This window comes from Symphalangus syndactylus, chromosome X (assembly GCF_028878055.3).
Source record: "Symphalangus syndactylus isolate Jambi chromosome X, NHGRI_mSymSyn1-v2.1_pri, whole genome shotgun sequence".
NCBI classification, from domain to species: Eukaryota; Metazoa; Chordata; class Mammalia; order Primates; family Hylobatidae; genus Symphalangus; species Symphalangus syndactylus.
In genome coordinates, this window is record NC_072447.2 from 64,622,107 (window position 1) to 64,694,195 (window position 72,089).

The window sequence follows — 72,089 nt, forward strand, 5'->3', positions numbered from 1 at the left end:
TTCTGCTTACCTTTTAAATATGAGTTCCAACTTTTAAGTCCTTTCTTTGTTCCCACATCTGAGCATAGGCTGTTAAAAGCAGCCAGTTCACATCTTGAATTCTTTGCTACTTAGAAATTTCTTCCACCAGATATTCTTCATCACCCTCAAGTTCAAACTTCCACAAATTCCTACAGCATGGACACAATGCAGCCAAGTCCTTTGCTACGATATAACAGGGTGACTTTTGCTCCAGTTCCCAATACCTTCCTCTTTTCCATCTGAGAGCTCATCAGCCTGGCCTTAACTGTCCATATTTCTATCAGCATTTTGGTCACAACCACTTAAGTCTCTAAGAAGTTCCAAACTTTCCCTCTTCTTCTTGCCTTCTTCTGAGACCTTCAAACTCTTCCAGCCTCTGCCTGTTATGCAACTCCAAAGCCACTTCCACATTTTCAGGTATCTTTATAGCCATACCCCACTCCTACTGGTAACACAGTACCAATTTTCTGTGTTAGTCCTTTTTGCATCGCTATAAAAAAATACCTGAGACTAGGTAATTTATCAAGAAAAGTGGTTTTTCTTGGCTCATGGTTCTGCAGGTGATATAGGAAACATGTTGCTGGCATCTGCTTCTGGTGAGGGTTTCAAGAAGTTTCCAATCATGGTGGAAGGTGAAGAAGGACATGTGTCACATGGCAATAGCAGGAGTGGGAGGTGTAAGTGCCACACTCTTAAACAATCAGATCTCATGTGAACCACCACAGTAAGAACTCAATCATCACTGGGGGAATGGTGCTATGCCATTTGTGAGGAATCTGCACCCCTGATCAAAACACCTTCCACCAGGCCCCACCTCCAACACTGGGGGTGACATTTCAACATGAGATTTGGTGGGAACAAACATCCAAACCATATCAACAGTCAAGCGAGTTAACATATCCACCACCTCACATAGTTACCTTTGTGTGTGTGTGTGTGTGTGTGTGTGTGTCTAGTGAGAACACTTAAGATCTACCCTTTCAGCAAATTTCAAGTATACAATACACTGTTATCGACTATAGTCACCATTCTGTACATTAGAACTCTAAAACTTATTAATCTTATAACCTAAAGTTTGTACCTGTTGACCAATATCTCTCCATTTTCTCTACCCTTCCAACCCCTGGCAACTACCATTCTACTCTCTGTTTGCCTGAGTTTGACTATTTTAGATTCCATATGTAAGTGAGATCATACTGTACTTCTCTTTCTCTGTGTGACTCATTTCACTCAGCATAATACCTGCAAGGTTCATTCATGTCTTCTCAGTGAAAGGGTTTCCTTATTGTAATGGCTGAATAATATTCCAGTGTGTGTGTGTGTGCATGTGTGTGTCCTTGTGTGTGTACTGTTGGCCACCCATATCCATGTGCTTCACTTTCATTTGTTCAACCAAGTAGGGATTTAAAATATATGAAAAAAGTATATGTGTACTTAACATGTACACTATTTTTCTTGTCATTCCCTAAACAATATAGTATAACAGCCATTTACACAGCATTTGCATTGTATTAGGTATTATAGGCTTTATAAATAATTTAGAGATGATTTAAACTATTGATATATAGGTAGATGTGGATAGGTTATATGCAAATATTATGCTGTTTTATATGAGAGACTTGAGCATCCATGGATTTGGGTATCCATAGGTGGTCCTGGAACCAATCCCTCACGGATACCAAGGGACTATTATATATACATGTTTTCATGTCCTGGCTACTGTGAATAATGCTGCAATGAACATAAGGGTGCAGAAATCACTTCAAGATACTGATTTCATTTCCTCATATATCCAGAAGTAGGATTGCTGGGTCAACTGGTAGTTCTATTTTTAATTTTTTTGAAACTTTCATACTGTTTTCCATAATAGCTGTATCAATTTACATTTCCACCAATATTGCACAAAGGTTCACTTTTTTCCACATCCTCACCAGCATTTGTTATGTATTGTCTTTTCAATAATCATCTTAAGAAGTGAGAGGTGATATCTTATTGTGGTTTTGATTTGCATTTCCCTGATGATTAGTGATGTCGAGCATTTTTCATGTACCTATTAGCCATGTCCCTGTTTGTATGTCTTCTTTGGGAAAATGTTTATTCCCAAATTATTATTATGGACTACTTTATTAGTCCATTTTCATGCTGCTGATAAAGGCATCCCCAAGACTGGGCAATATACAAAAGAGAGAGGTTTAATTGACTTACAGTTCCACTTGGCTGGGGAGGCCACACAACTGTGGCAGAAGGTGAAAGGCATGTCTTACATGGTGGCAGATAAGAGAAGAGAGCTTGTGCAAAGAAACTCCCCTTTGTAAAAACCATCAGCTCTCATGAGACTTATTCACTATCACGAGAACAACACAGGAAGGACCTGCTCCAATGATTCAATTACCTCCCACTGGGTCCCTCCCACAACACATGGGAATTCAAGAGGAGGATCGAGTGGGGACACAGCCACACCATATCACTCCACCCCTGGCCCCTCCCAAATCTCATGTCCTCACATTTCAGAACCAATCATGCCTTCCCAACCGTCCCCCAAAGTCTTAATTTATTTCAGCATTAACTCAAAAATCCACAGCCCAAAGTCTCATCCGAGACAAGACAAGTCTCTTCTGCCTATGAGCCTGTAAAATAAAAAGCAAGTTAGTTACTTCCTAGATACAATGGGGGTACAGGCATTGGATAAATACAGCCATTCCAAATGTGAGACATTGGCCAAAACAAAGGGGCTACAGGCCCCATGCAAGTCCAAAATCCAGCAGGGCAGTCAAATCTTAAAGCTCCTGAATGATCTCCTTTGACTTCATGTCTTGCATCCAGGTCATGCTGATGGAAGATGTGGGTTCCCATGGTCTTGGGCAGCTCCGCCCCTGTGGCTCTGCAGGGTACAGCCTCCCTCCCAGCTGCTTTCATGTGCTAGTGTTGAGTGTCTGAGGCTTTTCTAGGTACACATTGCAAGCTGTCAGTGGATCTACCATTCTGGGGGCTGGAGAACGGTGGCCCTCTTCTCACAGCTCCACTAGGCAGTGTCCCAGTAGGGACTCTGTGTGGGGGCTCCAACCCCACATTTCTCTTCCCCACTGCCATGGCAGATGTTCTCCATGAGGGCCCTGCCCCTGCAGCAAACTTCTGCCTGGACATCCAGGCATTTCCATACATCTTCTGAAATCTAGGTGGAGGTTCCCAAATACTAATTCTTGACTTCTGTTAACTCGCAGGCTTAACACCATATGGAAGCGGCCAAGGCTTTGGGCTTGCATCCCCTGAAGCCATGGCCCAAGCTCTATGTTGGCCCCTTTCATCCATGGCTGGAGCGGCTGGGATGCAGGGCACCAAGTCCCTAGGCTGCACACAGCATGGGGACCCTGGCCCCAGCCCACTAAACCACTTTTTCCTCCTAGGCCTCCAAGCCTGTGATGGGAGGGGCTGCCATGAAGACCTCTGACATGTCTTGGAGACATTTTCCCCATTGTCTTGGGAATTAATATTCAGCTCATTACTTATGCAAATTTCTGCAGAGGGCTTGAATTTCTCCCTAGAAAATGAGATTTTCTTTTCTATTACATTGCCTGGGTGCAAATTTTTCAAACTTTTATGCACTGCTTCCCTTACAAAACTGAATGCCTTCAACAGCACCCAAGTCACCTCTTGAATGCTTTGCTGCTTAGAAATTTCTTCCACCTCTCTCAAGTTCATCTCTCTCAAGTTCAAAGTTCCACTAATCTGTAGGGCTCTTTGCTAAGACATAACAAGAGTCACCTTTGCTCCAGTTCCCAACAAGTTCCTCATCTCCATCTGAGACCACCTCAGCTTGGATTTCATTGTCCATATCATTAAAAGCATTTTGGTCAAAGCCATTCTACAAGTCTCTAGGGAGTTCTAACCATTCCCACATTTTCCTGTCTTCTTCTGAGCCCTTCAAACGGTTCCAACCTCTGCCTGTTACCTAATTCCAAAGTTGCTTCCACATTTGGGGCATCTTCTCAGCAGTGCTCCACTCTACTGGTACCAATTTACTGTATTAGTCCATTTTCATGCTGCTGATAAAGACATACCCGAGACCGGGCAATTTACACAAGAAAGAAGTTTAATAGACTTACAATCTCAAGATGAGATTTGGGTGGGGACACAGCCAAACCATATCAGGTACTTTGCCCATTTTTGTTTGGATTATTTGTTCCTTTTTGGTATTCAGTTGTATGGATTCCTTACATATTTTTGAAATTAACTTATTATACATGTGATTGACAAATATTTTCTCACAATCTGTAGACTTTTCATTTTGTTGCTTGGTTTCTTTGCTATGTAGTTTAGTTTTGCTTTTGTTGCCTGTGCTTTTGGTGTCATATTCAAAAAATCATTGTCAAGACCAATGTCAAGGAGCTTTACCCCTATGTTATCTTTCAAAAGTTTTATGGTTTCAGGTCCTACGTTAAGGTCTTGAATTCATTTCAAGTTAATTTTTGTAATAGGAGACCAATTTCATTCTTTTACATGTGGATATGCAGTTTTCCCAACACCACTTATTGAAGAGACTGTCCTTTCCCCAATGTGTATTGTTGGCATGCTTGTCAAATATTAGTTGATCACATATATGTGGGTTTATTTCCAGGCTCTCAATTCTGTTCCAATTATCTATGTGTCTGTTTTTATGCCAGGACCATACATTTTGAATGCTATAGATTTGAAATAAAGTTTGAAATCAATGTCATGCCTCCAGTTTATTCTTCTTGAATCTGTATATTGCTTTGGGTAGTATGAATTTTTATCTTAATGTTTTTATCACATCACTCTTACAAGAGTAAGAATTTTTGTATGTTGATTTTGTATCTTGCAACTTTACTAAATTATTTTATTATCACTAAAGGTTTGCCATTCTAAAAAATCTTTGGCTGGGCATGGTGGCTCACACCCATAATCCTAGCACTTTGGAAGGCCTAGACAGGATGATAACTTGAAGCCAGGAGTTCAGGGTCAGCTTGGGAAACATGATGAGGCCCTGTCTCAAAAAAGGAAAAAGCAGAAATCATTACAAAATAAAAATATTTTCCAAAAACCAACTCTTAATTTCATTCATCTTGTCTATTGTTTTTTAGTGCCTACTGTGTTTATTTTTGCTCTAATTGACATTATTTTATTCCCTTTGTAGATGTTGAGGTTAGTTTATTCTTTTTTATAGTTCTTTGAGGTATAACATTAATTTATTCATTGGAGATCTTTTTTCTTATTGTAATGGTTTATAGCTACAGACTTTCCTCTTAGAACTGCTATTGTTGTATCCCATAAGTTTTTGTATGTTGTGTTTCTATTTTCAATTGTCTTAAGATATTGTTTGATTTTCTCTTTGAATTCTTATTTGACCCACTGGCTGTTGAAAGGTGTTTAATTTTCATGTATTTGGGATTTTTCCAAATTCTTCCTGTTATTGATTTATAGTTTTATAGCATTGTGGTCAGAAAAGATACCTGATATGATTTTAATTTTCTTGAATTTAATATGAGTTGTTTTGTGGCCTGTTGTATGGTGTATCCTGAGAACATTTCATGTTTGCTTTAGAAAAATGTATATTTTGCTGCTGTTAGATGAAATGTTTTGTGTATGTCTCTGGTTCATTCGATCGATAGTGTTATTTCCTTCTTGATTTTTTGTCTGAATTGCCTAGTCATTGTGGAGAGTGCAGTATTAAAGTCCCCTGCTATTATTATATTTCTATTTACTTCTCATTTCAATTATGCCAATATTTGCTTTATAAATGTTGATGCTCTAATGTTAGGTGCATAAGTATTTTAAATTTTTATATCATTTGATGAATTTTCCCTTTATTATTATATAACTACCTTGTCTCTTGTGACACTTTTTGAATAAAAAGGTTATTTTTTTCTGGCATAATCATAGCCACCTCTGATCTCTTTTAGGTACCAATTGCATGGAGTGTGTGTTTCTATCCCTTCTCTTTCAGCCTATGTGTGTCTCTAAAGCTAAATTGAGTATCTTGTACATAGCATATTTTTGTGTCCTGTTTTTTATCCATTCATCATTCAGTGTCTTTTGATTAACTTAATCCATTGACATTTAAATAGCTATTAGATGTAAACAACTTACTATTGACATTTTATTCATTGTTTTCTGACTGTTTTGTAGTTCCTTTGTTACTTTCTTCATTTCTTCCTTTGTGATTTGATGACTTTGTGGTAGTATGCTTTGATTCCTTTCTCTTTATCTTTTTTGGTATCCACTACAGGATTTTTTTATGTGATTACTATCAGGTTTATATTAAATATCTTACAGCTATAACATCCCATTTTAAGCTGTTAACAACTTAATTTATATCACATACAAAATCTCTATATTTTTACTTCTTTTTTATCACATTTTAGGTTATTGATGTTACAATTTATGTCTTTTCTATATTGTATACCCAATAACAAATTATCATAGTTATTATTTTTAACGTTCATGTTTGGGTTTTTTTTTTTTTTTTGAGACTGAGTCTCACTCTATCACCCAGGCTGGAGTACAGTGGTGGATCTCAGCTCACTACAACTTCCGCCTCCCAGGTTCAAACAATTCTCATGTCTCAGCCTCCTGAGCAACTGGGAATACAGGCATGCGCCACCACCCCTGGCTAATTTTTGTATTTTTGGTAAAGATGGGGTTTCACATTGTTGGCCAGGCTGGTCTTGAACTCCTGGCATCAAGTGATCCGTCCACTTGTGCCTCTTGAAGTGCTGGGATTACAGATATGAGCCACTGCATTTGGACTTAATGTTCGTTTATTAACTATTATACTAGAACTGAAAGTGATTTTCTCACCATCATTAAAATAATAGAGAATTCTGACTTTGACTATATATTTACCTATATAAGTGAGTTTTATGCATTTACATGTTTGTATATTGTTAATTAGCATCCATTCATTTCAGTAAAGAACTGCTTTAGCATTTCTTCTAAGGTAGGACTAGTGGTGATGAGCTCCCTTACCTTTTGTTTGTTTGAGAAAGTCTTTATATTTTCTTCATTTCTGAAGGACTGTGTTGCCAGGTAAAGTATTCTTCATTGGCAGTTTTTGTCTTTAGATTTTTTCTCTTTTTCTTTCACAAGTATATATTAGCATTTTCTTTTTTTATTTTATTATTATTATACCTTAAGTTTTAGGGTACATGTGCACAATGTGCAGGTTTGTTACATATGTATAAAATATCATTCCATTCCCTCCTCCTGGCCTGCAAGGTTTGTGCTGCCATAGAATTTTTCTAAGTATTGCCTTTAGAAAGGTTATCAGATACAAGGTCAATATACAGAAATAATTGGATAATAATTGTATTCTCAAAATCAACATATACACTCCATAGCATTTATATACACCAACAGGAAACATCCGAAAATAATTAAGAAAGGAAACTCACATACAGTAGCCACAAAGAATACAAAATACCTAGTTATCAATTTAACCAAAGAAGTGGAAGATTTATACAAGTAAAGGTATAAAACACTGATGAAAAAAATTGAAGAGGACACTACAAACTGGAAAGATATTCCATACTCATGGCTTGGAAGAATTAAGTTTATTAAAATGACTATAGTACTAAAAGCAATTTACATACTCAGTGCAATCACTGTAAAAATGCCAATGACATTCTTCATAAATAGAAAAAGATGCTAAAATATACATGGAATTGCAAGAGATCTCAAATAGCCAAAGCAATCCTGAACAAAAAGAACAAAGCTGGAGGCATCACACTATCTGACTTCATAATATACTACAAAGCTATAATAACCAAATTAGCAATGGTACTGGCAAACAACAACAACAACAACAACAACAAAAACAGAGACACAGACCAATGGAACAGAATAGAGAATCCAGAAATAAATCCACACATTTACAGCCAACTCATTTTCAACAAAGGCACCAAGTGCACACATTGAGAGATAGGACAGTCTCTTCAATAAGTGATGTGAGGAAAACTAGAGGACCATAGGCAGAAGAATGAAACTAGACCTCCTGTCTCTTATTACGTAAAAAATCAACTCAAAATAAATATTTAAATCTAAGACCTGAAAATATGAAACTAATAAAAAAAAACTTTGGAAAAATCCTTCAGAACATTGGTCTGGGCAATGATATTTTGTGTAAGACCTCAAAAGCACAGGCAACCGAAGTAGAAATAGACAAATGGAATATTATCAAGCTAAAAAGCTTCTGCACAGCAAAGGAAACAAAGAGATAAATCATGGAATTGAAAATATTTTCAAGCTTTCCATCTTACATGGATTTATAACCAGAATAGATAAGGATTTCAAAGAACTCTGTAGCAAAAAAAAAAAAAAGTTTTAAAATGCGTAAAAGATCTCAATAGACATTTCTCAAAAGCAGATATACAAATGGACAATACGTATATGAAAAAATGCTCTTGGGATCTTTGTCATGAAATCTTTGCCCATTCCTATGTTCAGAATGGTTGCCTAGGTTGTCTTCCAGGGTTTTTATAGTTATTGGTTTTAATTGACAAATGGGATCTAATTAAACTTAAGAGCTTCTGCATAGCAAAAGAAACTATCAACAGAATAAACAGACAACCTACAGAATGGAAGAAAATTTTTGCCAACTATGCATCTGACAAAGGTCTAATATCTGTAATCTATAAGGAATTTAAAGAAATTTACAAGGGAAAAACAAAAAAAAATTTAAAAATGGGCAAAGAACATGAAGAGACACTTCTCAAAAGAAGACATACATGCAGCCAACAAGCATATGAAAAAAAGCTCAATGTCATTGATCATTAGAGAAATGCAAATCAAAACCACAGTGAGATACCATCTCACACCAGTCAGAATGGCTATTATTAAAAAGTCAAAAAGTAGGCCAGGTGTGGTGACTCACGCCTATAATCCCAGCACTTTGGGAGGCCGAGGTGGGCAGATTACGAGGTCAGGAGATCGAGACCATCCTGGCGAACACTGTGAAACCCCGTCTCTACTAAAAATAAAAAAAAATTAGCCAGGCATGGTGGTGGGCACCTGTAGTCCCAGCTACTCGGGAGACTGAGGCAGGAGAATGGCATGAATCTGGGGGGCAGAGCTTGCAGCGAGTGGAGATCGTGCCACTGCACTCCAGCCTGGGCAACAAGCAAGGCTCTGTCTCAAAAAAAAAAAAGAAAGTCAAAAAGTAATGGTAGCAAGGTTGTGGATAAAAAGGGACACTTATACACTGTTGGTGGGAGTGTAAATTTCAACTATTATGGAAAGCAGTATGGAAATTCCTCAAAGAGCTAAAAACAGAACTATCATTCGACCCAGCAATCCCATTACTAGGTATATACCCAGAGGAATACAAATCATTCCACCATAAACACACATGCATGTGTATGTCCACTGCAGCATTATTCACAATAGCAAAGACATGGAATCAACATAAATGCCCATCAGTGACAGATAAGATAAAGAAAATGTGGTACATATACACCATGGAATACTATGCAGCCATAAAAAATGAGATCAGGTCCTTTGCAGGAACATGGATGGAGCTGGAGGCTATTATTCTTAGCAAACTAACACAGGAACAGAAAACCAAGCACTGCATGTTCTCACTTATAAGTGTGAGCTAAATGATGAGAACTCATGATCACAAAGAAGGGAACAACAGACACTGGGGTCTACTTGAGGGTGGGAGGAGAGAGAGGAGCAGAAAAGTAACTGTTAAGTGCTAAGCCTAGTACCTGGGTGATGAAATAATCTGTACAACACACCCCCAGACATGAGTTTACCTATATAACAAACTTGCACATGTACCCCCAAACCTAAAATAGAAGTTTTTAAAAAAAGAAAACTAAAGAAATTGAGTGAAACCCAAATAAGCTAAACTCAGAGAAAGTCACACCATGATGCATCTTAATTAACCTTCTGAAAGCTAAGACAAAATAATTAAAAACAGCTAGAGATAAATGGCACTACCTATAAAGGAACAACAATTCAAAAGACAATGGGTTTCTCATATGAAATTATGGCAGCCAGAATGAAGGAGAATAATATTTTTAAGTATTGAAAGAAAAGAAAAGTCTACCCAGTGACTATCCTTCAGGAATAACTAGAAAAGAAAGAAATTCTCAAAGGCAAATTAACAGATTCTAGTTACTTATAAGAACTACCCTTTAAGAGTAGCTAAAGCAGCCATTCCAAATTGAAATATATATATAAATAAAAGGATGATGGTGGAATTGGTAAAAACAGAAGTAAAAATAATAGACTATACTTCCTCTAATTTCTTTAATACTATTTTATGGTTGAAGCAAAAATTATAACATCATCTAATGTGGTACTCAATGTATGTACTGCAAATACTTATCACAATTGTATTTGGAAAGTGGGGAGGTTAATGTGACATAAACGATGTAAGGTTTCTATACTTCACCATAAGTGGTAAAATATCAATAATAGTGGCTGTGATATGATGCACATGTAACTCATGTGCATATGGCATTACATAAGGTAAATAGTAAGAAAATAGAAATCAATATACTCAAATATTATAAATAAAAATAGAGGTCTATAAACTGTTCATGTAGTCTAGAGGAAGACAGCACAAAGGAACCGAAAAATTAGAAACAAAGGAATTAAATAGAAAAAAATAATAACATGGAACACTTAAGCCTTAACATATTAATAACTATATTAAACATAAATAGTCAAGTACAACGGCCGGGCACAGTGGCTCACACCTGTAATCCCAGCACTTTGGGAGGCCAAGGCGGGTGGATCATGAGGTCAGGAGATCGAGACCATCTGGCTAACACGGTGAAACCCCGTCTCTACTAAAAATGTAAAAAATTAGCTGGGCGTGGTGGCAGGCGCCTGTAGTCCCAGCTACTCGGGAGGCTGAGGCAGGAGAATGGCGTGAACCCGGGAGGCAGAGGTTGCAGTGAGCTGAGATCGTGCCACTGCACTCCAGCCTGGGTGACAGAGCGAGATTCCGTCTCAAAAAAAAAAAAAAAAAAAAAAAGTCAAGTACAACAAATACAATACAAAGATTGGTAGAGTAGATTTTTAAAAATACACCTCCATGTTGTCTACAACACACTGATTTCAAGTGTAATGAATTAGGTAGATTAAAAGGAGAAAGAAGAAAATATATCTCATGCAAACATTAATCAAAAAAGTAAGTGTGGCTTTATCAAAATCAGACAAAGTAAATCTTAGGGTAGAGAAATGACTACAATTGGAGGTACAATTGGAGATACTAAATGATATGGTTTGGCTCTATGTTCCCACCCAGATCTCATCTGGAATTGTAGAATTGTAATAATCCCTTTGTGTCATGGGACAGACCTGGTGGAAGGTAATTGAATCATGGAGGCTGGTTTTTCCCATGCTATTCTCATGATATTGAATAAGTCTCATGAGATCTTATGGTTTTATAAAGGGAAGTTCCCCTGCAAACACTTGCTCTTGCCTGCCACCATGTAAGATGTGACTTTGCTCCTCATTCACCTTCTGCCATGATTGTGAGGCCTCCCCAGCTACGTGGAACTGTGAGTCAATGAAACCTCTTTCCTTTATAAATTATCCAGTTTGGGGTATGTCTTTATTACTGGAGTGAGAACAGACTGATACAGTAAATTGGTACTGGAAAGTGGGGTGTTGCTGTAAAGATACCCAAAAATGTGGAAGCGACTTTGGAACTGGGTAACAGGCTGAGGTTGGAACAGTTTGGAGGACTCAGAATATATGAAAATGTGGGAAAGTTTGGAACTTTCTAGAGACTTGGAGGGCTCAGAAGACAGGAAGATGTGAGAAAGTTTGGAACTTCCTAGAGACTTGTTGAATGACTTTGACCAAAATGCTGGTAGCGATATGGACAATAAGGTCCAGGCTGAGGTGGTCTCAGGTGGAGATGGGGAACTCGTTGGGAACTGGAGTAAAGGTCACTCTTGCTATGCAAAGAGACTGGTGGCATTTTGCTCCTGCCCTAGAGATCTGTGGAACTTTGAACTTGAGAGAGATGATTTAGGGTATCTGGGGAAAGAAATTTCTAAGCAGCAAAGCATTCAAGAGGAAGCAGAGCGTTTGGAAAATGTGTAGCCTAACAATGCAATCGAAAAGAAAAACCCATTTTCTGGTGAGAAATTCAAACCACCTGCAGAAATTTGCATATGTAACGAGGAGCCAAATGCTAGTCACCAAGACAATGGGGAAAATGCCTCCAGGGCATGTCGGAGACCTTTGTGGCAGCCCCTGTCATCACAGGCCTGAGGTCTAAGAGGGAAAAATGGTTTCATGAGACAGGCCTAGGGCTCCCTTGCACTATGCAGCCTCTGAACACGGTGCCCTGCATCCCAGCTGTTTCAGTTCCAGCCATGGCTAAAAGGGGCCAAGGCTTCAGAGAATGCAAACCCCGAGCCTTGGCAGCTTACACATGGTGGTGGGACTGTGAGTGCACAGAAGTCAAGCATTGAGGTTTGGGAACCTCCACCTACATTTCAGAGGATGTATGAAAACACCTGAATGTCCAGGCAGAAGCATGCTGTAGGGGCAGGGCCCTGATGGAGAACCTCTGCTAGGGCAGTGTGGAAGGGAAATGTGGGGTCACAGCCCCCACACAGAGTCCCTGCTGGGCCACTGCCTAGTGGAGCTGTGAGAAGAGGGTTGCCATCATCCAGACCCCAGAATGGTAGATTCACTAACAGCTTGTACCATGCAACTGGAAAAGCCGCAGACACTCAACACCAGCCTGTGAAAGCAGCCAAGAGGGAAGCTATACCCTGCAGAGCCACAGGGGTGGAGCTGCCCAAGGCTGTGGCAGCCCACCTCTTGCATCAGCGTGACCTGGATGTGAGATATGGAATCAAAGGAGATCCTTTTGGAACTTTAAGGTTTAATGACTGTCCTATTGGATTTCAGACTTGCATGGGGCCTGTAGCCACTTCATTCTGGCCAATTTCTCCCATTTGTAACAGGTGAATTTACCTGAAGTCTGTACCCCATTTTATTTAAGAAGTATCTAACTTGCTTTTGATTTTACAGGCTCATAGGTGGAAGGGACTTGCCTTGTCTCAGATGAGACTTTGGACTGTGGATTTTTAATGCTGAAATGAGTTAAGACTTCGGGGAAATTTTGGGAAGGCATGATTGGTTTTGAAATGTGAGGACATGAGATTTGGGAGAGGCCAGGGATGAAATGATATGGTTTGGCTCTCTGTCCCCATTCAAATCTCACCTGGAATTGCAATAATCCCCACATGTCATGGGAGGGACCCAGTGGGAGGTAAATGAATCATGGGCATGAGTTTTTTCCCTGCTGTTGTCATGATAGTAAGTCTCATGAGATCTGATGGTTTTATAAAGGGGAGTTCCCCTGCAAACACTTGCTCTTGCCTGCCACCCTATAAGGTGTGACTTTCCGCCTCATTCACCTTCTGCCATGATTGTGAGGCCTCCCCAGCCATTTGGAACTGTGAGTCAATTAAACCTCTTTCCTTTATAAATTACTCAATCTCAGGTATGTCTTTATTAGCAATGTAAGAAAAGACTTGTCTTCTGCCATAAGATGAGCCTCACCAGATGGTGGTGGCATAGCTTCCCGAACTGTGAGCCAAATAGAGTTCTTTTTTTTTTTTTTATAAATTACCTAGTCTGTGGTATTCTGTTATATCAGCAGAAAACCGACTAAGACAATAATTAACCAAGAGTGTCTAACTGATATTTTTAAAATACTGATATGAAAGTCTTAATGTAACTACTCATTATGTGAAAAGCATAATTCCTCATGACCAACTGAGATTTATCCAAGAGACACAGAGATAGAATTACAGTAATTGCTATCCATAGGGTATATTAAAAATAATTTTCTTAACAGATGCTGATATAGTTTGATAAAACTCTTTAGCAAAGGATTCTTCTTAAAATAATGAAATGTATGAATAGGGGAAAACAATCTTCTCAACAAAGTTTCTGATGCTGCAGTTAATTGTGAAACAAATAACCAAAAAATGTACTTAATTATAAAGTACTGGGGGCAGTTTCAGAAAAATAAGAGAGTTAACAAAGTCATTGTAATCTAATAGTGTGAAAGTTCTGGTCATTATAATGCAGCATGAAGCAAAAATAAGAGTTATAACCCCTAGAAAAATGGACATATAATTATTATTTACATATTATATTATACTCCTAGAAAAAGCAGCTTAAACACTATTAAAATAAGTAGATTGGCTAGATAAAAGATAAGCTAATAAAAATTAATTACTTTGCTATGTTGTCAGTTGGAAAATACAAAAGGAATTCTTTCAAAGTTTGGATGTAACATTTCACCTTAAGCCAAATACAGTTAATTCCTTTTCCCTTTGAACTAGCCCCTGAAATTATCAAAGAAATGTAAAAATCCACTTCAGCTCCGGAAACAAGTGCAGGGTGTTACCCACTGGCCAGAGCAAATTTCTTCAGGTTAATGAGCAGCTGAGACCTAACGGGGGATCTAGCCAGCTGGGGAAAGAAAAATCCACTTAGGAAAACAAGTGTAAGGAACCTGCACCAGCATGGAAGGCTGCAGGGTAGAACTGAGGAAAGGCATGAGAGAATGGGTGAAGCTAAACCTCGAGTCTACTGTCAGCTTTGGGATGTACATTAGGGTAAGAAATTGCCACCTCAGGAGTCAGTGCAGCTTCTCATTGGCTTGAAAAGCTGGAGCATGAACCCTAATGATTAAAGGAGAGGGCAGGCTCTAAATATCTCTAGGCTGCTCCCTCTACAGTGAGTAAGCAGCTGGGAAGAGTAAAAACACAGCAAACCCTTATTTACTCCTTCTCTCATTATCTAGTATTGAAATATTTGAATAGGGACTCCAATAAATCAAAGTCCATCTTAATTCCCCATACTGAACCATATTTTGTAAGGATGAGCAAAAAGAATAAATGATTGGTAATTTGGCAGGACCAACACGGGAACCAATGGGAAGAAAAGTAAACATTTCTTTGTGAAAGATGTTAATTCAAGAAACAGGTGGAAATTTAAAATAATCTCTTATTTGTTTTCAACACAAGCTTTGAGAGGCTGTCGCATCTATGAGAAGGCAGGAAATACTGATTTCAAATAAAAACATAATTACAAAATTTAAAATGCAATGGAAGCAATGAAGAGCCGATAATCTCTTAATCTTAAAATTTCATCTGAAATGCTTCAGAATTCACTTAGAAATCAGAAAACAAAGATGAAAGAAATGAGATTAGAAAAATAGTAAGGGACACACAGAGGACACTGGAGGGAAACAATTATGCACAGCACTAACTCTGAAAAGGAAAGCAGAACAGAGGGTAGGCAACTAAAAAAAAAAAAAAAAAAAAAAAGTAAAGGAAAATTTCCCTGAACCAGACAGAGGACTGTCTTTAGATTGGAAGCTTTCAGCAATTATAGAAAAAATCTCCAAATATACACGTATTCTCATATGGGTATTTTTTTCTTTTGAGACAGGGTATCACTCTGTCATCCAGGCTGGAGTGCAGTGGCAGGATCACAGCTCATTGCAGCTTCAACCTCCTAGGCTCAGGTGATCCTCCCACTTCAACCTCTCAGGTAGAACTGGGACTACAAGGCACGTGCCACACCTGGCTAAGTTTTAAACTTTTTGTAGAGATGAGGTTTCACTATGTTGCCCATGCTGGTCTTGAACTCCTGGGCTCAAGCTGTCTACCTGCCTCAGCCTCCCAAACTATCGGGATTACAGGCATGGTGGGATTATGCCACCGTGCCCGGCCTGATGTGGGTTTTTTTTTAACATATAAAGAATAAAGAAAAATTTTAAATGCACGCAAGCAGAAGTTACAATATATCTAAAATGAAAAAAAATCAGATGGCAACAGATGTCTTGGTCAAACTGAATGCCAGAAGACCATGGAACAATGTCTAAAGAATTTAGAGAGAAAATGATTGTTGTCTAATAGCTCTACAGTTAGCCAAACTATTTTTCAGGAGCTAAAATATTCATTTTATTTTATCTTTTTATTCCTTAGTGTTTTTTTCGAGTCATAATATATTTATTTTATTTTATTATGGTAATAACACTTATAATGTGATCTATACCCTTAACAAGTTTTAAGTGTACAATATATTATCGTTGACTACAGGCACAATGTTGTAAAGCAGATCTCTAAAGTTTATTCATTTTATTTAACTGAAACTCTATGCCTATTGGTTAACAACTCCCCATTACCTCCTCCCTCTAGCTTTGTATATATACTTCATGTTAGTGAAACCATGCAGTACTAGTCTGTTTGCAACTGGCTTATTTCACTTAGCATAAGTCCTCAAGGTCAGCCCATGTTGTTGCATATTGCAGAATAAGGTTGAATAGTGTGTGTGTGTGTGTGTGTGTGTGTGTATAACATGTTCTCTATCCATTCTTCTGTCATTGGACATTAAGTTCTTTCTACATCTTAGCTATTATAAATGAATAGTGCTTCAATGAATATGTAAATAATAGCTCTTTGAGATCCTAATTTCAATTTTTTATATATACCCAGAAATGGGATTCCTGGGTCACATGGTAGCACTATTTTTAATTTTTGAGAAGCATCCATACTGTTTTTTATAGCGGCTGTATTGGTAAAACCAAAACAAAACAAAAACAAACAAGTGGGACTACATCAAACTAAAAAGCTTCTGCACAGCAAAATGAACAATCAACAGATTGAAAAAGCAACCTATAGAATGGGAGAAAATATCTGCAAAACCATATATCTGAAAAGGTGTTAATCTCCAAAATATATATGAAATTCATATAACTCAATAACAAAGAATGAATTACATAATTTGAAAAATGAGTTAAGTACTTGAATGGACATCTCTCCTAAGAAGACATACAAATGGCCAGTAAGTATAAGAAAAATTGCTCTATATCACTAATCAGCAGGGAAGTGCAATCAAGACCACAATGAGATATCATCTCATACCTGTAAGGATGGCTATTATCAAGAAAATGAAAGACAAGTAATTGTGATTTATAGAAGGCTCTGATCAACAACAGCAGTATTAACATTTTTACAAGTGCTCAATGGAACTTTCACCAAGATGAGTCATGAAACATGCTGGTTATTTTGTTGTTCTCCTGTCTTAGGTCCATCAGATTGTATGCCATTACTTTCTCCTTTTACTCACACAGATACCTGTGTGTTTCTGTGGCTGTTGGTGCTTTGTCTCCGTCTACTTGGATTTTAAGATCTATACATTGTTGATGGATTTTTGGTTTTGTTACCTAGTTGCTCTGCCTGTTTTTATGTGGAGATTAATACAGACTAACCAACTATGTTCCTGCCACCACCATTTTCTCGTAATCTCTATCTATTACCTAGATTTCAGTCTTGTTAACTTTACCATATTTGCTACATCTATTTTAGGCATTTAAAAGCAAATAACCATAGACATTCTTTCAATTTCCTCTGAAATATTTTAGTTCTCAAAAAAAATCATGATACCACTACCATACCTGAAAAACTAACAATAATTCTCCAATTTCATCATCTCACATTCAGCCCATACCTAGATTCCTCTTTTGTCCTCACAATAGCTTTTAGAAGTGGAACTTTTTTCAAACAGTTTCCTTATGTTGCAAGGGTCCTTCAAGTATCTCTTAATCAAGGCTGACCTTCTTGATAAACCTTTTTTCTTTTATTTTTAGATTATGATATTTTCTCTATGGAATTACAGAGTAGTGCATTTTGTTTTAGAGATTAGTGCATTTTTTTAAGAAAATTAATGTCCAGAAAAGATAAGACCATCAAAAAGATTAGGCCTGCTGTCTGGGCAAAAATTAGGTAGAGAGACCACAGGACAGCAACCACAGGAACCACCCTAACCATCTCAGGGAAACAAAATGCCTCGGGGTATTAGTGTTCAAAGTTATTATTAGCACCTCAGAGAGTCCTCCCTGGCTCAAAGGTAACATAATCTAGTCAGTGACTTCAAAACTCCAAAGCCTAAGCTTATAACTCAGGCTGTTTGTGGGTTCTGTGAGCTTGGCCCTGGGCAGATGTAGGGATGAAGATGCCTAGTTCCTCCCTTAGAGGTAACTGGGGATCCTGCCTAAGAAATAAGCATTTTGGTACTGGTACCAAAACAGAGATATAGACCAATGGAACAGAACAGAGCCCTCAGAAATAATGCCACACATCTACAACTATCTGATCTTTGACAAACCTGACAAAAACAAGCAATGGGGAAAGGATTCCCTATTTAATAAATGGTGCTGGGAAAACTGGCTAGCCATATGTAGAAAGCTGAAACTGGATCCCTTCCTTACACCTTATACAAAAATTAATTCAAGATGGATTAAAGACTTACATGTTAGACCTAAAACCATAAAAACCCTAGAAAAAAACCTAGGCAATACCATTCAGGACATAGGCATGGGCAAGGACTTCATGTCTAAAACACCAAAACCAATGGCAACAAAAGCCAAAATTGACAAATGGGATCTAATTAAACTAAAGAGCTTCTGCACAGCAAAAGAAACTACCATCAGAGTGAACAGGAAACCTACAGAATGGGAGAAAATTTTCCCAACCTACTCATCTGACAAAGGGCTAATATCCAGAATCTACAATGAACTCAAACAAATTTACAAGAAAAAAACAAAAAAATCGATGAAAAAGTGGGCGAAGGATATGAACAGACACTTCCCAAAAGAAGACATTTATGCAGCCAACAGCCACATGAAAAAATGCTCATCATCACTGGCCATCAGAGAAATGCAAATCAAAACCACAATGAGATACCATCTCACACCAGTTAGAATGGCCATCATTAAAAAGTCAGGAAACAACAGGTGCTGGAGAGGATGTGGAGAAATAGGAACACTTTTACACTGTTGGTGGGACTGGAAACTAGTTCAACCATTGTGGAAGTCAGTGTGGCGATTCCTCAGGGATCTAGAACTAGAAATACCATTTGACCCAGCCATCCCATTCCTGGGTATATACCCAAAGGATTATAAAACATGCTGCTATAAGGACACATGCACACGTATGTTTATTGCGGCACTATTCACAATAGCAAAGACTTGGAACCAACCCAAATGTCCAACAATGATAGAATGGATTAAGAAAATGTGGCATATATACACCGTGGAATACTATGCAGCCATAAAAATGATGAGTTCATGTCCTTTGTAGGGACATGGATGAAGCTGGAAACCATCATTCTCAGCAAACTATCGCAAGGACAAAAAAACCAAACACTGCATGTTCTCACTCATAGGTGGGAATTGAACAATGAGAACACATGGACACAGGAAGGGGAACATCACACATCGGGGACTGTTGTGGGGTAGGGGGAGAGGGGAGGGATAGCATTAGGAGATATGCCTAATGCTAAATGACGAGTTACTGGGTGCAGCACACCAACATGGCACATGTATACATATGTAACAAACCTGCACGTTGTGCACATGTACCCTAAAACTTAAAGTATAATAATAATAAAATTTTAAAAAAAGAATTCCTTTGAAACCCCGGGAGAGGTAATATTAGAAAACAAGAGTAATATTAGAAAAAGAAAGATTATTAGCCCTTTCCTTACATATCAGTGTATAGTTTCACTTGTTACAGCAAGTATGTTTTACTTCTAATTCAAAGGTCATCAAATAAAATAAAATGTTCTGCTGGCACTTTGCAAAAAAAGGGTATCCTGATGGTCAAAGTCATATGAAAAGATGCTCAGCTCTATGAGACATGAGGAAAATGCAAACTATAACCACAATGTGATATCACTGTACATGCCAAAATGACTAAAATAAAAAAGAGAAAAAAGCCAGGCATGGTGGCTCATGCCTGTAATCCCAGCACTTTGGGAGGCCGAGGCGGGCGGATCACCAGGTCAGGAGATCGAGACCATCCTGCCTAACATGGTGAAACTCTGTCTCTACCAAAAATACAAAAAATTAGCTGGACATGGTGGCACATGCCTGTAGTACCAGATACTCAGGAGGCTGAGGCAGGAGAATCACTTGAACCCAGGAGGTGGAGGTTGCAGTGAGCTGAGATCACACTGCACTCCAGTCTGGGCAACAGAGGAAGACTCCATCTCAACCAAAAAAAAAAAAAAAAAGAGAGAGAGAGAGAAATGATAACAATTTTGGTGACAACAAATAGAAACTACTGGATATGAAATAATTGGTATTCTTATAGGCTACTTGCAGGAGTATAAATTGATATAACCACTTTAGAAAACTATTTGGCAGTATCTATTAAAGCACACATATGCATACACCAATAATCAGCAATTCTACTCCTAGATATGTACCTAACAAATATGTACACATATGAATGTTCAATAAATGTGTTTAAGAATTAAAAAAAGAAAGAAATAAGCATTTTAAGGCCTCAGTATTTTTTATAGATGGAAAGTAGAATTTTCCTTATATTTCCATGTTTTAAATTTTTTTTCTCCAAGTTATTGGTAGAGAGTTTCCATACTTGAAAATATCCTGTCCTAGAAGCAAATCATAAGGTCTGTATCCCACAGGCAGAACCCTGGCTTACAGAAATAGCTGGGTGCTTGACAACCAGAGGTCACTGGAGGAGTTGGCAGCAGGGTGCAGGAATAGTTGGGATAATTTTCCTCAAGTTTGTGTTTCCCGGCTTTGTGCCGATGATCATGGAGTCAGAGAGGCAGCATGAGAAATGCTTCTCAGTCCAAGTATTGAAACTAGGAAACCTGTGAGAAAACTGAGAGAAGACTGGAGCAAAAGTCCTCTAAAGGGCAGTGTGCTTTCCTTCACTGGAGGGCTTGCAAACTGCCATTTGACATGCAGGTGGCAGCATTTGTTTTCCTTTTGTCTAATGAAGCCAATCCTGTAGTCGCAGATTGGTCATGTTTTCCCCAGGACCCACTAGGGGATTTTAATAGGGTGGGGCTACAGAAAGATCTCCATTAGTTTCTAACAACACCCATAGAAAATTTCAGAAACCCTCTCTTGGTTCACAAGGCCCTGTAGGATCTCCTTTCACTCTACCTTACATATTGCCACTCTCCTCTAGCTCACTGTATATCCTCCTTGTTCCCTGAAACATGTACTTCCCACATCCCTAGCTCAGGGGTGTTTGCGTTAGCTGTTCCCTCTGCCTGGAAAGGTCCCAACACCCACCCTCCTTGAAAGCCATAGAGTTTGCTCATCTCCCTTATTTGTGGCCTAGGAAGCTCTTTCTGTACTTAAAGAAACACCTTCCACTTCTGTCTCCCTATGCCTTGTGTTGTTTTATTTATTTTTTTACCACATAGTTACCACCTCCTAACATGATGTCAAATATTGCAATCTGTTTCTCTGTTTACTGTTTTTATTCCATCACCCATAACAGAAGCCCACAAGGGTTCTGCACATGTTTTGTGACACAGCAGATGCTCAATAATGCATGTTGAATGAAAGCAGGATAGACCCCGTGCCAGCACTCACTCCATCTCCACCTGCTTTAGAGATCTGGCTCAATCTCTCTTTTCCTTACAGCAGAAAATCTGGATATGAAGATTGAGTATCTGCTTAACTGAGTTATAGTAACAGGTTTTTTCAATGCGAGCTTAGGGACTAAGCTGGCTAGCTTAGCTCAGAGAGAAAGGCCTGGGCTTTGATGACTTTGCATCTTCATCTGTGGAATCTGGAGGTGCCTGTTACATTTTGAGAGGGAGTAGAGAGTTGAGTGCTTTGCTAACTCAATCGCTGTCTTTCCCTTCTCTGGCCCAGCGAAACAAAAAACCAGTGAAGAGGTGAGAGAGACTTGTGCCCTCTGGGAGTCCAAACAGAAGGAAGTAGATTCATGTAAGTGATGCAAGAAGAACATAGTGAAGTCCCATTATATGTCTGAACCCTAAATCCCCCTGCCCTCCCTAAGCTCTGGATTCCAGATAATTAGATTTTTCAATATGGCCCCCAAAGCCCACTTGGGTACCCTGCCATATATTTAACTTCAACTTCTACCTCTCACCCTCCTCCCACTTTGATGACAACAAAACACTGACAGAGCACACTCCTACCTCAAGGGCTTTTTAAAAACTTTTATTTTAGGTTGGGTGTTACACTTGCAAGTTTATTACATAGGTAAACTCATGTCAAAGGGGTTGGTTGTACGAATTATTTCATCAACCAGGTACTAAGCTCAGAACCGAATAGTTATCTTTTCTGCTCCTCTCCCTCCTCCCACCCTCCACTCTCAAGTAGACTCCAGTGTCTGTTGTTCCCTTCTTTGTGTTCATGAGTTCTCATCACTTAGCTCACACTTATAAGTGAGAACGTGTGTATTTGGTTTTCTGTTCCTGTGTTAGTTTGCTAAAAATAATGGCCTCCAGCTCCATTCATGTTTCTGCAAAAGACATGATTTTGTTATTTTCTGTGGCTGCATAGTATTCCATAGTGTATATGTAACACATTTTCTTTATCCTATCTGTCATTGATGGGCATTTAGGCTGATTCCACATCTTTGCTATTGTGAATAATGCTGCAGTGAACATACACCATGTCTTTATGGTAGAATGATATATATTCCTCTGGGTATATACCCAATAATGGTATTGCTGGGTCAAATGATAGTGCTGTTTTCAGCTCATTTAGGAACTGCCATACTGCTTTCTACGATAGTTGAAATTTACACTCCCACTGATAGTGTATAAGTGTTCCCTTTTCTCCACAACCACGGCAGCATCTGTTATTTTTTAACTTTTAATTAATAGCCATTCTGACTGGTGTGAGATGGTATCTCATTGTGGTTTTGATTTGCATTTCTCAAATGATCAGTGATATTTAGCTTTTTTTCCATATGCTTGTCTTCTTTTGGAAGTGTCTGTTCATGTCCTTTGCCCACTTTTTAATGAGGTTGTCTTTCTCTTGTAAATTTAAGTTTCTTATAGGCACTGGATATTAGACCTTTGTCAGAAGTAGTTTGCAAAATTTTTCTACCATTCTGTAGGTTGTCTGTTTACTCTGTTTATAGTTTATTTTGCTGTGCAAAATCTCTTAAGATTAATTAGATCCCGCTTGTCAATTTTTGCTTTTGTTGCATTTGTTTTTGGTTTCTCATGGAACTTTTGCCCATTCTTATGTCCGGTATGGTATTGCCTTGGTTGCCTTCCAGGGTTTTTATAGTTTTGGGGTTAACATTTAAGTCTTTAATCCATCTTGAAGTGATTGTTTAATATGGTGTAAGGAAGGTGTCCAGCTTCAATTTTCTGCATATGGCTAGCCAATTATCATGGCACTATTTATTCAATAGTGAAACTTTTCCCCATTGCTTGTTTGTGTCAGTTTTGTTGAAGATCAGATGGATGTAGGTGTGCAGCCTTATTTGTGGGCTCTCTATTCTGTTTCATTGGTCTATGTGCCTGTTTTGTTTTTTTTTTTCCACCAGCACCATCCTGTTTTGGTCACTGTAGCCCTGTAGTATAGTTTGTTTGTTGTTTTGTTTTGTTTTTTTAGAGATGGAGTCTGGCTCTGTCACCCAGGCTGGAGTGCAGTGGTGTGATCTTGGTTTACTGCAACTTCCACCTCCCAGGTTCAAGCAATTCTCATGTCTCAGCCTCCTCAGTAGCTGGGATTACAGGCAAGCACTGCCGCTTCCGGCTAATTTTGTACTTTTAGTAGAAATGGGATTTCACCATGTTGGCCAGGCTGTTCTCGAACTCCTGACCTCAGGTGATCCGCCCTCCTCAGCCTCCCAAAGTGCTGGGATTACAGGCATAAGCCACAGTGCCTGGCCCCCTGTAGTATAGTTTGAAGTTGGGTAACATGATGCCTACAACTTTGTTCTTTTTGCTTAGGATTGCCTTGGCTATTCGAGCTTTGTTTTGGTTCTATATGAATTTTAAAATAGTTTTTTCTAGTTCTGTGAAGAATGTCATTAGTAGTTTGATAGGAATTGCATTTAATCTATAAATTGCTTTTGGCAGTAAGGCCACTTTAATGATATTGATTCTTCCTACCTATGAGCATGGGATGCTTTTCCATTTGTTTGTCTTCTCTTATTTGAGAAGTGTTTTGTAATTCTCACTGCAGAGATCTTTCACCTCCCTTGTTAGCTGTATTCCTAGTTATTTTATTCTTTGTATGACAATTGTGAATGTGATTGCCTTCCTTATTTGGCTCTCAGCTTGGTTGCTGTTGGTGTATAGTAATGCTAGTGATTTTTGTACGTTGATTTTGTATCCTGAAACTTTGCTGAAGTTGAAGGAGCTTATCAGCCGAAGGAGATTTTGGGCTGAGACTATAATGTTTCCTAGATATAGGGTCATGTAGTCTGCAAACAAGAATAATTTGACTTCCTCTCTTCCTTTTTGGATGCCCTTTATTTCTTTCTCTTGCCTGATCGCTCTGTCTAGGACTTCCAATACTATGCTGCACAGGAGTGGTGAGAGAGTCCATCCTTGTCTTATGCCAGTTTTCAAGGGGAATGCTTTCAGCATTTGCCCATTCAGTATGATATTGCCTGTTGGTTTGTCATAGATGGCTCTTATTATTTTGAGGTATGTTCCTTCAATACCTAGTCTATTGAGAGTTTTTAACATGAAGAAGTGTTGAATTTTATCAAGAGCCTTTTCTGCACCTATTTAGTAATCATGTGATTTTTGGCTTTAGTTTTGTTTATGTGATGAATCACATGTATTGATTCGCATATGTTGGGCCACCTTGCATCCCAGGGATGAAGCCTACTTGATCGTGGTGGATGAGCTTTTTGATGTGCTGCTGCATTCTGTTTGCAAGTAATTTGATGAGGATTTTTTCATCGATGTTAATCAGGATATTGGCCTGAAGTTTTTGTTGTTGTGTCTTTGCCAGGTTTTGATATCAGGATGACGCTGGCCTCATAGAATGAGTTCAGGAGGAGTCTCTCCTCATTTTTGGAAGCGTTTCAGTAGAAATGGTACCAGCTTTTCTTTCTGCATCTGATAGAATTTGGCTGTGAATCTATCATGTCCTGGGCTTTATTTGTTGTTAGTCTATTTATTACTGATTCAATTTCAGAGCTCATTATTTGTCTGTTCAGGGAATCCATTTCTTTCTTTCAGTCTTGAAAGGAATTTATCTATCTCTCCTAGGTTTTCTAGTTTGTGTGCACAGAGGTGTTTGTAGTAGTTTCTGATGGCTATTTTAATTTCTGTGGGGTCAGTAGTAATATTCCCTTCATCATTTCTAATTGTGTTTATTTGATTCTTCTCTGTTTTCTTCTTTATTAGTCTTCAAGGACTTTTTATTATGTTTCCCCTGCCTGTAGTGCTCTTTGCCCATGATAATCTAGATATCTTCTCATTGCCTCTAGCAATCTGGCTCTCAGCTGAAACCTCGCCTGCTTATAGAGATCTTATCTTCCCAGCTACAAAATAGTACCTGCCCGTCCGCATCTGGTCATTTCCCATCCCCTTTTCCTTGCTTGATTTTTTTTTCTTTATAGCCCTTATCCTCATCTGACTTGATATATTTACATCTTTGTTATAATGTCTCTCCTACATAATTTAAGGTTCGTATAAAACCAGGTTTATTCTGCACCATATTCACACTACCATTTGTAAATGCCAGAGCCTTTGAGCACTTGTAGGGACACGGGCACACAAAAGTGAAAGGTCTGGTTTCAGAGTGACCTTCACTAGGTGAAGAAGATGAGATAAAAGGAAGAAACTTAGGCCTCTCCTGGGTCTGTACAAGACCTTTCATGTGACATCAGAGAAGTCCCTTCCCCAAAATTGGAGTTATGGAGGCAGGATAGGGTGTGGTCCCTAAGGTTTGGAAGTGTCACTGGTATTTTTTTTTTTGTTCCAGTAAATGCAAAACAGCTGAACCTAGAGGTGATCTTGAGGAAAAAGCAAGGTATCTAATAGCCATGCTCTCCCTTTCTCTGTGCTTCTGCCCTAACCATATAATGAAAGCTAAATATTAAGAAAATGTGGCACATATACACCATGGAATACTATGCAGCCATAAAAAAGGATGAGTTCATGTCCTTTGCAGGGACATGGATGAAGCTGGAAACCATCATTCTCAGCAAACTAACACAGGAACAGAAAACCAAACACTGTATGTTCTCACTCATAAGTGGGAGTTGAACAATGAGAACACATGGACACAGGGAGGGGAACATCACACACCCGGGCCTGTTGGGGGTGGGGGACTAGGGGAGGGATAACATTAGGAGAAATACCTAATGTAGGTGACAGGTTGATGGGTGCAGCAAACCACCAAGGCACATGTATACTTATGTAACAAAACTGCACGTTCTGCACATGTAACCCAGAACTTAAAGTATAATAATTAAAAAAAGCTAAGTTCTCTGTAGTAGACAGACGAATCTTGTTGAAACGTAAATTAAGTCACATCTCTTTAACAGTAAAAACCTCTCCCTACCTCCCACCTTACTCATAGTAAACACAGATGTCCTGTCAGTGAGCTGCAACCAGGATGTTTATCTAGCCCCTTTCCATTTATTTCCTTTTTTACCACTTTTCTTGGCTGAGACCACCCAGTCATGCTGCTAGCTTCCTCATTATTCCCAGACATTTGCTAGACACATTTCAAAGCCTTTGAATTTGCCATTAACTGAAACACTTCACTCACTGATAGACATAATTTTCTTAAATAACGACATAGTTACTTGTATGGTAATGAACTTAGTATCTCCCCTTACCAGTCTGTTGATTCCCTAATGGAAAATAACACTCCCCAGGGTTTTTTTCGATTGAGTTTTTAACCAACCCAAGCCCAAAGTCTGACACGTAGTATAGGAATTGAATAAATGTTTATGCAATAAATGAATTGAATCAATTTCTAGCAAAATGAACAATTATTATTTTTTGATCCCTACTCTCTGAGAAAAATAGCAAGACAAAACCAGGGTAAGAAATAGAGAAAAGACATAGAGATCCAGCCAGGCCAAAACCAGGTAGGAACTTAAGAGTAGCAGTATTTAGTTCAATTAACTATCTCTTTATCCATTCAACCCTCCAGTCATCCTAGCAGCCATATGTCGACCCAGTATTCCATCCCTTCTTTTCTCTGTCCATCCAATCCCTCCACTCTTCCATTCCTCCACTCTTTGCAACTAACCATTCATCCATACAACTATCTACCCACTTATCCATTCATCCAACCAACAATTAACCCAACCATCTATCCATTCATTCATCCATGCATTCATTTCATCATCCATCCTTTGTCTACCCACTACCAATACAGTCATCTATACAACTCTTTATCTGTCCATTTATCCATCCAAAAATTCATGCCATCATCCATCCATAAATGTATGGATTTATTTATTCATCCATACATCCTTTGACTCATTCATTTCTTCATCTATCCAACTGTATGACTACTCATCCATTCATTCAAGCATGTGTTTATCATCTCTCCATGTAGTCATCCAGCCATTTACTCATCCAACTATACCTCCATAAATACATCCAACATTCCTTCACCATTGACGAGAGGAAAGAAAAATCATCCAAAGATAGAGACAAAAAACATGAGCACCCTAGACTTTTCTTAGACCACCTTTGTTGTATATTTGTATGTATGTGTTGTGTTGTATGTAAAATAAATAATCACAGAACAAATTGCTCATTTCTGATAGACACTTAAAGAGTTCCTCTTTTTTGTCAGTTTGTGGAATACAGAAACAGCAGCAGGTACAGACAGACTGCTCTGGCACCTGCGGATTCTGTTCAGTTCCTACAAATATGTGGCAATTATGCCAGGCCCCTTGCTATGTGCCAAGGCCAACAGGATGACTAGATGCAGGTTTGTCTTAATAGGGGCCCAATTTGTGTGATAGGAACTCTGGAGGTTGGAAATGGAGACAAAGAACCACAACCCCAATTATTCCTGTGAGCTCTCACAGGGCCTCCTTGGTTCCTCTCCCCATAGAGACACAGAAGATCTTTCTGATGCAATGCAAGGGATAGGAAAGTGAGGTCAGAGGTAAGAGGCCCCCACCCTGCCTTGCTTACTTCCAAAGAGAAGCTGATGACAAACCAACAGGTAAAGTAGGAGGACTTGCGGAGTCAAATGAGCCAGCTGTTCTATGGAAACATCCACTCTGCATTCAGCGAAGAGCTCTTCTTCCACAGCAAAGTGAAGGGAAGCTGAAGAGAGGAGCTGAGGGATGGAATGACGACTCCAAAATCCTTGTGGCTGGCCCTCCAGAAAGTGGTTTGAGGAGGAGAACAGAAATGTGAAGGACGTCCTGGAGGCAGCTTCCAAGCAACACCAGCATAAGCAGCAGAGGTGGGCAGGAGCCACCCCCATAACAGGCTGCCTATGGGGGAAACAGAGAATAGTTGAACCCAGCTCTCACCTGGGAAGGCTGTCCCTGGGATCCTCAGACACACAAATTCCTTTCTTCTCTTTATCCCCCTCTACATGAAATCCTTCCTCTGCTCTTATTCCTCTTCCATCACCTGCTCTTTCTGCTCCTTCTCCTCTGCCTCCCAATGTTCTCCTTCTCCACCTCTAATCCTTCCCCATGCTCCTTTCTCCCTTCTCCTTTTCTTTTCTCCCTACGCTGTCCTTCAACTCTTCCCTTCCCTTTTCCCTTCTTTCCCTTCCTCCTATTCTTTTCCTTCCCTCCTCTTTCTTCCCTCCTTTCCTCCTTCTCCTCTCTTCCTTTTCTCTCTTCTTCTCATCCCCTTCTTCTCTCTTCTCTCTCCCTTTTTTCCATCTATTCTTTATCTAACCCTTCATCTCCCCACTCCTTCTCCTCAAACTTACTTTACATCCAGAATTATGGCAGAGATAAAGAAGCTGGACATTGAGTTCCTTTCAGAAACTTATAACATCTTAGAAGAAGGGTCCAGAAATGAAAAAATAGGGAGGATGAGGAAAGAAGAGGGAGGACGATACAGGAAAATGGAGAGAGGAGGGGTTTTTAACCCTAAATGGGGTATTCCTGTGAAGGAGGAGGCAAACAAGCATGGGGCTGCTCTACAGGAGCAGAGGAGCCCATGAAAACCTTTCCAAACATTTTGTCTAGAAGGGACATTTCCTACAGGGGACATACACAGCCAGTGCACAGGCAATGATGTGGAGCCACTGAGGCAGTGAAATTGCAGTGAGGTACTGGCTGACGGGTGTGTGTGTTAGAGCAGTGGTCACTGACCTTTCTGGCACCAGGAACCAGTAAAACTGTTCTACCTCAGATCATTAGGCATTAGTTAGATTCTCATAAGGAGCACGCAACTTAGATCCCTTGCATGCCCGGTTCACAATAGGGTTCACGTTCCTTTGACAATCTACTGCCACCACTGATCTGACAGGAGGCGAAGCTCAGGTGGTAATGCTGGCTCACCCGCTGCTCACCTCCTGCTGTGCAGCCCCATTTCTGACAGGCCACTGACTGGTACTGGTCTGGGGTCCGGGCATTGGGGACCCCTGTGTTAGAGTTTAAGGAGACTCACACACCCTAGAACCCAAGGTCCCTGTTCCACAACCCTCTCACCTCTAGGTAGAACACCTTCCACAGACCATCCAGGAGTCCCCTTCAGGACCCTAGGAGACCAACTTAGAACATGCCTCAGGAAGGGCCACATACCTTCCTAGGAAGAAAGGAAAATAGCTTTATTTAAAAGTAGTCAGAAAATGCATCCCAGAGAAAGTTAATGAACTTTAAGCTAAGATTTAATGTATACTTAAGATTTTTTTCATGCTAATGAAGATTCATGAGTGAATAATCTTTTACTTGCATGTTTGTACACATGTCCATTTATGTCCTCTGGAATAAATTGTTGAAGGGACATGATTGATTTGGTGATCCTGCATATTTAATCTTTGATACAACTTGATTTTCATGAAGATTGAATCACTCCACAGTACTACCAGCAGTTTATGAGAGTGACCCTTTCAACACATCTACACTAGTTAAACATTTTTGCATAGGTGCCACCATCAGCTCTTTTCTACAGGTGAATAAAGGTTCCCAGAGGTTTAGCAACAATCACTAGACTACTCAGCTGGTTAATGGCAGAGCCATACTTTTTACTATAGAAATGTTTGTCCCTAGAGCCAGTGACCTTAATTGAAATTCTGAGTATTATCATTCCTTACTACCCTGAATACCTGGATCTACTCTTTATTTAAATACTTCATCTCTTTTTCCATGATCTACCAACTAGTTTTGGGATTAACAGAGCAAAAACAAAACAAAACTAAAAGGTTACATAGTTTTTAGCCTCTGTGCAAGAGTTTTTCTGTACTGATGGTAATTTTTCCCTCGTTAAAATGACAAAAACAGGCCAAGCCATCTTCCTGATCAATGAGATGGGGTGTCCTTTTTATAATTTGGCTTGATGAATCAGATGTTATAGAAGTGGTTCTGCTGCTATTTTTCCTGTGATGTGGAAAAGTTCCTCAGGGTCCTTCTGTCTAGTCTGGACTTCTTGTCCTGCTGCCACATCACTCGATCTTTGCCACTGAACCCTCCACTGTCCCTCATGATATTCCTCCTCAGGGAACTTTGGTTCCAGGCTGGTGACTGCCTCAGCCATTAGCACTCAGACCTCAGTGGAGGGAATCCTGCTGTCTTACCTCTACCTCTTTACTCCAGGCATGGACTTGGGGCTTTCCCTGATTTCCCATTGCACAGTGTATTAGTCCACTTTGAACACTTCTGATAAAGATATACCCAAGACTGGGTAATTTCTAAAGAAGAAGAGGTTTAATGGATTCACAGTTCCACATGGCTGGGGAGGCCTCACAATCACGGCAGAAGGCGAAAGGCACGTCTTACATGGTGGCAGGCAAAAGAGAAAATGAGAACCAAGTCAAAAGGGAAACCCCTTATAAAACCATCAGATCTTGTGAGACTTACTCACTGCCATGAGAACAGTATAGGGGAAACTGCCCCCATAATTCAATTATCTCCCACCAGGTCCCTCCCACAACATGTGGGAATTATGAGAGCTACAATTCAAGATGAGATTTGGGTGGAGACACAGCCAAACCACATCACACAGCAAAAACCAAGCTGTAATATTTACTGAGATTTTATTGAAACTTCTTAAACTGTGGGAGAGAAGTGTAACACAAACACTAGGACTTACAACCATGCATAGACTTCAGATGCATTCTGAAATCCCTTACTATGCTAATTTTCTGCCTGACTTCTGGCCTGCCTCCAAATGGCCAGCAGCAGTTTACCACCCCCACCACCAGAATTTTCTATAAGCATTTCCAGCTCAGAATCATAACCAAACTTGCTACCAGCCCAAAAGAGAGTGTTGGAAAACTTTTCCCTTATCTCAGTCTAAGAAGGGGGGAGTTCTACAGTGCCCTCATTTTAGGCCTCAAAACCCATCTTCATCAAGAATGTTTTATAGGGAACCATTCTTCTTTTTCAGAGGAAACCCTATCCAGATACATAGGAGGTGATCTGGTAAGACAGTTGCGAAATACTCTGAATGTTTATTTTCCTATGATTTGGTTATTACTACTCTTACATAACATGAAAAAAAGTTGTGTCACTTTTTTCTTTTGGGCTTCTACATAAATGCCAGGTGCTAAGCATATTTTCTTTCATTCATCTTCAGAGAAAATCAGACGGCACATTTGTATTTACATTTTCTATGCCCTTTGCACTGGGTCACAGTAACTTCCCCAAAATAAGAAAAGAATTGGAGCATCTCCCCTGTCTTAGCCATTGGAGTGAAAGCAGTGTCACAGTAGTTACACGTCTCTGCTCTGGAGGGAGACTGCCTGGATAAAAATCCCGCTTCCACTACTTGTGTGCTGAGCGACTGTCAGCATGTCACTGAACCTCTCTATCACTGTCTTAATCCATAAAATTGCATATAATACCTATACCTAAACTAATAGGTAGCATGTATTGTTGATTAAAAGGAATAACGTGATTAAAACATTTGAGAAAGTGTTTGTATCATGGTAAATGTTCAGTAACATTAGCTCTCTGTGAGTCACTGATCAGCATGTCTCAAATCTGTCATATTTCAGTTAAGTAAGGATTACAGCAGCATCTCCATATCTCTTAGGATTTACATGAAAAGTGGACACTAGTTTATTTGGTCCTTACACTTGTGATCTGAAGCCACGATTATCTCATAGGTAAGAGCTTCTTATATGAACATGTCCAAATGTTGAAGCCTAGGAGAAATCTCCAGTATGTAAAAGGTATCCAGTGGGTGTTCATGGTGGACAGGAGTACAAGATTGAGATCCCCAGTAAATATATTTGTCCTCTAAATTTGAACTATAAAACCAAGGAGGATATTTGCAGAGTCTTGAAAACTTCAGAATAAAAAAACTTATCATAGTTACAGAAAAAAAAATCAGACAGAAGATAAATATTTGGCCAGCCATGGAAACAATCATAGTCAATGCCCATTCCATTCCCATTTGCAAGGCTTTAACTATTACTAAATATTGGACTATTTTATACTGATGCCATTAAACAGGTAAATGGCAGGCAAATTTCATGTTGGCTCTCCCTCATTCTTGAAATCTGTAAACTCACCATTCGACTGTTTTTACTCTGCATTATCTTGCTGGACCCAGTAATCAGCCACTCATTAAGCACTTGCATAATCACACTCCCCACCTCACACAATATGCCTCCTCTCTCGAAGAGCTTTCCTTGACTGATTTATGATTGGAAGTGTAGCCCAGTGCTGAGCAATGCACCCTGAGGGGATATTTGCTGTAGTTCTTCTTGGATCTATTTCTCTGCTCTTAAAAAAAAGAGGTAAAAGACAAATCTTTTTTTAATGAATCAATTTAATGTTATATAGATAATATATAAACATAGACATGCAAGCATGTATACATAAAATTACAGAAAGACACAAATATGTTATAGCATTGATTTTAAAATTTTAGCTGTGAGGCTGTTAAACTCACTAGCTTAAAAGGACAGTTGAATTCAAACTGTGCCTTTGTAAGTGGAAAAGGGTAAAGTTTACCAGTCCCACATGACCAGAGCCATGAGTTTTAGAGAAAACAGGGTAGCAAATTTATATCTCAAAGCACACACAGAGAGATAATTGAAGTTTTTAAAAGGAGTTTCTGTGGGTTAGAGGAAGACCAAAAATGGATGTCAAGGTAACACAAAATGTTAGGAATTTACCATAGGATTTTTCCCAACTTTTATTTTAGGTTCAGGGGGTAAATGTGCATGTTTGTTACATGGGTAGATTGCAGGAAGCGACCAAATAATTCAGCTTCTGTGTATTGCCCCATCTGGATCTGAGGACTGGAAGTGCTGCAGTTATGTCCTAGTGCCATGTAGCCAGCCCAACAGCACAAAAGATAAGCATCATGGCAAGAATCACAACTCAAAGACATTTTAATTTATGTATGACATATATCAATATCTACATTGGGCATATGAGCAATTTTCACAGAACTGTAAAACATCAGAGTTGAAATGCTCATTTGTTTTTCAGACTAAAATTCTGAGGCCTGGTCAACTGTGCTCCATAAGAATTCATTGACACTGTGTTTTAAATGTTGTGCTAGGGGTTTGAAGAACACAGAGATGATTCACACAAGGTCCATGCCACGAGGAGCTTAGCAATATAGAGGAATCACATAAATATACCAGTTCGATGCTGACCTACATTGCCTATCAGCTGGGTGCCTGACTACCTTTGTTATTTCCCAAAGACCTGAGAGATATATATTACAATTCCTCTTACACAGTTGAAGAAATAAGCTGTGATGAGTTAAGTAATGTAGGTAGTTAAATGGAATTTGGATTCACATCCAGACCTGTTGGACTCCAAAGGTAGGTCTTTTTCCATTCCCCTTGGAAATATTGCTTATGTCACAGTTGTTGAGATGTGGATGTCATTTCTGATGACAGAACCACCTTCCCCCAACATAGAAGGATACTTGGGAAATCCAGGAATTCTTAAAGTGGTACTATCACTCAAAAGACTAAGTTAAGAGTTCTGAAGATCTATACTGAAACCAACCAGCGTGAAGTACAACTATCTGACATTTTTATACATCAGAAAGGATTAGGTAGCTTAGACTGTGAAAGCAGCATTAGAGGCCCCCTCTGAAGATAATGGAGGATTTACATAATTTGAAGAGCTTGGGGGCTGGTATTGTCCCTTCTATCATTGCCCTTTAAATGGAGTCAATGACTAAGAGACAGCAGTTCTTCTGAAACAACTGTTAGCTAGGAAAGGGAGGTGAAAACCCTGCCTTAGAGCCCTGCCCCACTCAACAGATGAGGAGAGCTTCACTTCCAGAGTTATTCTCTGGGGAAGCATCAGGAAAATACAGGGAGGCTCCCAGCAATCTTTCCTGGAAGTTGTTTCCTGGTCCAAGTCCATTAACTTATTGTGCGTATTTTAATAATTTATGGGCAAAGAGAGCCAAGGGAAGGGAAGTAAGTTAAATTGGAGAATGGTATAAGAGAAAGTTTGGCTTAAAACAATTGCATGGGACTACAGACTGGGCAAACTAGAGTGGACAACTTATTACTACCACTACTAGTTCTGTGACCTTTAATAAGTAACTTATCCTCTAAGACCCATATGCTCGTATGATTGTTTCTTTCACTAAGATATTTAATCGTTGAGAGGGCCTTGAGTGATTGGTCTTTGCATATCAAGCTTTCAGGATACTTCCTGAAATCTAATAGACATCAATGGATGCTTAATTAAATAATTAAATTTTATAATAACACTGATTCTAATAGCCCTCTTTCCAATTTTCCAATTGGAGTAGTACAGTAGATCCTATCTATGTAGGTAACAATATATGACATCTTTGTGTATCAGGCACTGTACAACATCTTGTAGACACCTGTTTTGTGTTGAAGGGTTAGAATTCTCACACATTTTTCATCAACCTACACAGACATCAGCAAAATTATCTATATACCTCATGACTTAACCAGCATTTTTTTATACTTCAGTCCTTTTTGTATTAACTCAAGGGTTTTTGTCATAGGAAGACAGCTCATTTCATTGTATGCATATTTTTATGTATATAAGAGGATTACTTTCCATAAAAATAATTACAATGAAAACAAAAATAGCAAAATTTGGAAAGCTGATATTAACAAGAAATATAGGCGATCTTACATATTATTGTGTCTTATGTGTGTTATTTCATCTTCACATTGTTTCCTCAATGTATGCATTGTTATTCTCTTGCATAGATATGGGGGAGCCACAATTTGATCCTAGGACTTATTTTATTCTAAAGCTCCAAAGTCCTACAATATGGGAACTCCCCAACTTATGTTCTAGCAATTCCCACTCTTTACTCTTCCTTTTCTCTCTGTTACAGCTTCTTACAGTTTTCATCCAACCTTTTAACAATTGCAGGCTGGGTGTGGTGCTCACGCCTGTAATCCCAGCACTTTGGGAGGCTGAGGTGGGCGGATCACCTGAGGTCAGGAGTTCGAGACCAGCCTCAACATGGAGAAACCCCATCTCTACTAAAAATACAAAATTAGCCGGGCGTGGTGGTGCATGCCTGTAATCTCAGCTACTCAGGAGGCTGAGGCAGGAGAATTGCTTGAACCTGGGAGGTGGAGGTTGCGGTGAGCCGAGATCATGCCATTGCACTCCAGCCTGGGTGACAAGAGCAAAACTCCATCTCAAAAAAAAAAAAAAAATTGTAGGTGCTCCCAATTCCTGAGACTTCTCTCCATATTAAGTGACCAAATTCTGTGCATGCTTAACACTGACTCTTGTTTTTACCCCATGTGTACAATTCTGTACATGGATTTTCTAACTATTGGAAAAGGCAGTCCACTGTAAGCCCCGAGTGTCTCTGCATGTCCAAACTACAATGCTCAACTGTCCCTCAATATAGAGCAGTTTCTGTAGCTAGTCACACAGGCAATTAAATAGGCAGAGGTGATCTTAGCTTAACTATTTGTGTGACTGCTCATTCCCTGGGAAAGGTAACTAACTTGTTTGCTACAAAAGGAGCAGAGCCCTTGTTCTTTGGTTTGTCAGCTGTGCCATAACACTCTATGTGTGAAGCCACCATCTGGGACTTATGGGACTTGAGGGAAGGGAAATTAGTCCTCTCATACTTATGCTCCTGCTGTCTGCTGTACTGTGAGTAATAAACTGTCTTGCTCTATATCGTTAAGTCTCATCATCTACTTCAGAACTCATCTGCTTTCGGCAAAGCCAACTTGCTTACATGCTTAGTTGTCTTCTTTGGCACCTTGTTATTCCCTGCCATTCTCTATAGGGTTCATTTTCTTTGCTGAAAGCAACCCTTGCAACAAACAACTTTGGTTTTTAAGTATTTTTGAGATGAAGAGATAACTGTTGTTTACAACTTCCTGCCATTTAACAAGAATTGTGGTTTTTTGAGGAAGGTTTTTGGTGCAAAGTTGGTAATTTATGGGAAGAATGTAATAAATCTGAAAAAGAAGCCAGATTGTCCTACTTATGAAACAATATAAGGATTGATGGCTAGTGGTGGGAGGTTGGAGGGACAACTGGAGTTACAGCAGATGGCTGGCAGGTGATGAAGGCTTTAAACCCAGACATGGGGTGATAGACACCCAAAAGAAGATATTTATGAAAGAGATTTGTCTATTGAAGATTTTTAAAAAATATACTTGTATAGTGTTTCCCATATCTCAAGCACTGTTCTATGAGCTTTAACTCATTTAGTCATAATCACAATCCATGTGGTAGTTCCTATCATTATATTCAATGTATAGATGAGGAAACTGAGGCACAGAGACATTAGTAAAGTGAGGAACACACATTTAGTAAGTGGTGGGGAGAGAGGAGAAACTTGGAGCTGCTTTGTGGGGGCATGGAATGTCAAGGCATGGAGGATTCTGATAGGTAGCTCTTGCTTACTGAGAAACATCAGAAAAAAAAAGAGTAACGTTTAGAGGGGAATTTATGGCATTTTCCCCTTGGGATATGCTCGGAAATGCTCTTGTTTATTTCCCCAAAAAGGCCTACATGTAGACGAAATCTTGCTTTAAAAATAATAAACAAATATATTACAATTAAAAAATAACAGCAACAAAAACGTCTGTATGCCACAATAATTCCTTAGGCTCCATCCATGGTTTGCATACCACATTTTGGGCAGCACTAACTGTGAAAAGACCATGGTCTTTGATGTTAAGCAGAGCTGGGCTGGAATTTCAAGTCTGCTACCTAACACCATGCAATTTTGTAATTCTATAAAAATGTTCACTCAGGTTAATGGTGAAGATTTAGTGAAGTAAATGTATATAAATCAACTAGCATATTGCCCAATATGTATTATATATTTGACATTCTTCCTGTCTTTCTCTCCATTCCAGTTAGACCAGTGGATGCTATCCCCTTATTTTCCATCTTATTCCAACCTATCTTACTTTTTCTCCCTTCAGCCATACTGAAATAGTTTGTAGGATTCCTGAATCAGCCACACTCTTTCATCTCTGCATCTCTTCACATGCTGTTCCCTCTTCCCAGAATTTATTTCCTCTCTCTGCCCCTTCTTTACCTCAATATTTCATTCCTCTTGTAGCCTGTAATCTTTGTCTCCATTAAAGAGTTCCTTAATTCTCTCAGTGTAGGGTGACTATCATCTGTGTTCTCAACCCTATGCTTCTCAGAAATGTTTGCTTTCTTAGGAAGCGATCCCCAGCCTAATTACTTTACCTACCACCAACCCTCTTCAAACTCCCTTTCTAGACAATACCCACAGGCTAGGGTATTGGAAGCCACAGCTGAGTCTGGGAAGGATTCAGTGGATTTTGCAGATTATACTACTTGCTGCAGAGCATTAATATTAGGAGAATCTGAGGTGCAATGTTCAACAGCAATGCTGTATTGGTCCCAAATAGTTCTGCTAATGATCAGTTTGAAGACTCAGGACATAAAGGTGGGAGAATGTAATTGAGGACTGCAGTAGGCTGAATGATTAACCCTCAAAGATATCCATGTCCTAATCCCCAGAATCTGTGAACGTATTTCCTTAAACAGCAACAGGGACTTTACATTGTGATTAAGTTAAAGATCTTGAGATTGGGAGGTTATTCTGGGTTATCCAGGTAGTCCCAGCGTAATCACAAGAGGAAGGCAAGGGGATTAATATTTGGAGTCAGAGAAGAAGACCATGGTAGCAGAAGTCAAAGAAGAGATAAATTTGAATATACTACTCTGTTGGCTTTGAATATAGAGGAAGGGCCTACGAACTAAAAATAATATGGGCTACCTCTAAAAGATGGAAAAGTCAAGATATTACATCTTTCCCTAGAGCCTTCAGAAGGAATGCAGCCTTACCTACACCTTGACTTTTGCCTAGTAAGACCATTTGTGACTCCTGACTTCCGGAAATATAATAAGTGTGTTGTTTTAATCCCTAAATTTGTGATTATTTGTTACAGCACAATAGGAAACTAATACTGATTTTAGTAACAGAAGTGGGGTGTTGTTGTAATAAATACAACAAATGTGGAAGTGGCTTTCAAATTAGGCAATAGATAGAGGATGGAAGAATTCTGAGCACCATAACAGAAAAAGCCTAGATTGCCATAAGATTTTGAGTTGATGCAATGATGGGTTCAGACTTTTAGAGAACTTGGTATGGAATGAATATATTTTACATGTAGGACAGATGTGAATCTTTGTGGTAGGCTGAATAATGTCCCTCCCCCAAAAGTGCCCATCCTAATCCCTGCAATCTGTGAATAGGTACTTTACATGGCAGAAGAGACTTTGGAGGTGTGACTAACTTGAGGCTCTTGAGATGGATTATCCAGGTAGGCCCAATGTAATCACATGGGTTCTTATAAGAGAGAAGAAGGAAGGTCAGAGAGGGAGACCACAGAAGCAGAGGTCAGAGAAGAGATAGACTTGAAGATGACATGCTGCTGCCTTTACATATAGAGAACAGGCCATGAGCCAAGGAATGCAGGATGACTCTAGAAAATGAAAAAGGGAGTGAGTTCTCCCCTGGAACCTCCATAAAGAACACATCTTTGCTGATGCATTAATTTTTGTCCAGTAAGATCACTTCTGACTCATGAACTCCAGAAATGTAAAGTTACAGTAGCAATAAGAAAGTAATTCAGAAATAATTGGGGGTAGAATGCAGGGTCTAAGAGTTGGAGGTGGAGTCTGAAATGGGTCTCTGAAATACCATAGGTAGTGAAGAAGCTATATCAGTTCATCTACCAGAACATGGACAATTGCCTAAGTTCATCTAGAGTCACTTGAATGAGGGGGATAGGGGCACACATACACACACACAGAACATATGACAACTATGGGAAAAACCATAATGTAACTATTGTCCCTATAAGAAGAATATATATTCCAAATCCAAATATAAGTTCCAGCACTACACATAGGGAAGACTGCATTATATAGGTATCTATGGAACTCCTGTCTATGGAGGAGGAGTGGTTTAATAGAACTTAATTTTAAAAAATTAAATATGTGACAGAGATTAATGATGGAGTTGAACCATGAGACTATATCTGGTGGCACTGAGGAGTTAGTTGTGGGCAAGGGTGGCTAGAACCGTGCCTGTATGAAGGAAGACCTTCATGGTAGGAGCAAGAATGTGTAGCATGGTACCCATATGTGGAAGATGGCTGAGTAAAAGGTGCCCAGCACTCTCATCCTCCATAAAGGACCAAAACAGCTAGTAGATAATCACATGTCAAATAGGATATCTAAGAGAGAACACTGTAATTAAGCAGGGAAGTGACCGGAACTTTCCAAGGCATGGAAGGAGAAAGAAGTGAAGCAGCCAGCCAAGAGAGGATTGGCTCAGAGACAGGAGGGATTCCCCATTGCAAAGAAAAGGTAAGTGAGAGATCCCCAGTATTTATTTTCCTACTGTAGACATCAGCAATTTTAGCCACAGAAGAGCCCCTCTGCCCTCACAGGCCCTGAGCATAGTAGAGGGAGCCACTTGGAGTCCATGGTCCAGAGTGCATTGTTCCAGAAAGGGAAATCACACTGGGTCTTACACATCCCCTGAGACCCAAGCAACTGCAGCAAAGTGCAATTTTGAGAGCCCAGCCCCCACCAGACTAATCAATGGCTTGCCTTGCCTGCTGTCACTTCTGCCTCCTCCATGAGCCAAACAGGGGTTTGAAGACAGGCCCACCCTGCTTGCCACCACTGTTGCCTGTGCACCTAACACCATTGCTGCTGCTGGTATGTACGTGGGACTCCTAGGAGTCCATGAACAAGCCCACCCAGATTACTGCCACAACCACCACTTACTTGCACCATTCAGGAAACTGGGGACCAGCTCACGTGGCCTACCACAGCTACCACTGGTGCCTGTATGCATTGACTTGGGGCCCAAGGACTGGCCTACTCACACTACTATCACAGGTGGCATCACACATGTGGCCCAGAAACCAGAAGACCCACCTGCTTGACCTGCAACTGCTATTGCCAATGCCCAAGCATAGAGCTTGATCTGGGGACCAGCCCACCTGGGCTTCCCACAAACACTACTAGTGCCCACATGCACTGATTAGGGCCCTGAGTACTAGCACACCCAGCCCACCACCACCACCACTTATGCTTGCGGACCAGCCCAGTGGTGTTAACATACACAGAAAAGCCTTACTACATCCTCCACTAACAACTGCAGCCTAAGCCATTAAAGAATCCACAGACACCACTGATATTGATTACAACTGAAGAATCACATGGATACTACAGTACTGTGTGTACCAAGAATCAAAGCCAAATCACTGTACCAAATCAACACTATAGATACATGTAAAGGAAATATTTTCCCTAAAAAAGCCAATTCATAGAGTTGAATAAAGTGACTCTTACACCAGACATGCAGCTATTAATGTAAGGATGCAAGAAACATAAAATTCAGTGAAATATGACATCTCCAAAGGAACACAATAATTCTCCAGTATCAGGTCCAAAAGAAAAGGAATCTATAAAATGCCTGAAAACAAAATCAAAGGGCCGGGTGCGGTGGCTCACGCCTGTAATCCCAGCACTTTGGGAGGCCGAGGCGGGTGGATCACAAGGTCAGGAGATCAAGACCATGGTGAAACCCCGTCTCTACTAAAAATACAAAAAATTAGCTGGGCGCAGTGGCGGGCGCCTGTAGTCTCAGCTACTCGGGAGGCTGAGGTGGGAGAATGGCGTGAACCCGGGAGGCGGAGCTTGCAGTGAGCCGAGATTGAGCCACTGCATTCCAGCCTGGGCAACAGAGCGGGACTCCGTCTCAAAAAAAAAAAGAAAACAAAATCAAAATAAATGATCTTAAACTTAGTCAGATGCAAGAGAACACAAATAAACAATACAAAGAAATCAGGAAAACAATTCATGATCTCAGTGAGAAATCAACTTTCTACATATGGCTAGCCAGTTTTCCCAGCACCATTTATTAAATAGGGAATCCTTTCCCCATTTCTTGTTTTTGTCAGGTTTGTCAGATAGTTGTAGATATGCAGCATTATTTCTGAGGGCTCTGTTCTGTTCCATTGATCTATGTCTCTGTTGTGGTACCAGTACCATGCTGTTTTGGTTACCATAGCCTTGTAGTATAGTTTGAAGTCAGGTAGCGTGATGCCTCCAGCTTTGTTCTTTTGGCTTATGACTGACTTGGCGATGCGGGCTCTTTTTTGGTTACATGTGAACTTTAAAGTAGTTTTTTCCAATTCTGTGAAGAAAGTCATTGGTAGCTTGATGGGGATGGCATTGAATCTATAAATTACCTTGGGCAGTATGGCCATTTTCACGATATTGATTCTTCCAACCCATGAGCATGGAATGTTCTTCCATTTGTTTGTATCCCCTTTGATTTCATTGAGCAGTGGTTTGTAGTTCTCCTTGAAGAGGTCTTTCACATCCCTTGTAAGTTGGATTCCTAGGTATTTTATTCTCTTTGAAGCAATTGTGAATGGGAGTTCACTCAGGATTTGGCTCTCTGTTTGTCTGTGATTGGTATACAAGAATGCTTGTGATTTTTGTACATTGATTTTGTATCCTGAGACTTTGCTGAAGTTGCTAATCAGCTTAAGGAGATTTTGGGCTGAGACGATGGGGTTTTCTAGATATACAATCATGTCATCTGCAAAGAGGGACAATTTGACCTCCTCTTTTCCTAATTGAATACCCTTTATTTCCTTTTCCTGCCTGATTGCCCTGGCCAGAACTTCCAGCACTATGTTGAATAGGAGTGGTGAGAGAGGGCATCCCTGTCTTGTGCCAGTTTTCAAAGGGAATGTTTCCAGTTTTTGCCCATTCAGTATGATATTGGCTGTGGGTTTGTCATAGATAGCTCTTATTATTTTGAGATACGTCCCATCAATACCTAATTTATTGAGAGTTTTTAGCATGAAGAGTTGTTGAATTTTGTCAAAGGCCTTTTCTGCATCTATTGAGATAATCATGTGGTTTTTGTCTTTGGTTCTGTTTATATGCTGGATTACATTTATTGATTTGCGTATGTTGAACCAGCCTTGCATCCCAGGGATGAAGCCCACTTGATCATGGTGTATAAGCTTTTTGACGTGCTGCTGGATTCGGTTTGCCAGTATTTTATTGAGGATTTTTGCATCTATGTTCATCAAGGATATTGGTCTAAAATTCTCTTTTTTGGTTATGTCTCTGCCAGGCTTTGGTATCAGGATGATGCTGGCCTCATAAAATGTGTTAGGGAGGATTCCCTCTTTTATTATCAATTGGAATAGTTTCAGAAGGAATGGTACCAGTTCCTCCTTGTACCTCTGGTAGAATTCGGCTGCGAATCCATCAGGTCCTGGACTCTTTTTGGTTGGTAAGATATTGATTATTGCCACAATTTCAGAGCCTGTTATTGGTCTATTCAGAGATTCAACTTCTTCCTGGTTTAGTCTTCGGAGGGTGTATCCAAAAATTAATTCAAGATGGATTAAAGACTTACATGTTAGACCTAAAACCATAAAAACCCTAGAAGAAAACCTAGGCAATACCATTCAGGACATAGGCATGGGCAAGGACTTCATGTCTAAAATACCAAAAGCAATGGCAACAAAAGCCAAAATTGACAAATGGGATCTAATTAAAGTAAAGAGCTTCTGCACAGCAAAAGAAACTACCATCAGAGTGAACAGGCAACCTACAAAGTGGGAGAAAATTTTCACAACCTACTCATCTGACAAAGGGCTAATATCCAGAATCTACAATGAACTCAAACAAATTTACAAGAAAAAAACAAACAACCCCATCAAAAAGTGGGCAAAGGACACGAACAGACACTTCTCAAAAGAAGACATTTATGTAGCCAAAAAACACATGAAAAAATGCTCATCATCACTGGCCATCAGAGAAATGCAAATCAAAACCACAGTGAGATACCATCTCACACCAGTTAGAATGGCCATCATTAAAAAGTCAGGAAACAACAGGTGCTGGAGAGGATGTGGAGAAATAGGAACACTTTTACACTGTTGGTGGGACTGGAAACTAGTTCAACCATTGTGGAAGTTAGTGTGGCGATTCCTCAGGGATCTAGAACTAGAAATACCATTTGACCCAGCCATCCCATTACTGGGTATATACTCAAAGGACTATAAATCATGCTGCTATAAAGACACATGCACATGTATATTTATTGCGGCACTATTCACAATAGCAAAGACTTGGAACCAACCCAAATGTCCAACAACGATAGACTGGATTAAGAAAATGTGGCACATATACACCATGGAATACTATGCAGCCATAAAAAAGGATGAGTTCATGTCCTTTGTAGGGACATGGATGAAACTGGAAAACACCATTCTCAGTAAACTATCGCAAGGACAAAAAACCAAACACTGCATGTTCTCACTCATAGGCGGGAATTGAACAATGAGAACTCATGGACACAGGAAGGGGAACATCACACTCCGGGGACTGTTGTGGGGTGGGAGGAGGGGGGAGGGACAGCATTAGGAGATATACCTAATGCTAAATGACGAGTTGATGGGTGCAGCAAACCAACATGGCACATGGATATATATGTAACAAACCTGCACATTGTGCACATGTACCCTAAAACCTAAAGTATAATAATAAAAAAATAAAAAAAGAGAAATCAACAAAGAGATGGATATCATAAAAAATACCAAACAGAAATCTTGGAACTGAAGAATTTAATGAAATAAATTAAAAATATAATCAAGCACTTCAACAATAGACCACATTAGGCAAAAGACTTTCTGAACACGAAAACTGATCTTTTGAAATATTCACATCAGACCAAAAAAGCAAAGAAGAATAAAAAAGGATGAAGAAAGCCTACAGGACTTTTATGGGACACCATAAGAGAAATAAATATTCAAATTTTTAGAGTTCCAGAAGGAGAAGAGATAAGCAAAGGCATAGAAAACCAATTTAATAAAATAATAACTGAAAACATCCCAAATGTTACAAGAGACATAGACATCCATATATGGGACATTCAAAGATCCTAGATAGATTCAACCCAAAAAGTTCTTCAAGACATATTAGAGTCATCAACCCAATAAGATCTTCAAGGCACAGTACAAACTGTCAAAAGTTAAAAACAAAGAGAGAATTCGAAAAACAGCAAGAGAAAAGCATCAAGTCATAGATAAGAGATCCTCATCAGACTAACAGAAGATACCTCAGTAGAAACCTCACAGGACAGGAGAGAGTGGGTTGATATATTCAAAGTGCTGAAGAAAACAAACAAACAACAACAACAAAAACTTGGCCAAGAAATCAGGAGGAAATAAAGTGTTTCCCAGACAAGAAAAAACCAAGGTAATTCATCACCAGCAGACTGAACCTATAAAAAAATGCTTAAAGGAGTCCTACATCTGGAAGTGAAAAAATGATCTCTACCATCATGAAAACATATAAAAGTATACAACTCAGTGGTACAGCAGATACATAAAGGAGACAGAGAAAGGAATTAAACATTATCACTACAAAAAAAAGCCCCACCCACCTGGGTGCAGTGGCTCATGCCTGTATTCCCAGCATTTTGAAAGGCAGAGGCAGGAGGATTGCTTGAGCCCAGGAGTTTGAGACCAGTCTGGGCAACATAGTGAGACCTAATCTCTACCAAAAATAAATAAATAAATAAAATTTAAAAATTAGCCAAGCATGGTTGTGCATGCCTGTAGTCTCAGCTACTTGGGAGGCTGAGGTAGGAAGATTACTTGAGCCCGAGAAAATGAGGCTGCAGTGAACCATGATCACATCATTGCACTCCAGCCTGGGTGATAAAGTGAGATCATATCTGAATAAAAAAGAAGAACAAAGAAACAAACAACACACGAAATAATCATAAAATAATTCAAAAAATGACGGGAGCGTTTGAATGTAAATGGCTTAAATTCCCCACCTAAAAGACATAGAGTAATTGAATGGGAAAAAAAACCAACACAAGTCCCAACTACATGCTATCTACAAGTAACTCACTTCACCTGTAAAGGCACACACAAACTGAAAGTGAATAAATGACAAAAATACACCACACGAACGAAAACCAAAAACTTGCATAAGTAGCTATAGTTATATAAGACAAAATACACACTAAGTCAAAAAAAAAAGAGACAAGGAAGGTCATTACATAATGAAAAAGGGAATAATTCAACAAGAGAATATAACAATTCTAAATATATGTGCACCCAACACTGGAGCACCCAGATATATAAAGCAAATATGAATAGAGCTAAAGAGACAGAGAGACTCTAATACAATAATAGTTGGAGATTTCAACACCTGAATTTCAGCATTGGAGAGATCATTTAGGCAGAAAATCAACACAGAAACATTGAACTTAATCTGCACCATATACCAAATGAACATCTACAAAACATTTCATCCAAAAGATGCAGAATACACATTCTTCTCATAAGCATATGGAACACTCTGGGATAGATCATATGTTAGGACACAAAACAAGTCTCAACAAATATATCAAGTGTCTTCTTGGACCATAATGAAATAAAACTAGAAATCAATAATAAGAGGAACTTTGGAAACTGGAGAAATACATGAAAATTAAACATGCTCCAGAATGACCTGGGTTAATTAAGAAATTAAGAAGGAAATCAAGAAACTTTTTTAAAACACAAATTAAAATAGAAACAAAACATACCAAAACCTATGGCATACAGAAAAAGCGGTGCTAAGAGGGATGTTTATAGCAATAAATGCCTACATCAAAAATAGAATGATTTCAAATAAACAACCCAATAAGATATCTCAAGAAACCAAAAAAGCAAGAACAAACCAATGTAAAAATTAGTAGAATGCAAAAAAATAAGGATCAGAGCAGAACTAAACAAAATAGTGACTAAAGAAAAAGTATAAAAGATCAGCAAAATGAAAAGTTGGCTTTCTGGAAAGATAAACAAAATTGATAAAGTGTCAGTGACACAAACCAAGGAAAAGAGAGAAGACCCAAATAAATAAAATACAAAATAAAAATGAGAAATTACAGTTGATACCACAGACATTCAAAGGATAATTAGACTATTATGAACAACTATATGCTAAAAATATTGGAAAACCTGAAGGAAATGAATAAATTCCTGGACACATATAAACTACCAAGATTGAACCAGAAAGAGACAGAAAACCTGAACAGGGCAATAATGAGTAACACACTGAAATCAGTAATAAGAGACTGCCAATATAGAAAAGTCCAGGACAAAATGACTTTACTGCTAAATTGTACCAAACTTTTAAAGAAAAAATAACACCAATTCTTCTCAAACTCTTCCGAAAATTTAAAGAGAAGGAAATTCTTCCTAACGCACTCTGTGAGGCCAGCATTACCATAATACCAAACTACACAAGGACACAACAAAAAAAGAAAACTACAGGTCAGTGTTCGTGATGAACATATATACAAAAATTCTCAACACAATACTAGCAAAACAAATCCAACAGCACAACAAAATGATAACATTATGATAAAGTAGGATTTATTCCAAGAATGCAGGGATGACTCAATATACTCAAATCAATAAACATGATACATCATATCAACAGAATGAAGGACAAAACTCAAATGATAGTCTCAACAGATGCAAGTAAAAGCATACGATAAAATCCAACATTCCATCATAATAAAAACTCTCAATAGGCATAGAAGAAACACTTCAGCATAATAAAGACCAATATGACAAACCCACAAGTAACATCACACTTATGGGAAAAAGCTCGCAGAATTAAGAACTAGAACAAGACAATGATGAACATGTTCGCCACTCTTATTCAACATAGTACTGGAAGTCCTAGAAATTAGGCAGGAGGATGAAATAAAAGGCATCCAAGTTGGAAAAGTAGAAGTCTCATTGTCCCTGGTTACAGATAACATGATCTTATATATAGGGAAACCTACAGATTTCACCAAAACGTTCTTGGAAATGATAAATGAATTCAGTAAAATTGCAGGATACAAAACCAATATACAAAAATCAGTAGTGTTTTTTATTTATTTTTTTAAGAGACCGAGTCTCACTTATGTTGCCCATGCTGGTCTTGAACTCCTGGGCTCAAGTGATCTGCCTTGGCCTCCCAAAGTGCTAGAACTACAGGTATAAGCCACCATGCCCAGCCCTAGTAGCATTTCTACACACCAATAACAAACTGAAAAAGAAATCAAGAAACCAATTTGATTACAATAGGTACAAAAAAAGTACCTAGGAATAAACCTAATCAAGGAAGTCAAAGAGCTCTACAATGAAAACTACAAAACATGAGACAAATTAAAGAGGACACAAACAAATGGAAGGACATTCCATGCTCATGAATCACAATAACTAATATAGTTAAAATGACCACACTGCCCAAAGAAATCTACATATTCAATGCAATCCTTATCAAAATACCAATGACATTCCTCACAGAAATAAAAAAAATCATAAAATTGATATGGAACCACAAAATAACCTAAATAGCCAAAACAATCTTAAATGAAAAGAACAAATCTGGAGGCATCACACTACCTGAATTCAAAACATACTACAAAACTATAGTTACCAAAACAGCATGGTATTGGTATAAAAACAGACATATAGAGCAGTGGAACAGAATAGAGAAACCAGAAATGATGCTGGGCATAGTGGCTCATGCGTATAATCTCAGCACTTTGGGAGGCTGAGCCAGGTGGATTACCTGAGGTCAGGAATTCGAGAAACCAGAAATGAATTTATGTATTTACAGATAACTGACTTTTGATGAAAGTGTCAAGAACACACATTGGGGAAAGGGCATACTCTTCAATAAATGGAAGAATGAAACTATGCTTCTTTCTCGCACTAGGTACGAATATCAACTCAACTCGAATTAAAACTTAAGTGCAATACTCAAAACTATAAAACTACTAGGAGAAAACATGTGGGAAACACTTAAAGACATTGGTTAGGTAAAGATTTTATGGCTAAGACTTAAAAAGCACAGTCTACTAAAATAAAAATAGACAAATAGGGTTATATTAAATGAAAAAAAAAGCTTCTGCACAGGAAAGGAAAAAAATTAAACACAGTGAGGAGACAAGTTATGCAATGGGAGAAAATATTTGCAAATGATTCCTCTGATAAGGGACTAATATCCAAGATATAGAAGGAACTCTAAAAACTAAACAGCAGACAAACAGATAATCCACTTAAAAAGTGGGCAAATAAACTGGACAGCCATTTCTCAAAAGACCAGAAATGGCTAATAAACATGTGAAAAATGCTCCACATCAGGAATATGCAAATCAAAACCATAATGAGATATCATCTCACCCCCGTTAGAAGGGCTATATCAAAATGACAAAAAATAAATGCTGGCAAGAATGCAGAGAAAAGGGACTTATTATACACTGTTGGTGGGAATGTAAATTAGTACAACCATTATGGAAAACGGTGTAGGATTTTCTCAAAAAAAAAAAAAAATAGAACTACCATATGATCAAGTAATCCCACTACTGGGTGTTTATCAAAAAAAAAAAGGGAAATTAGTATATTACATGGATATCTGCACCACCATGTTTATTGCAGCTGTATTCATAATAGCCAAGCTATGGAATCATATTAGGTGTCCATCAACAGATAAATGAATATATAAAATATTGTATATATACACAATGGAATATTATTGATACAGTTTGGATGTTCGTCTGCTCCAAATCTCATATTGAAATGTAATCCTCAAAGTGGAGGTGGGGCCTAGTGAAAGGTGTTTGGGTCATGGAAGTGGATCCCTCATTAATGACTTGGTGCCATCCGTATGGTACTGAGTGAGTTCTCGCTCTATTATTTCATGCAAGAGCTAGTTGTTTAAAAGAACATGGCACCCCTCCAACTCTATCTTGCTCCTTCTCTCGCTGTGTAACGTGCTGGCTCCCCTTCCCTTCCTGAGGCCTCACAACAAGCCTTAGGAATACCTAAGCCTGGCCAATTTAAAATGTAAAAAGAGATTTATTTGACTCATGGTTCTGCAGGCTGTACAAGCAGGGCACCAGCATCTTCTCAACGTCTGGAGAAGCCTCAGGAAGCTTTTACTCATGGTGGAAGGTGAAGAGGAGCTAGTATACCACATGGTGAGAGAGGGAGCAAGAGAGATGTCAGGTTATTTTAATCAATCAGATCTCATGATTACTAATATAGTGAGGACTCACTCACTACCACAGGGAAGGCACCAAGCCATTCATGAGGGATCCATCCCTATGACCCAAACTCCTCCCACTGGGCCCCACCTCCACCATTGGAGATCACATTTTAACATGAGAATTGGAAGGAATAAACATGCAAACTACATCAATGGTTGTGAATTTCTTTTTGATTGGGATCTGTTTTTGAAGAATCATTGTGTTCCTCTGGAGATGCCATATTTCCTTGCTTTTTTGTGTTTCATGTGTCCTTATGTTGATATCTGCACATATGGTGTAACAGTCACTTTCTCCCATTTTATGAATTTGCTTTCATAGAGAAAACATTTTCTTAAATATGTATTTGTGATGTCAGGGCACATTGGCTTTGATTCTGAGTGCATGCAGTAGTGTAGTCTCTGTATGATTTCTTCAGCTGTCAACAGCATTAATGGTATCTGTGATTTTTTTTTTTGGTGGCTTAGGGTGAAGTTATTAGAGGAGGCTCTGGGACTGGGATGCCATGTATGTCAGTCTTCAGGCTCTAGTGGTGGTAGCAGTGAGCTGAGCATGCCTGTCTTTGGGCCCCAGGGCAGTGTACCCTGGCAGTGGTGTCAGTGGGTCCAGGCAGGGCCATTCTTGGGCTTCCAGGTGGCTTACTTGGATCGAGATAGTGGCAGTTGTAGGCAGGGTGGGTGGGTGGGTCCTTGAGTCCCTGGGCAGCTGGTATGGTAAAGGTGATGGCAGTGACAGTGGCAGGACAACCCTCTATGAGCTAGTTTGTGCATGTTGGTGTTGGTTGTGTTTGTGATTGGCTGGATGGGCGAGTCTTCAGACCCACAGGTGGCATAAGCAGGTATGTGTCAGCTTAGTTGTAGTAGCTCAGTGGATAGGCCCAACTAGGAAGTGTTCAGGTACTGATGATGGTGGATGGGGCTGAGTAATCCCCTGGCCCTGGACTGTGTGCTCTGGGTTGGGAGGGCTTGTCCTCTTTGTTATGTACAGGTGCCAGCAATAGTAGATAGGGGCTGGGCTATACCTAGGCCACCAGCAGAATGCTGAGGGGGTAGCAGTGGCCAGGCTGGGGTAGGGCCACCAGCAGGTAGGGAATGTGCATGACTGTCATGCCTCAGCACCTGCTATGGCATCTGTACCACTCATGCCTCAGCTCCAGTGGCAGCGACCTGCTCTTCTCTTGCATCTCATCCCCAACACTATTGGACCTCAGTATAGTGTGCAGTCTGTTGGGGACAGGACTCTAAAAATGGCACTTTTATGTAGCTGTTTAGGTCTCAGGAAGTGTGTGGGATCCAGCAGGTGCTCCCTCCATAGAGCAGTGCCATTACACAATCTCTTGGCAACTCCTTATGTTAGTTTCAGGGCCTGCAAGCATCTAGGGGCTCTTTCGTGGCTAGGATTACAGGAGTTCATGGTGGAAATCCATTTACATTCAAAATTGTTATTGATAGGTGAGGACTGGGGACTTTCTCTTGGCTCCCAGCTTATCCCAGCCAAGCAGGCTGCCTTGCTTCCTTCTCCTTCCTTATTTTAGATATTTCCTGTTACTTTTTTTTATTGAATTACAATGTTCTCCTTTTGATGACCTATTTGAAGTGTGATTATCTAGTGATATGGTTTGGCTTTGTCCCCAGTAAAATCTCACCTTGAATTGTAATAATCCCCAGGTGTGAAGGGCAGGGCCAGGTGGAGATAATTTAATCATGGGTGGGGGGCATTTTCCCCCATACTGTTCTCCTGGTAGTGAATAAGTCTCATGAGTTCCGATGGTTTTTATAAATGGGAGTTTCCCTGCACATGCTCTCTTGCCTACCACCATGTAAGACATGGCTTTGCTTCTTATTCGCCTACAGCCATGATCGTGAGGCCTCCCCAGCCATGTGGAACTGTGAGTCTATTTAACTTCTTTCCTTTATAAATTACCCAGTCTCAAGTATGTCTTTATTAGCAGTATGAGAACACACTAATACATCTAGTTACTGTTTTGATACTTCTTAGTGGAGCAGGTGAGTACAAAATGCCTCTAGTCAGCTATCTTGAAGTCCCTCCTATCTCAAAAATTACTTTAAAAATAAATGAATTATCCAATCAAAAGACACAGGTTGGCCGAACAAATACAAAACACAAGATCCGGCAATATGCTGCCCATGAGAGACTCACTTTAGCCTTTAGGATACACATAGTCCAAAAGTGAAAGTATGGAAAAAGATATTTCATATAAATGGTAACCAAAAGAAAGCAGGGATGATTATCTTATAAGAGATAAAATAGACATTCAGTCAAAATCTGTCATAAGAGAGAAAAAGGTCAGTATATAAAGTGGCCAATGAATTAAGAGAATATAATGATTGTAAATATACATGCACCCAATATTGGAGCTCCTAAATATATAGGCAAATATTGACAGAACCAAAGGGAGAAGTAGATAGCAGTAAAATAGTAGTAGGGTACTTTAATACCGACTATCAACAATGGATAGACTATCCGGACAGTAAAACCAATAAGGAAACAGTGTATTTGAATGATGATACAGACCAAATGGACTGAGTAGACATAAATAGACATTCCATCAAACAACAGAGGAATATACATTCTTCTGAAGTGCACATGGCTAATTCTTCAGGATAGACCATATGGTCATCCATAAAACAAGTCTTAACAAATTTGAGAAGATTTATATCCTTTCAAATGCCTTTTCTGACCACAGCTATAAAACCAGAAATCAATAACAGAAGTAATTTTGGAAATTCACAAATACATGGAAATTAAACAAAATACTCTGGAACAACCAATGGGTCAAAGAAGAAATCAAAAAGGATTTTTGAACAAAGAAAATTTACTGCAGCATAGTAACATGTATGGGACATATCAAAAGCAGTTCTAAGAGGGAATGCCTAAATTAAGAAAGAAGAATATTTCAAATAAAAAAAACCTAACTATATATCTCAAGGAACTATAAAAAGAAGAACAAACTGAGACCAAACTCAAGAGAAGGAAGGAAATAAAGATTAGAGCAAAGATAAATGAAAAAGAGACTAGAAACCCAACAGAAAAGATAAACAAAACTGAGCTGGGTTTTTTGAAAAGATAAACAAACTTGACAAACCTTTTAGCCAGACTTGAGGAAAAAAGAGGGAGGACTCAAATCAAGTTATAAATGAAAGAGAAGACATATATAACTAATATCACAGCAATACAAAGGATCACAAGGTAATACTGTAAAAAATTATATGCTAACAAATTGGTAAACCTAGAAGCAATGAATAAATTCCTAGAAACATACAATCAACCAAGACTGAATCATGAAGAAAACAAAGTTTTAAGAGACCAATAATGAGTAAAGATATTTAACCAATAATTGAAAATCTTCCAACAAAGAAAAGCCCAGTTATCAGATGGCTTTAAAGGTGAATTCTACCAAGCATCTAAGGAAGAATTAATGCCAATCTTTTTCAAACTCATCCAAAAAATTGAAGAGGGGGAAACACTTCCACTCATTTTACAAGGCCAACAGTACTCCATACCAAAGGCAGATAGGAGATTATAGGAAAATTATAGGATAATATCCCTGATGAATATATGTGCAAAAGTTCTCAGCAAAATACCAGCAAAGTGAATTCAACAGCACATTTAAAGGATTATACATCATGACCAAGCAGGATTTATGCCTGGGATGCAAGGATGTTTCAACTTACACAAATCAATAAATGGGATACACTACATTAACAGAATGAAGGATAAAAATTACATAATCATGAATAGATGCAGGAAAAGCATTTGACAAGATTCAACATCTTTTCATAATAAAAATTCCCAACAAATTAGGTATAAATGGAAATTTACTCAACATAATAAAGACTATCTATGACAAGCTCACAGCTAACATCATACTCAACAGTGAAAAGCTGAAAGCTCTTTCTCTAAGATCAGGAAGAAGAAAAGGGTGCCCACTTTTATCACTTCTATTCAACATAGTACTGGAAGTCCTAACCAGAGAAATTAGGCAAGAAAAGGAAATATAAGGGATCTAAATAATGAAGAAAACAGTAAAATAATCTCTGTTTATAGCTTTAAATATTTCACCAAAAAATCTGTTAGAACTAATAAATTCAGTAAAGTTTCAGGATACAATGTAAACATACAAAAATTAGAAGCATTTTCTATACATTAACAACAAACATCTGAAAAGAAAATTTAAAAAGCAATATCATTTACAATAGCATCAAAAAGAATAAAATACTTAGCAAATAATTTAATCAAGGAGGTGAAAGATCTATACACTGAAAAGTATGACATTGATGAAAGAAATTGAAGAATACACAGTTAATAAAAAGATATCCCATGTTCCTGGATTGAAGAAATTAATATTGTTAAAATGTCCATAGCACCCAAAGTGATATACAAATTCAATGCAATCCCTATCAAAACTCCAATGGCATTTTCACAACAGTATAAAAATATCCTAAAATTTGTATGAAATCACTGAACCACAAAATACCTCAAATAGCCAAAGCAATCTTGAGAAAGAAGAACAAACTGGGCATATTACATGCCCTAATTTCAAACTGTGCTACAGAGCTATAGTAATCAAAACAGTATAGTACTGGCATGAAAACATATATAGAGACTAATGAAACAGGATTTAGATCCCAGAAATAAACTCACAGGTATGTGGTCAACTAGTCCCTGGCAGGAGCACCAAGAATACACAATGGGGAAAGGATATTCTTTTCAAAATGTGATTTTAGAGAAATTATATATCTATATGCAAAAGAATGAAATTGGATCCTTGCGCTACACTATAAACAAAAATTAACTCAAAATTGATTAAAGACTTAAATGTAATATCTGAAGCCATAAAACTCCTAGAAAAAAATGTAGGGAAAAAACTTCTTTACATTGGTCTTGACAATTATTTTTGGATATGATACCAAAGCACAGGCAACAAAAGAAAAAATAAATAAATTAGACTACATTAAATGAAAAGCTTCTGCACAGAAAAGGAAACAATCAACAAAATGGAAAGGCAACCTATGAATTGGGAGAAAATATTTATAATCTATATATTAGATAAGGGGTTAATCTCCAAAATACATAAGAAACTCATACAACTCAATAGCAAAACAATTCACAAATAACCATATTTTAAAATGGGCAAAAATTCCAAATATCTATTTTTTTCAAAGAAGACATACAAATGCCCAATGGTTACAGGAAAAAGTTCTCAAAATCACTACTCACCAGGGAAGTACAAATGCAAACTGCAATTGGAGATCGCCTCACACTTGTTAGAATTGGCTATTATAAAAAATACAAGAGACAACAAGTATTAGCATGGATGTGGAGAATAGGGAACCCTTGTACATTGTCAGTGGGAACGTAAGTTGATAGTCATTGTGGAAAACAGTAAGGAGCTTCCTCAAAAAATTAAAAAGAAAACCATATAATCTAGCAATCCCACTTCTAAGTATATATCCCAAGGGAATAAAATCACTAACACAAAGATATATATGCACTTGTGTTCACTGCAGCATTATTCACAGTAACGAAGATATGGAAACAACCAAGCGGTCCACCAACAGATGAATGAATAAAGGAATTGTAGTATATATGTATATATAAGGGAATATTATCCAGCCTTAAAAAAAAAGAAAATCCTGCCATTTATGACATTATGAATGAACCTGGAGAACCTTTTCCTAAATGAAATAAGCCAGACACAGAGAGATAAACACTGCATGGTCTAACTTGTATGTGGAATCTAAAAAAGTCAGACCAATAGAATCTGAGGTAGAAGGGTGGTTAGTACGGGTAAGGATGTGTGGGAAATGGGGAGATGTTGGCCAAAGGGCACAAAATTGCAATTATAAAGTGGCTAAGTTCTGGAGACCTAATGTACAGCATGGTGACTATAGTTAATAATAAGGTATTGTATATTTGAAATTTGCTAAGAGAGTAGATCTCAAGTTTCCTCACCCTCCCCCAACCCCCAACACACACAAAATGGTAACTGGGTAAGGTGATGGATGTTAGCTTGATTCTGTTAATCATTTCACAATGTATACTTATATCAAAACATCACATTATACACCTCATATATACATAATTTTTATTTTTCAATAATACTTCAGTAAAGCTGGAAAAAAATTAGTAAGAATTAACAGCTCAGAAACACTGAGTCTTCTCATTCATGAACACCACGGCTCTCCACCATTTATTTACATCTTTAATATCTCTCTACAATCTTTTATAGGTTTCAGTGTATAGGTCTTGCACATCTTTTGTCAGATTCAACTCAAATTATTTTATATTTTTGATGCTATTATACATTTTTAACATTCAATTATCAGTTTACCATTATTTAGAAATATACTTCATTTTTTTATCGATCTTATATCCTATAGCCTTGCTAAACTCACTTATTATTCATAGCAGTGTTTGCACAGATTCTATCAGTTTCTTTTCTTGCTTCTGATCTTATAGGAAAGCATTCAGTCTTTCATCATTACAAATGATGTTAGATGTGCGTTTTTCACAGACGATCTTTTTCAGTTTGGGGAAGTTTCATTTTATCACTAGTTTGCTGAGAGTTTTTAATATGATGGATAATGGATTTTGTCAAATGCTTTTTCTGAATCTATTGAGATGATTATATGGTTTTCCTTTTGTCGTTTGTTAATATGATGAATTACATTGACTTTCTTATTGTCAAACTGTCTTTGCATTTCCAGGATAAACTCCGCATGGACATGATATATTATCCATTTTATATATAATTGTATTTGTTTTCTCAAAAGTTTGGTTAGAACATTTGCACCAATATCCATGAAAGATACTGGTTTGTAGCTTCGTTTTGTCTTTGTACTGTCTTTGCCTTGTTTTGGTGTAAGAAAGAGTATGCTGATCTCACAGACATAGTTGAGAAGTACTCACTCCTCAATTTTCCGGAGTAATTTGTATATACTTGGCATTATTTCTTTGTAAAATGTTTTTCAAATTTCACCAGTTAAGTCACCTGGGCTTAGAGTTTTCTTTATAAGAAGGTTTTTATTTTCAAATAGAATTTGTTAAACAAATATAATCCTAGTCAGGCGATCTGTTTATTCTTGACTGTATTTTGGTAGTCTGTATCTTTCAAGTAACATGTACATTTTATGTGAGTTGGCATATATATTAACACAAAGTTGTTTATAATATTGCCTTATTTTTCTTTTAATATCTGTAAGACGATATCTGTGATGTCATCTCTCTTAGTCCCGGTATTGGTAATTCGTGTCTTCTCTGTCCTATTTTCCTGATCTGTCTGGTGAGAAAATTTATCAATATTGCCAATCTTCTCAAACAACCAGCATTTGGTTTCACTGATCCCATCTTTAGCATTTTCTGCTTTCTATTTCATTGATTTCTGCTCTATTATTTCTTCTTATTTTGAATTTTATTTGCTCTTATTTTTCTTGCTTCTTAAGGTAGAAGTTAATTGGTTTTAGTCCTTTTTCTTTTAAAATATAGGCAGCTAGATATATATATATGTATACATATATATATTTTTTGAGATGGAGTCTCGCTCTGTCACCAGGCTGGAGTGCAGTGGCATGATCTCGGCTCACTGCAACCTCTGCCTCCCAGGTTCAAGCGATTCTCCTGCCTCAGCCTCCTGAGTAGCTGGGATTACAGGCGAGCACCACCACACCCAGCTAGTTTTTGTATTTTTTAGTAGAGATGGGGTTTCACCATGTTGGCCAGGGTGGTCTCGATCTCTTGACCTCGTGATCTGCCTGCCTCGGCCTCCCAAAGTGCTGGGATTACAGGCGTAAGCCACCATGCCCAGCCTGATATGATATATTTTTAAGTATTGATTTAGCAGCATCTTACAAATTTTGTGCTTTTTATTTACTTTAAAATACTCCTTAATTTCTTGTTTATTTTTTCTTTGATCTGTAGTTTTTCAGATGTTGTTACATAGTTTCTAACATTTTGAGATTTTCCAGATAAATTCTGTTATTTATTTCTAGTTTAATTTTATTAGGGTAAGAAAACATATTTTTGTATGACTTAAATCTATTTTAAAATTAATGATACTTGTTTAAGGCACAGAATGTATTCAATCGTGGTAAATGTTCCATAAGTATTTCACGAGAATGTATGAGAATGTGTTTTGCTACTATTAGGTGCAGTGTTTTATGCTATGTCAAGTTTGTTAAGTTGTCTAAGTCTTCAACTTCTAAATCCTTACCAATGTTTTGCCTACTTGTTAATGAGAGAAAAGTATTGAAATATCTTACTATATCTGTGGATTTGTTTTTCCTTCACGTATTTTGAACCTCTGTTCTTCTAGTAAGGATTTTTAGCATTTCTAAGTGCTTGTGATGAATTATTTCACATTTTATATGACTTAAAAGTCATTAATTTGCCTTCATTTATGGAATATGTTTTAGATGAATACAGAATTTTAAATTGATTCATTTTCTTTCAATACTAAATAATTATTGCTTTATTGTCTTCTTGCTTGCCTTTTTCCTGAAGCAAAATCTGTCATTCTAATTTTTGTTCCTATACACATAATAATTTTTGCCATCTGGCTACTTTCAAGGTTTTCTCTTTGGCATTGGCTTTAAGAATTTAATTATGCTACTGTCTGGTATAGTTTTCTTCACATTTCATGTTCTTGGGATTTGCTGGGCTATTTGGATGTGTGGGTTTGTATTTTTCATAACATATAGAAAAATTTAAGCCATTATCTCTTCAAGTAGTTTACTCTGTACCATCCCTCTACTTTCTTGTGGGGAACTTCAATTTTATATACATTTGGCTTCTTAGTTCTTTTTTCTGCGTTTCATTTTCAATGTTTTATATAGTTGCACGACTTCAGGTTCAGTAATTTTTCTCTACAATGTCTAATTTGCCATTAATTTCTTCCAGTATATTTTTTATCTCTGACATTGTAATTTACATCTCTATAAGTTTAATTTGTGTTTTTTATATATTTCACATTTCTAATTAACTTTTTGAACCTTTAGAATACATTTATAATAATTTTAAATGTCTCTTGATAATTCTAACATCTGTGTCAGGTGTGTGTTGATTTTAATTGATTAATAATTATATTATAACTAATTATGTTATCATTTCCTACTGCTTTGTATGCCTAGTAAACTTTGATTGAATGCCAGGCATTGTAAATTTTACCTTATTGGGTACCAGATGCTAATATTTTTATGCATTCTCTTCAGTTTCATTCTGGAATGAAGTTAAAATGCTTGGAAATATTTTTATCCTTTTGGGCCTTTAAGTTTTTTAAGGAGAGATCAGACCTGTGTTTAGTGCAGAACTAATTATTCTCCACTACTATTGCTAGTCTTTTCTGAATATTTTATCCATTGCTTTGCGAAATATTAGGTTTTGCTATGTGAGTGGTAGAAAGAGGCACAATTCATGGTCATGTGTGAGAGTCAGGCAGTATTCCCTCTAATCTCTGATGATTCTTTCCTTAGCCCTGGTTATTTTCCACACACACGTGACAATAAGTACTTCTGCATACTAAAAGGAGACTCCTCACAGATCTCCAGAGTTCTTTCTCTGTGCAGCAGTCTCTTCTCTGGTACTTTGTTCTGTGAACTTTTGCTAATTTGGTCTTCCATATCAGTCCTATCTCCTCAAGTCAGGGCATCTACTGCACTCCACCTGGGTTTTCCCTCCCTGCCATGGCCTGGAAAAGCTCTAAAAGCCATACATTGGGCCAATAGTAGGGTTCACCTCATTCGTTTTCTATTCCTCAGAGTTCACTTTCATTTGTTGCCTGATCTTGTTTATCGTATTTTTATTTGTGTACCTGTGCTTTCTTTGTATCCTTATAATAGAATATCAGCTCCATGAAGTTCAGGCCTTTGGTTTAGTGTTGAGTATAATAGCAGCTATCATCTTTCTATTATGTTCTAGCACTTATGCTCACTATCACCCTGGGAGGTAAGTTTTATTAGTTTTATTTGCACTTGAGCATGTTCTGAATGCTAGACAGACTTGCCCTCCAGTGATACAAAGCATGTAAGAAGTGAAAAAGTTTTTGTTTGACCTGAAGTCACTTAGGGAAGCCCAGTGGTATTTTGTTTTGCCATATACGGTATCATTAGGCAGATTCATATCAACATGACTGAAGGCTCACTAAGGACAGTCACCACAATTTTGCTCCATTTTTACCTCTGACTCCTAGTCCAGTGATCAGAACACAATAAGAAATCAAGAATTACTTGATACATCTTTCTTTTTGGGGGGAGTAGGTCCATTTTTAATAAAATTGTATTTATATGAAATGATATGACACTCTTTTATTGGGTTGAGAATTATCCAGGAGGGAAGAAAGTTAGGATCTAGAAGTCTAATAGTTGGAACAAGAGCCACCAGGAGTTGATGATGTTATAACTTGGTGGTTGGTACGAGGGATTTTCTTGTATTATTCTATCTAATTCTTTGTATTTTTGACATATGCCATTGAAATAAATAAAACTGATGTTACGTAATGGGATTCATTCTATAATGATATTCTTCAATAACTCTCCCACACATCATTTTGGATTTATTTTTCTCTAATTGTCAAAACAAAAGTTTAATTAATTCAACAATTAAAGATAGGTGGATTTGCTGTCATTTTGTGAGTGAAGAATTTATCTATGTTGCAATAAAGTCATTTCAATTACCAAAGTTATCTGCCTGCCACATTTTTTGGAAGCACTTATTTTGAAGGAAAAGGCTTTGAAATTTTAGGACTTTTGTTTGAATCACACATGTGCACCTATTGCTACGTGACTTTCTACATTCTAAAAATCATAACTCACACATTCTTGAGAAAATTAAATGAGATAAAGCATTAAAGCACAAAGCATAGTACTAAAATATCAAAAGGACTCAATAGTATTATTATGATAGTGTCGTTTTTAGAGCCAAAATTCAAATGTAGCCATTATCGTGACTGGACACAACTCTAGTGTTTAGAAAGCCATTTCACATATACATATCTAATTTAGCATATTACCTCCATTTCATTAGCAGAAAAGTATATTTCAGACAGTTCTGATAGCAAGGATATTAGGAAGAACAGAGTGCAAGGTGAAAAAGAACACAAGTGTCTGGTTTCTAGTCCACTGTACTCTTCTTCTTTGGTCAGGAAATATCTGCCATTTTATCCCCTTTGCCCCCAGGCCTGTTATGGTACCCAATGACAAAAGCTAATACCTTAAGAATCATCCAGACTAATACCTCTTTCTTCCACTTCCTAATTTATGTTTCAATTTCTTTATTCCAGCATATTTTATTTCCATATTTCCCACCACAGCCCACACCACCTCATTATCCATTGTCTTTCTAGACATACTCTGTTCATTTTATGCATGCCATGTACCAGGCACTGTACTCAGAGCTGGGGATACAATGGTGAAGGAAACATATTCCTTGACCTTTGGCAGGTCTGGGACTAATGGGTGATTCAGACAAAGAACTGCTTGTTTACAACACAGGAAGACTAGGGTTGTGGTAGAGGAAGTACAGAGTGCCATGAGAGCTTTGAATCTCATGTAATTAATAATCCTATCTGGGTCTGTTTCCTTGAGCAGGAAAACAGGGATTGTCCCTTCCTACATGTGTGTCTTTTGCAACAAGAGAACCCTTCCCAGAAATGCTCTGTTCCCAAATTCCATTTACAGATAATATTTTATTTTCTGAGCCTGAATGAAATCTTGGTTATATTTGGGACATTAAAACAGAGCCTTCACCACATTCAATCCAGTGACATTCCAAGTAAAAAAAAAAAAGTTGTGCTTTTTCATTCAGCTTTACTTGTGGTAGATGAAAAGAAAATTGATGTTGACAAAGTTTTTCCATCTGCTGTTACTGCTATTACCTTCATCCTAACAGCTGAGTTGTGCAACTGTGATGGTGTCTCTCTTTACACCAATATATAAGAGGCTCTACGGAAACTGGACTGAGTGAAACAGACACAGACCCAGCCATCATGGGGCTCACAAGATATTATAACAAACTGTGATGAGTGCTTTCTGATATGGGGAATACAGGATGCTATGACCATTAGTGCAGGAATCTATTCGAGTTTATGAGAATTTATGCCTTTTTTGTGTTTTCCATATTGGAAACACAACCAAGATTTTGAACTCGTTTATTAGGTTTTTTACGCTAATATAAATTATAATATTAGGGTGTAAATCACTGAATACATTATTCACAGATATGCTGTGGCAAGTGGTACTAGCAGTGGAGAAATGTATATTTTAGGAAGTGGAATATTCATAGACAGTTTTATTGAATCTGTTGGAAAATCCAAATGGTATGGCTTAGGCTTCTTCAGAATTTCTAGAAGAATTCCTGCAGTTAGCTGGCAGCAGATTTCTGTCTCAGAAGTGTCCAGAACGTGAGCCTCTTGCATCAGGAATATAGCTCATTTAGGGTGCTGTCCTTTGCAATAAGAGTTCCACTTAGCACTTTCAGGCAAAATAGTATCAAGTACCAAAAAAGAGGCTGCCTCTGCTTGTGAGCCTCTTTATAAATATGAACGAACATTTTCTAAAAACTCATTAACCCCAAATTCCATTTTCAGTTACCATTTCTGAGCCTGCATAATACTTTGGTCAACTTGGGATGTTAGAAATTATCCTCCATCACGTTTCACCTAGGAAAAACATCAGATTCCAAAAATGTCACTGAAATTGGCAGAGTAATGACCTCTGAAAAAATGTCTCCTTTATAAAAGCAATGAGAACACTAACAAAAAGTATCATAATTAGCATTTTCAGAATGTTGGAATAAACCAAAAGCTTGCAGCAATCTGGAGAGTATTTATTCAGGAAAAATAACAGAATCTCAATAATAGTACATTTTGTGGTGTTTTAATATGCCCTATTCCCAATATTTCCACATTATATAATTTTAAAGGTGCAGTTTTCAACAAAAAATTATAAGACATGTGAAGAAACATAAAAGTATCACCCACACACAGGAAAAAAGGCAGCCAATAGTGACTATCCCTGAAGCCCAGATGTTGGTCTCATTAGACAGACTCCAAATAAGCTATTATAAATATTTTCAAATGAGTAAAGGAAACCATGTCTGTAAAAACCAAAGGAAAGTATAGGAATGATTTATTACCAAGTAATCATTATCAATAAAGATATGGAAATTATATTTTAAAATAGCAAATATAAATTCTGAAGTTGAAAATTACAGTAACTAAAATTTAAAAATTTACTAGAGAAGTATAAGAGCAGATTTGGGCAGGCAGAAGAATCAGCAAACTTGAAATTATCCAGTCCAAGAAACAGAAAGAAAAAAAAATCCAGAATGAGAAAAAAATGACCAGAACCCTCTACACTATCCAGCACATCAACATAAGCTTAATGAAAAAATCATAGCAGAGAAACACAGGGACAGAAACAACGTTTGAAAAAAAAATTGCCAAAAACTTCCCAAATTTGATGAAAGAAATCAACCTACACATCTATGAAGCTCAAAAACCTCCAAGTAGGATCAATCAAAGATATCTATTAGTCACATCATAATGAAACTGTTGAAAGTCAAAGACAAAAACAGACTCTTGAAAGCAGCAATAGAGTAGCAACACATCAGGTACAAGGAATCCTCAATAAAAATACTAGCTGATTTCTTACCACAAACCATGGAGAATAGACTTTTAATATGTCATAACATATGTCACTTTTAATGACATATTAAAAGTTCTGAAAGAAAAATAATATCAAACAAGAATCCTATAGCCAGCAAAACTATCCTTGAAAAATAAAGGAGAAATTAAGACACTCTCATATAAAGAAAAATGGGAAGAAATGTTGCTAACAAACTTAACCTACAAGAATAATAAAAGAAATTTATGTAGTATAGTATAAAACACAGTATAAATATTTTTTATTATAATTCTCTTTTCTCCTAATTTGAAAGACAACTGCATAGAGCAATAATTATAAATCTGTGTTGATCAGCATACAGTTTGTTTAGATGTAATTTGAATAATAACAGACCAAAGGAGTGTGAAGAGAATGGAGCAATATAGAAACAATGTCCTTGTAAACCATTGTAATTTTATTGATATTAACAAACTACAATGCTATAAATTTTTAAGTTGTTAATTTTAATTACCAGAGCAATTACTAAGAAATTAAGTTTTAAAATATAGTAAAACAAATGACAAGTGAATTTAAATGGTAAGTTAGGAAATAACACTAAAGAAGGCAGTAATGGAGGAATAACGGGAAATAAAAACATAAGATATTAAAAAATGGCAAAAGAAGCAGACATAAATTTTACCGTATCAGAAATTACATGCAATATAAATGAATTAAGCACTCCAATTTACAGGCAGAGCTGGCAGAATGACTTAAAAAATATTTTCCAATTATACTCCATCTACAAGAGACACAGTTTATTCTGCCAAATTCATATCAAATTTCAGCTGGGATTTTGCAGAGACTGACAAGGTGATTCTAAAATCCCTATGGATATTTAAGGGACCTTGAATACCAAAAAGGATCTTAAACCTAAAGAACAAACTTGATATTAAAGGTATTAAAGAAAGCCTAAAGAGGTTTGTCTCTTCAAGTTCTTCAAAGACAAAAAGAAGTGGATACTATAAGGATAGAAAAAGATATACCATTCCAATAGTAGCCAAAGGGAACTGGAGTGACTATGCTAATAAAAGATAAAACCGACTTTAAAACAAAAATGTTACTAACAACAATGAAAAACATTTTATAAAGATAAAATTATCAATTTATCAAGAAGCTATAACAATTATAAGCATATAAGCATCATATAGCAGAGCCCCGGAATACATGAAGAAAAACTGACAGAATTTAAGAGATAGTTTAAAAATAATAGTGAATACTTCAATACTCTACTTTCAACAATGAATAGAACAACTAGATGGAAGATCAACAAGGAAATAGGAGATATGAGTAACACTAAAAAAACAAACTAGATCTAACAGACATCTATAAAATACTCTACTCAAAAACAGAAGAATACACATTGTTCTCAAGTGCACAGGGAACATTCTCCAGGATAGACCATATGTTAGACAACAAAACAGGTCCCAATAATATAAAAAATACTGCAATCATATAAAGTATGTTCTCTGGTCACCTGCGAAAAACCCACAGAAAACAACATGTTTTTGCAAAAAGACTGAAAATCTTTCCCTAAGATGAGGAACGTGACAAGGATGTCTGCCTTTGTGACCCCTATTCTGTTATACTGGAGGTTCTAACTGGAGAAATTAGGCATGGGGGAAAAGGTATCTACACATATAAATTATATCATTATAATTATACATGTATGCAGATAACATGACATTTTATAGAAATAATACTAAAAAATTCACACAAAAACTATTAGAGCCAATAAAAGAGTTCAGCAAGATTGCAGGATAGGAGGTCAATACACACACAAAAAAATGGTTGTTTTTCCATCCAGTAGGAATGAAAAGTTTGAAAATAATAATAAAAGACAATTCCATATATAATAGACTCACAAACAATAAAATACTTAAGAATAAATGTAGCATGGGAAGTGTAAGGTTTACACACTGAAAACCACAAAACTTAATTGAAAGATATTAAATAAAACCTAAATAAATGAAATGACGTTCCATGTTTGTGGATTTTGAGACAGTATTTTTAGATGCCAATACTCCCCAAATTTATCTACAGATTCGACACAATACATACCAAATTCCAGCTGGGATTTTGCAGAGACTGACAAGCTGATTCTAAAGTCCCTATGGACTCGAATATCCAAGTACTTGGTATTCAATATTAATGAAACTTGAATACCCAAAAGGATCTTAAAAATGAAGAACAAACTTCAAGGACACACACTTCTCAATCTCAAATCTTACTCCAAAGGTACTGTAATCAAGACTATGAAGTTCTGGACTACAGATATACTTACAGATCAGTGGAATAAAATTAAAATCCAACGAGAAACCCTTACATTTCTGGTGAATTGATTTTTGACAAGGGTGCTAAGAGATGTTAATGATAATGTTGTCTTTTCAACAAATACTTCCGGAACACCCACATGCAAAGGAATAAAATTAGACTTCTACTCCACACTATATTTTAAAAACTCAAATGGATCAAAGACTTAAATATAAGAGGTAAAACTGTAAAACTCTTAGAAGAAAACAGGTTCAAATCTTCATGACCTTGAATTAAACCATGATTTCTTAGCTATGACACCAAAAGCACAAGTAAGAAAAGAAAAAGATAATTAAATTGAAAGTTATCAAAATTGAAAATGTTTTGGCTTTAAAGGACACTATTAAGAAAGTGAAAAGATAACTCACAAACTATGAAAATATTTGCAAGTTATATATCCAATAATGATCTAGTATCCAGAATAAAGATCCCTTACAACTAAATAATAAAAATACAAACACAAATAACCCAATTAAAAATGGGCAAAACATCTGAATAGGCATGTTTCCAACAAAGTTATACAAATGTCAAATAAGCACATGAAAAGATGCTATCTTTAATAATTATGCAAATGAAAATCAAAATAACAAAAAGTACCATTTCACATCCAGTAAGAGGGCTATAATTTAAAAGTCAGACAGTAACTAATGTTGGTAAGGAGGTCGAGAAATTGGAACCCTCATACATTCCTGGTGGGAATGAAAACTGCTGCAGGCACTTTGGAAAAACAGCTTAGCTATTCCTCAAAAGTTAAACACAGAGTTGCCATATGACCCAGCAATTCCACTCCAGATTTATACTCAAGAAAACTGAAGGCATATGTCCACATGAAAACTTGTACATGAATGTTTACAGCAGCCTTATTCATGATAGTCAACTGGTGAAACAACCTAAATGTCCATTAGCTGATGAAAGGATAAACAAAATGTGTTATCTCTGTACTCTTGTGGATGCTCTGAAGCACCAGATGGATCTTCACTCAAAATTTGATTCAGATGTTGTGAGTGGTGACACCACACATGCATCAGGAGAATACAGAATGATTTATTATTCACATAATTTAACTTCCTTGGGAAAGCAGAGTGACTATCAAGAAGGTTTGAAAATAACATGAGAGAGCAGGGATAAGAGACTGGCTTGGGGTTTCTATGCTGGTTAGAGGGTAGGGACTGGGTGAGGATTCCAGGGCATGGTTTGAACTTCTTGCCATCACCAAAGGGAAGAAGGCACAGACTCTTGTCAGCAAGCCCAGATGTGGAGCAGGAGGGGAAAAAGAAGTGTGGTTAAAGCTGTCGGCAGTCAAATATCCAAAAATGGAGTCAGAATTAAAAAGTAAACTTAATAGGTAGTAGTTATTAAGAGCCAGTAATTAAGTTATTCTCCTTCAGCTCCAAATCTACCCTTCTGTTCTCTGCTTTGAGATGCTAGGCCTCAGATTCAGAAAACCGTTTTTCTGTTGATACCAACGGTTCCTTGTTAAGCTTTGTCAATAGAGAGTGTTGGAGAGAGACTGGAAGCTGAAGGAAGACAGGACCTGCTCCTTCCTGACTGCTTCCTGTTGCTGTCAGTAAAACCCAGAGTTGTCAGGCCACTCATTTCGGGGACAGCAACTGATTTCAGTTTGCAGTTTTTCTAACACTCATTGAATCAGCTTATTGCACCATCAGAGACACTAGCACCAGCCAGTCAGTACCCCCTTCTCAGAGATCTCAGTTGCAAATCTGTGGGGCTCCTCCTCTAAGCCTCTAAGTTTTATTTATTCTAACCTCCGCATTTTGTTCTTCCAGTCCCAGAGGTAATAGCGGCTTCTTGTAATTGTTACCTCCATGATACTTTAGTATTCTCTTTATGCATTCTTAATTCATCCATATCAATTTAACAATTCTTTATATTAAATGCTCTTTTTTAAAAAAATGAGGTCAGACTTTTACTAAATTTTATTTTGTTTCCCCTTCTAACTTGACTTGTGATTGAAATGTGCCATTTTGTATTGAATTGAATTTGAATTTAAATAAGCCATTATGACACTCTATGAGGACTGCAGTCTGAGGCTGGTAAGGGAGGTGAACATTTCATTGAATTCCATGCTCAACAGGCCAGCACTGTGTGTTTTGAAAAGTAATTTGAATGCCTTGGTTACTACGAGTGATTTCTGTACCTCTGAAGGGGATAATAAGTGTCTTGGTGAAAACTTTGCATTGTGGCTTTCTTGTGGGTAGAAATATATGTAACAATTATTTGTATTTTGGGTATCTTGAGATAAACAATTATTGGGAATTGCTGTTGCTGTCATTAGCCAGACTAGCTGTTGAGACTACTGGCAATGACTCAAGCATCTGTAGAAATGTACAGATAGGGTTCTGCCAATTTTGTTGACCACTGGGTCTCATCTTTTATGAGGGGTGCCACAGTAAAGGGATAAAAAACAGCAACACTCCACTGACCTCCTTCACTTGCAATGGTGTTAATGCAATCCATAAAATGTATGACATCTTCTTGCTATATGCTCAGTTAATAACAACCAGGTATCCAAATGGGCTAGAAAAAGGGTGACCTCCTCAAGCACCATGGCATCTGGCAAAGGACTAAGGACAGGGAAGGCTATCACTGCCTGCAGGTAGGACATGCCAGAAATTTCAGGTTTGGCTCCATTCTATAATAAGGAAATCTTGGTGGAATGATGAGTTTTCAGGATATTGCTTTCATAACCCAACAAATAATAGGCAGCTAAGTACAGGAAGTCACTGGTCCAGCACCTGAGAGAGCCTCTATTTTCAGGAGACACTGGTATGCTGTCAGCAAATGCCACTCTGGGGTATAGCATGGGGCTTAGGAGGGTAGTTTCTTGCGTTAGTCACCCATGGGCAACTTATGGCCATCATGGGTGGTCCTGAGACTCCAAGACACATGAGAGGAGGTTGCTTAAAGTCTCTACAGTGAAGGAGTTCCTGGGGGGCACTAACAAGAGTGCCTACAGTATTGTGATTTTTGCAGATTCTAGAGCCTTTTGTTATAGGGCGCTCTGATGGCTAATTTTATGTGTCAATTTGACTAGGCTATAGTGCTCAGTTATTTGGTCAAACACTAGTCTAGAAGCTGCTGTGAATTTATTTGTAGATGTAATTAGCATTTACAATCAGCTGCCTTTATGTGAACCAGATTATCCTTCATAATGTGAATGGGCCCCATCCAATCAGTAGACGCCCTTAAGAGCAACACCTGAGGGTTTCCAAAAAATAAGCAGTTCTGCCTCAAAATTGCAACATGAAAACTTGCCTGAGTTTCCAGCCCGCTACCCTGCCCTGCAGATTTGGGGTTTGCCAGCCTCGTATTCATGTGAACCAATTTCTTAAAATAGATTTATCTCTCTCTTCCTCATTCTCACTCTGTGGGTATATGTATATGTGTGTGTGTGTGTGTGTGTGTGTGTGTATGAAGATGCATGTATATATATGCATATGTTCCTCTAGAACCTATATAAATATATATAAATAAATATATATCTATAAAATATATATATAAAGGGGAGTTTATTAAGTAGAACTCACATGATCACAAGGTCCCACAATAGGTGGTCTGCAAGCTGAGGAGCAAGGAAGCCAATCTGAATCCCAAAGCTGAATAACTTAGAGTCTGATGTTTGAGGGCAGGAAGCATCCAGCACAGGAGAAAGATGTCGGCTGAGAGGCTAAGCCAGTCTAGTCTTTTCACATTTTTCTGCCTGCTTTATATTTTAGTCAAGCTGGCAGCTGATTAGATGGTGCCCACCCAGATTAAGGGTGGGTCTGCCTTTCCCAGTCCACTGACTCAAATGTTAATCTCCTTTGGCAACACCCTCACAGACACACCCAGGATCAATACTTTGCATCCTTCAATCCAGTCAAGTTGTCACTCAGTATTAACCATTACACATGGGTAATTAAGCAAGGTAACAGTTACAATGGGTAAGATGAGGCATCGCTATCTGTCTTTTATTTTATGTTCAGTCACTTCCCTAAGGCTATGAGATATACCTTGTTCAAATTTCGAGAGATCCCCAAGCATAGTAGCCATTTGGGCCACAGTATTGATGACACAAAGATTTGCTAATTGGTGCAAATAAGCAGTTGTTAAATTTATTCAGAACCTATGTTGTTAAGTGTATAAGTCAAATCAGCACCCTTTTATCTTTTTGTTTTATAAATTAGGTAAATGTATTTCCAATTGTGTCAAATTATGGCCATTTCAGGTTTTTTTTTCTTTTGCCTCCCGCTATGTCCAGTTTTCTTTTACTTTTCTCTTTCTCTTTCTCTCTCTCTCTCTTCCCTGCCCGCCGCCCCCCGCCCCCCGTGGGTGATTATTGGATATCCTTTGGAAGAAGGAGAGTTCTCTCTACCCTATTTATCTTTATGAATTGCTTCCTCTAGAGAACCTCAAATCAGTATTATTAGGGTTAGCCTCCCCCACAGTAATGGTGGTTTTATAGGGTTTAAGGACCCTGGACTTCAGTCAGATTTGAATTAACCCCTTGGTATGCCATACGGTTGCCATGGGTGTTTCTCCCTATAATCCTCAAGATCAGTATCATTCTTATGACAGAGGCATAGGCAGTAGCAGCAAAGGCATTTTGAAGGATCCTAGTGAGCCACCTGCTTTTAGGAGTGTGGACCTCCACATGTCACATATGACTGGTTTTTCCCCTCTATTGGCTGCTTTTTCACTTTCTAATGATTTCTCATTCATAAGCCATCATTCAGTAGGTCAATATATCACAGAGGATATAAGTCTTTCCCCTGAGCACTCTATACAATGGGGGTTAATGCTGGTTGAGACATACAATCAATCTGTCACAGGGCCCAGGTGGTTCCCTGAGCCTAGAGTCATTCAGAGCTTATGCTGAAATTAAAACACATTATTCATTCTAAGACACAGTTAACCTGAGCCAAGGCACATGACACAGGGCCACATTAAGGAAGATACCAGTCCCATACTCCTGTGAATTATCTAAACTCAGACTTAGGTATATTAAATCTATAAAGGAGGCTTCAGTACAACTCAGCAAATGTAGCACAAAGAAGCTCAGCTCAAAGATTGTGCTGGCCTGCAAGTAGTGGCTCTTAAGTGCCTTCTTGTCTTCAGGCAGAAGACTCAGTTAGCAAGTCAAAGAAAGAGAATAAAGATCCCCAAGATGGTGGTCATAATCTAGACCTCCTCCTTACTGCATCAATTGTGGACCCTTGCAGAGGTAGATAGATCTTCACCCAAAATTTGGTCTGCAGAAACTACATACCAACCAAGAGGATATTTCATACCAACAGGGTATGAAAAAGTTTATTATGCATATGAGGCTTGCTTGAGACAGCAGTGTGGCTCCCAAGCAGGTCTGAAAATGGCTTGAGAATGCAGGGAAGGAAACTGGTGTTTAGAGGATAGGGTCAAGGTGAGGGTTCCCTTGTATAGTTTGAACTTCTGTCCAGTATCACAGAAGGGAGCACCCAGGCTTTCTTATCAACTTTCCCAGATTTGAGGCAGAAGGGAAAAGAGGAGGGTTTATGCTTTAAAGCTGAAACATCAAAAATGGGGTCAGTCTTTATTACTATACAATGGAACATGATTGTGCCATAAAAAGGAATGAAGTGCTCCCCTTAATGCATGCTATACTATAGATGGCCCTTTTAAACAATATGCTAAATAAAAGAAGTCAAACTCAAAGGGACATATAATGTACAATTCCATTTATATAAAATGTCTAGAATAAGCAAATTCATAGAGGCAGAAAGTAGAACAATAGTTGTCAAGGTCTGGGGATTGGAATGGGGAGTGACTCCTAACGGGCATAGAGTATCTTTCCAGGGTGATAAAAATGTTTTGGAATTAAACAATGGTGATGTTTGAACAACATTGTGAAAATAGTGAAATGCACTGAGTTGTACCCTTTAGCAGAGTCAATATTTTGGTGTGTGAATTATATCTCAATAAAACAATCATATTAGATTTCTATACAACTATAGGTTAAATTTGCATAAAAACATAGCAAAAGAAGTTGAATTTTTGTATACAGTAATCTTCTTGAGAGCAAGGACTCTAATTTATTTCTGAAACCAGAGTGTATGACACATAGTGGGCATTTGATATATTCTTTGAATGTGTGAGTGAGGCATAAACTCATTAATTTAGCCAGTCTTTATTGAAAACACAGTATATTCTACCATTATGATAAAACATTGTTAGCTTACAAATTCAATCTCATTTAAAAATAAGAGAAATAAAAAATAAGTATTTCCTGCCCATGGCAATAAATTCAGAACATAATAAAATATATTAGGAAAAATATATTTTCTCTATATATAGAGAGAGAAAAAACCTAAAGTGCCACTGATCAGAGATGACCACTGTCAACATTTTGTAGTGTACCCTTCATACTTTTCTCTATGTATGACACACATATATAAACACAATCATAAATATCTTTTTTAAATGTGTAGAAATGCCATATACTTTGTAAACTGTTATTTTAGCTTGATAATAGGAAGTACATATAATTTTACT